Source organism: Aquarana catesbeiana, linkage group LG12, assembly GCF_042186555.1.
Source record: "Aquarana catesbeiana isolate 2022-GZ linkage group LG12, ASM4218655v1, whole genome shotgun sequence".
In the NCBI taxonomy this organism is placed as follows: Eukaryota; Metazoa; Chordata; class Amphibia; order Anura; family Ranidae; genus Aquarana; species Aquarana catesbeiana.
The window spans coordinates 209731060-209792007 of record NC_133335.1 but is presented as its reverse complement, the minus strand read 5'-3'; the positions used below and the strand labels follow the sequence as shown (position 1 = coordinate 209792007).

General features: G+C 42.9%; 1 protein-coding gene and 1 pseudogene across 5 annotated transcripts; one reads left to right on the top strand and one right to left on the bottom strand.

The window, feature by feature from the left end:
• The first annotated feature begins 717 nt into the window (after nt 1-717).
• LOC141113483 (glycogenin-1-like) lies at nt 718-57202 on the top strand. Of its 5 annotated transcripts, none has more exons than XM_073606609.1 (11): nt 718-837; nt 11336-11398; nt 14538-14679; nt 22993-23167; nt 30912-31074; nt 34059-34185; nt 34944-35154; nt 37168-37251; nt 46953-47066; nt 52756-52869; nt 56608-57202. In XM_073606609.1, the coding sequence occupies exons 2-11, from the start codon at nt 11392-11394 to the stop codon at nt 56764-56766; spliced, it is 1296 nt and encodes a 431-aa protein (XP_073462710.1). In that variant the 5' UTR covers nt 718-837; nt 11336-11391; the 3' UTR covers nt 56767-57202. The 5 variants fall into 5 exon arrangements, with proteins under 5 accessions (XP_073462710.1, XP_073462713.1, XP_073462712.1 ...); XM_073606610.1 differs by having other exon boundaries at nt 729-924; XM_073606612.1 differs by lacking the exon at nt 46953-47066.
• Nucleotides 20920-21037, bottom strand: LOC141114743 (5S ribosomal RNA; annotated as a pseudogene).
• Nucleotides 57203-60948: the final 3746 nt, after the last annotated feature.

The window sequence follows — 60948 nt, the reverse complement described above, 5'->3', positions numbered from 1 at the left end:
GAAATTTTCGGTCTTTTTTTATTTGTTGCGCAAAAAATAAAAACCGTGGAGGTGATCAAATACCACCAAAAGAAAGCTCTATTTGTGGGAACAAAATGATAAAAAATTTGTTTGGGTACAGCGTAGCATGACCGCGCAATTGTCATTCAAATTGCAACAGCGCTGAAAGGTGAAAATTGGGCTGGGCGGGAAGGTGTCTAAGTGCCTGGTATTGAAGTGGTTAATCTAAAAAAAAAAAAATTATTTTTTTCCAAAAAAAAAAAAAAAAAAAGTGCGCTTGTAAGACCGCTGCGCAAATACGGTGTGACAGAAAGTATTGCAACGACCGCCATTTTATTCTCAAGGGTGTTAGAAAAAAAACAAAAAACAAAACAGTATAATGTTGGGGGGTTCTAAGTAATTTTCTAGAAAAAAAAAAACTGTTTTTAACTTGTAAACAACAAATCTCCAAAAAAGAGGCTCGGTCCTTAAGTGGTTAATAAAAGGGTCAGGTGATGTCCGCACCGTACGTGTCTCCCTGGCACTGAGGACTGGCTCAGCACACTGCAGATGGTGCCATGCGCAAAGCTCCGCCCCCCCCCCCCCCCCCATGCCCAACAGCACCGCCTCTCCGCCAACTACAGATAGGGCCATACACTGAGCCCCGCCCCCTTTGTCAAGCAGCCCCGCCTCTCGGCCGACTGCAGATGGGGCCGTGCATTGAGCCCCGCCCCCCCCCCTGTCAAGCAGCCCCGACCCGCCTCCCCGAACGCCCATCAGCAGAAACGTCACGGGAGCCCGCAGACCCCTCGGAGCGGCACCGCACACAAGGGCAGACAGAGGACTTCCCGCACCCAGGTCTCCGGATTGCATGATTGTCTGTGTACCGCCGGTACCGGGGACTGCCCTGCGAGCTCCCCTCTACTAATCACAGTGCATGGGGAGGTGTGTGCAGGCTGGAGGGTGGGGTGCAGGGAGCTGGCATTGAGAAATCACCTACATGAAGGATCAGGGGGTGTGCAGGGAGGACAAGCACTGGGTCTGACCCCCCCCCCCCCCCATAGATTAAATCTCTTATTTTTCATGAAAAATTACTTAGAACCCCCCCAAACATTATAAATATGTATATATTTGTTGGCGCTATATAATAATAATATATTTTAGCAAAGACCCTAGAAAAAAAAAAATTACAATCCTTGCAATATTTTATGTCAGCGGTTTTTCGAACACAATTTTTTGAATTTTTTCGAACGCACTTTAATAAATAATATAAAAAATATATATATAACTCAAATATTTGGTAAAATTTAAAAAAAATGATGTTATTCCAAGTAAATGGATACCTAACATGTCACGCTTTAAAAGTGCGCACGTTCGTGGAATGGCGACAAACTACGATACTTAAAAATCTCCATAGGCGACGCTTTCATTTTGTTTTTTTTTTGTTTTTTTTGTTTGTTTTTTTACAGGTTACCTGTTTAGAGTTAGAGGAGGTCTAGCAGTAAAATTATTGCCCTCGCTGTAACGTTCGCGGCGATAACTCACATGTGTGGTGCGAATACCGTTTCAATATGCGTGCGCGACTTATATATGCGTTCATTTTTGCATGCGAGGACGGGGGGTGCTTTAAGAAATGTTTTAAATTTTTTTTTTTTTTATATGTTTTACACTGTCCCTTTATTTTTTTTTATCACTTTTATTCCTATCACACGTGAGGGATGGGGGCGTTTTAAATTTTCTTATTTTATTTTTACACTGTCCCTTTTATTTCTTTATTTTTTTTGTATCACTTTTATTTCTATCACACGGGAGGGATGGGGGCGCCTAAATGTTTGTTTTTTTTTCTTATTTTATTTTTACACCGTACCTTTATTTCTTTTATCACTTTTATTTCTATAACACGGGAGGGATAGGGGCGCTTTAAATTTTATTCATTTTTTCTTCTTTTATTTTTACACCGTCCCTTTATTTCTTTATATCACTTTTATTTCTATCACACGGGAGGGATGGGGACGCTTTAAATTTTATTTATTTTTTTCCTATTTTATTTTTACACTGTCCCTTTATTTTTTTTATCACTTTTATTTCTATCAAACAGGAGGAATTGGTGCACTTTTAATTTTTTGTTTTTTATTTTTTTTTTCTTCTTTTTTTTTTTTTATACTCTCTTTATTTTTTATTCCTATTACAAGAAATATAAACCTCTTTTGTAACTATTTATGGAGAGATCTGGGGTCAATAAAACCCCAAATCTCTTCTTTACCAAAAAAAAATGATCCTTTATTTCTTTATATGACTTTTATTTCTATAACACAGGAGGGATAGGGGCGCTTTAAATTTTATTTATTTTTTCTCATTTTATTTTTACACCGTCCCTTTATTTCTTTATATCACTTTTATTTCTATCACACGGGAGGGATGGGGCGCTTTAAATTTTATTTTTTTTCTTATTTTATTTTTACACTGTCCCTTTATTTTTTTTATCACTTTTATTTCTATCAAACAGGAGGAATTGGGGCACTTTTAATTTTTTGTTTTTAATTTTTTTTTTTTTTTTTTACACTCTCTTTATTTTTTATTCCTATTACAAGAAATGTAAACCTCTTTTGTAACTATTTATGGAGAGATTTGGGGTCAATAAAACCCCAAATCTCTTCTTTACCAAAAAAAAAAAAAAAAAAATGATCCTTTTGTTTTTTTTAAAAAAAAAGAAGAAAAGAAAATGGATTCTTTCCGCCCCAGACCAGAAGTGGTGTCATGACATGCTTGGGTGCGCCGGTAAAAGCAGTAAGCCCGAAAAACTGGGAAGCAACAGGGGGTGGGGGAGGGGTGTCATCCCCTCCCACTGCTTCTGAAAGCGATCCAGCGGCTAGTTAGATGCTCACACCACTTTCATGAGAAAGCCAGTTGCCAGCTGAAAAATACCGGGGGGAAATGACTTATAGCTTCATCCATAACTCAGATAAGCCACCTTCAAACCGCAATATATATATATTGCAGTCAGCAAGTGGGTAACCCCTTTCACAACATGGATTGAAAGGATTACTCCATTACAAATGAAGGCTCTACCAAGAAAGGTGACAAGTAGGCGGAGCTGAGAATCCAGCTGTCAGCATATAAGGTCAGGGGATTGGGGGGGGGGGGGGGCGGTGAATTGGATTTCTGATGTCTCTTTGCTTTTATTTATACCTTAATATCCATCACTTCCTAAATGTATAGAAGTATCTTCCCAACATTCCCGGTTCTGTGTACATGAAATATACAGTTATGGTCATTTTAAAGTGTAGCTCAAGGCAAAACTTTTTTTTTTATTTTTTTTTTTTTACTTTTTGGTAGAATGGAGAGGGATTAGAACATCTATCATTATAAAATATTATTTTTTTGTTTATTTAGCTGTATATTTTTTACTAATACCTTCCACCAAAAGAACCACCTAAAATAAATTCTCCTGCTCCTATTGATCGCAGCGATACTACACACTTTATGTTATTTATTGTTTGCACCCGTAGTAGGTCCTGGAAACAAAAGTGTGTATTTTGCTTTTTTATCCATCCTAAAACACACTGACCTTTGACCCTGCCCATGACCTTTGACCTTAACCTTGGCCTGGATCAAACCCTGATCTAGGTATTTTATCTTTATTTTTTATTATTATAATTTTTTTTTTTTTTTTTACATTTTTCTCCTCTAGTATGGAGAAAAAGATGAAATGTAATATATAATGAATCCTGCATGTATACGATGTACACTGCTCAAAAAAAAAATAAAGGAACTCTTTGAAAACGCATCAGATCTCAATGGGGAGAAATCTCATGCTGGATCTCTATACTGATATAGACGGGGTAATGTGTTAGGAACGAAAGGATGTCACATCATTTGATGAAAATCATCAACCTACAGAGGGCTGAATTCAAAGACACCCCGAAAATCAAAGTGAAAAAATGATGCAGCAGGCTAGTCCATTTTGCTGAAATTTCAACTCAAAATAGTCCTCAGTATTTTGTATGGCCCCTCCAGGTGATTATATGCATGCCTGACAACGTCGGGGCGTGCTCCTAATGAGACGATTGATGGTGTCCTGGGGTATCTCCTCCCAGATCTGGACCAGGACATCACTGACCTCCTGAACACACTGGGGTACAACCTGGTGGTGTCGGATGAACCAAAACATAATGCCCCAGAGGTGTTCTATTGGATTTAGGACAGGAGGGCCATAGTGGAGGCCATTCAATGGTATCAATTCCTTCATCCTCCAGGAACTGGCTGGATACTCTCACCACATAAGGCCGGGCCTTGTCATGCACCAGGAGGAACCCAGGACCCACTACACCAGCGTAGGGTCTGACAATGGGTCCAAGGATTTCATCCTGATACCTAATGGCAGTCAGGGTGCCATTGTCTACCCTGTAGAGGTCTGTTCATCCCTCCATGGATATGCCTCCCCAGACCATCGCTGACCCACCACCAAACCAATCATGCTGAACGATGTTACAGGCAGCATAACTTTCTCCGCGGCTTCTCCAGACCCTTTCACGTCTGTCACATGTGCTCAGGGTGAACCTGCTCTCATCTGTGAAAAGCACAGGGCGCCAGTGGCGGACCTGCCAATTCTGGTTTTTAATGCCAATCAAGCTCCTCTGTGCCGGGCCATAAGCACAGGGCCCACTAGAGGACTTTGGTCCCTCAGGCCACCCTCATAAAGTCTGTTTCTGATTGGTCGGAGACATTCACACCAGTGGCCTGCTGGAGGTCATTCTGTAGGGGTCTGGCAGTGCTCACCCTGTTCCTCCTTGCACAAAGAAGCAGATACCTGTCCTGCTGATGGTTTAAGGACCTTCTAAGGCCCTATCCAGCTCTCCTAGAGTAACTGCCTGTCTCCTGGAATCTCCTTCATGCTCTTGAAACTGTGCTAGGAGACACAGCAAACCTTCTGGCAATGGCACATATTGATGTGCCATCTTGGAGGAGTTGGACTGCCTGTGCAACCTGTATAGGGTCCAGGTATGGCCTCATGCTACCAGTAGTGACGCTGACCCTAGCCACATGCAAAATAAGTGAAAAACAGTCAGAAAAGATGAGCAGGGAAAAAAATGTCAGTAGCCTCCACCTATAAAACCATTCCTGTTTTGGAGGTCGTCTCATTGTTGCCCATCTAGTGCACCTATTGTTAATTTTATTAATACCAAAGCAGATAAAACTGATTAACAACCTTCTCTGCTACTTAACTGACCAGATCAATATCCCAGGAGTTTAATTGACTTGATGTTATACCAGTTAAAAAGTGTTCCTTTACTTTTTTGAGCAGTGTATTAAATAATGGTGTGCATGCTGTGCAGTAGCACTTCTATGAGGCCACATATATGCGTGCGCTCGCCGGAAAGAAGATAATAATAATATTTTTAAAGAAAGAAAAAAATTTATACATTTTGCTTTAGATGTAGTGTGTGGGTGTTGTACTAAAACTGAAGAAATCTCAAGTAACTTTACACTTTAGCAGGGGCCTAAATTGCCGGGACGGCGTCCATGTATGTCCTCCCGTGCATGAGCTGCCTGCCTCCCGGGCACGCACGTTTTGCTCTGTGATCAGCGAGTCAATGAGACTTGGCTGGTCACAGATTGGAGTAAGGGCCGATCCCGGTCCCTTAACACGTGATCAGCTGTCAGCCAATGACAACTGATCACGTGATGTAAACAGAGCCGGTTATTAGGAATGCACCGAATGGGTTTTTTTGGGGCCCAAACCGATACCGGAAATAAATCTTCCTTGATCCCGAAAACCGATACCGAAACAGCACCGATACCAGTTAAAAATATCTTTATACAGGAGATGGTCAGAGACTGGGGACATAGTACAGGAGATGGTCAGAGACTGCAGACATGGTACAGGAGATAGTCATAGACTGGGGACATGGTACAGGAGATGGTCAGAGACTGGGGACATGGTACAGGAGATGGTCAGAGACTGGGGACATGGTACAGGAGATGATCAGAGACTGCAGACATGGTACAGGAGATGGTCAGAGACTGCAGACATGGTACAGGAGAAGATCAGAGACTGCAGACATGGTACAGGAGATGGTCAGAGACTGCAGACATGGTACAGGAGATGATCAGAGACTGCAGACATGGTACAGGAGATGATCAGAGACTGCAGACATGGTACAGGAGATGGTCAGAGACTGCAGACATGGTACAAGAGATGATCAGAGACTGCAGACATGGTACAGGAGATGATCAGAGACTGCAGACATGGTACAGGAGATGATCAGAGACTGCAGACATGGTACAGGAGATGATCAGAGACTCCAGACATGGTACAGGAGATGGTCAGAGAGCGCAGACATGGTACAGGAGATGGTCAGGGAGCGCAGACATGGTACAGGAGATGGTCAGGGAGCGCAGACATGGTACAGGAGATGGTCAGAGACTGCAGACATGGTACAGGAGATGGTCAGAGACTGCAGACATGGTACAGGAGATGATCAGAGACTGCAGACATGGTACAGGAGATGGTCAGAGACTGCAGACATGGTACAGGAGATGGTCAGAGACTGCGGACATGGTACAGGAGATGGTCAGAGACTGCGGACATGGTACAGGAGATGGTCAGAGACTGGGGACATGGTACAGGAGATGGTCAGAGACTGGGGACATGGTACAGGAGATGGTCAGAGACTGCAGACATGGTACAGGAGATGGTCAGAGACTGCAGACATGGTACAGGAGATGATCAGAGACGGCAGGCATGGTACAGGAGATGATCAGAGACTGCGGACATGATACAGGAGATGGTCAGAGACTGCAGACATGGCACGGGTGATCTGTCTATCAAAGTGCCCGGACAAGGGGGAGGGGCTGTATGTGACGGCGCGCAGCAGGGAACACACAGCTATTGAAATGAAAGCTGTGATGTTCCCGGCGCTGTAATCAAACAGGTGGCGGCTCTCCTACGATATAGGAAGCCCCCCTGGCTTTCGGCTTTTTTGCCGAAAGGGCCATTTTCGGACGAAATTTCGGTGCATCCCTACCGGTAATCGTCTTTATTTTTTCCCCTCACGCTGACAACATGAAGAGAAAAAAAAAAGTAATTACTGTCTGGAGTAAACGGCGCATTGGTCCCACGTACTCCAAACCATACAGTGTCCACTAGTGCCACCTACCAGTACAAATCAGCATTGCTAAGCAGTGCCACCTATCAGTGCTGTCAATCGGTGCCACCTACCAGTGCAAATCAGCACTGCTCAGCAGTGCCACCTATCTGTTCCCAGCAGTGCCACCTATCAGTGTTATCAGTGCAGCCTCATCAGTGCCCACCAGTTCTGCCTCATCAGTGCCAACTACCAGTGCAAATCAGCACTGCTAAGCAGTGCCACCTACCAGTGCCACCTTTCTGTGCCCATCAGTGCTGCCAATCGGTGCCCCAGCATCAGTGCCACCTATCAGTGCAGCCTCATCAGTGCTGCCTATCAGTGCCCATAATTGCAGCCTCATCAGTGAACACGAATGAAGGAGAAAAATTACCTGTTTGCAAAATTTTATAACAAACTATGAAAAATGTTTTGTTTTTTTTTTGGATTTTTTTTATTTGTTTAGCAAAAATGAAAAAATCCAGTGTTGATTAAATACCACCAAAAGAAAACTTTATTCGTGTGAAAAAAAAAATGATAGTTTTTATGCTACAGCGCTGAAAGCTGAAAATTGGCCTGGGCAGGAAGGGGGTTTGAGTGCTCAAAAAGCAAGTGGTTACGCGGAATTTATCAAAACTGGAGCCAACAGAATCGGCAGCAGCTGTGCATGGCAACCAATCAGTTTCTATCTTCACCTTGTTCAAGATAGAAAACTCAAAAATGAACAAAGCATATCCCTCTATAGTGTGTATTTATCTCAATCCAGAGCACTAAGTGTCATTTCTGTCTGCTGCCTCATTCCTCTGCTATCAGTCACTTCTGACAAGTTTTCCTGACACCAGGAGAAAAAAAAAAAGGTGACAGGGGAGGGACCTCCAGTACCCACCCTGTGTTGACAGCTTCAGCTCTGTTCCTGTGTGCTGTGTGAAGGGGGGTGTGTCTCTTCCCTGCAATCAGCTCTTACTGCACTCTGGTGAAGTGTAACTTCAGCTCCCCTCCCCCTGCTTTCTGAAAGCTCAGACAAGTTGTATCAATGCTTGACTTTGAACAGATGTAGAGAAGAGAAGACTGCAGATAAACAGGTACAACTTATGCAGGAGGATTTGTTTCATCTCTGTGTCCAGTTCCTTCACTGGGTGTATGTAAGGGCTTACAATCACTTCCCGCCGGAAGGCTGTCATATGACGTCCTGGACTTTTAGTGGAGATATCTGAATGATGCAGCTGCAGGCATCATTCGGATATTTTTTTTTCCCCAAAAATGAAAGTGTTTTTTTTTTTCAAAAAAAATTGCACTTGAAAAATTGCTGGCGCAAATACAGTGTGACATAAAAAATTGCAACGACTGCCATTTTATTCCCTAGGGTCTCTGCTGAAAAATATTTATAACGTTTTAGGGGTTCCAAGTAATTTTCTAACAAAAAAACACAAATTTTTACATAGATGTGAGAAATGTCAGAATTGGCCTGGATGGCAAGTGGTTAAGCTTTGCAAAAAAAAGCTGGAAGCTGATTGGTTGCCAATGCACAGCTGCTCCAGATTATAGCTGTTCCAGTGTTGATAGATTCCTCACAATGTATTATTATTTTTATTATTATCTGTTCACTAAAGTTACTTGATATTCTATGTGGTCTGGTTCAAACTTCCTGCTTGGGTAACCGGGAGATGGAAAACTGATTGAAAAAGAGTCCTGATACTATCAAGCCCATAAATTAGACATGTGCAAAACGAAAAAAATTTGTTTAGTTAAATTTGTTTAATCTGTTTAATTCATTTTCGGAATTCGTTTTGTTTATTCGTATTCAAATTATTCGAGTTTGTATCGATTCGAATAGTTTTCGCGTCAATTTCAAGTAGTTTTCGAATGGTTTTCCAATTTCCAAGTAGAATAAAATAGAAAATAAAGGAATAAAATAGAAAAAATAGAAAAGAATATAACAAAATAGAAAATATAATATAATGTAATATAAACAAATAGAATAGAATAAAAAAAAATAGAATAAAATAGAATATAACTATCTTCTTAAATTCAAATAGAATAAAATAGAAATAATATAGCCATTTCCTAAAATTTAAAGGACTTGTAAAGTCTAATTACCGCCTAATTACCTACCTGAGCCCCTTCTTTCTCCAGCGATTTCCATGATCCCCTCAGGCATCCAGGACACTCCCCCTGATTGGCAGAGACAGAGCAGCGGCGCCATTGGCTCCTGCTGATGTCAATCAAAGTAAGTCAGCCAATCAGGGGAGAGAGGAGGTGGGGCCAGGTCGGGGGTTCCGTGTCTGAATGGATACATGGAGCTCTGACTCAGCTTGCGTGCCCCCTTTAACAAGCTGCTGGCTGAGGGGCATTCAAAGGAGGGAGGGGCTAGCAGCAGCAAAGAGGGAACCGAGAAGAGGAGGATCGGGGGCTGCTCTGTGCAAAACCAACTGCACAGAGGAGGTAAGTATAACACGTTTGTTATTTTTAAGAAAAAAAAATAGCCTTTACAATCACTTTAAATAGAATCAATTCAAATTTGAAAAGAATAGATTAAAATAGAAAATAACAGAATAGTATAGAAAAAATAATAGAATAGAAATTTATTTTATTCTTTTCTATTCTATTCAAATTCAAATAGATTCTATTTGAATTTTGGGAAATGGTTATATTCATCCTATTGTTTTTTTTAATTCTATTCTTTTCTATTCTATTATAGTCTATTCTATTCTATTTTTTCTATTCATTTTTATTCTAATCTGTTCTTTTATTTTCTATTCTATTTTGTTCTGTTTTACACTATTATATTATATTCTTTTCTGTTTATATTCTTTTCTATTCTATTTCATATATATATATATATATATATATATATATTTATTTATTTTTTCTATTCCTTTACTTTCTATTTTATTTCTCTTTGGAAATTGGAAAACTATTCGAATCGATTCGAATTTCGGACAATTTTTTTTTTCTTGCTGTTATTTCGGATTCATTTAAATTTGGTACTATTGTAATTCGAAAATTCGAATGTATCCGAATTTCCGAATTACAATAGTACCGAATTTAAACGAATCCGAAATAACGGCAAAAAAAAAATTCTGTCGAAATTCGAATTAATTCGAATAGTTTTCCAATTTCCAAAGAGAATAAAATAGAAAATAAAGGAATAGAGAAAAAAATTATAAAATAAAAATTTTTGCCGTTATTTTGGATTAGTTTAAATTTGGTACTATTGTAATTTGGAAATTCGGATACATCCGAATTTCCGAAAAATGAAAATTCTTCCGAATTTCAATTCGGAACGAAAGAAACTGCACGTGTCTACCATGAATGCAAGGAGCCAACTGCAGAGTGCAGAACCCATAGCAAGCCATCAGAAGCCTTTCATTCTATTCTTTTGGGGGTTTTTTTTAATTCTGTTCTTTTCTATTCTATTATAGTTTATTCTATTCTGTTTTTTTCTATTCATTTTTATTCTATTCTACTCTGTTTTATTTTCTATTCTATTTTGTTCTGTTTTACTCTATTATATTCTTTTCTGTTATATTATTTTCTGTTCTATTATATATTTTATTTTCTATTCTATTCCTTTACTTTCTATTTTATTTCTCTTTGGAAATTGGAAAACTATTCGAATCGATTCAAATTTCGGACAATTTTTTTTTTCTTGCTGTTATTTCGGATTCGTTTAAATTTGTTACTATTGTAATTCGAAAATTCGGATGTATCCGAATTTCCGGATTACAATAGTACCGAATTTAAACGAATCCGAAATAACGGCAAAAAAAAAAATTCTGCCGAAATTCGAATTGATTCAAATAGTTTTCCAATTTCCAAAGAGAATAAAATAGAAAGTAAAGGAATAGAGAAAAAAAAATTAAAAAAAAGGAACTGCACGTGTCTACCATAAATGCAAGGAGCCAACTGCAGAGTGCAGAACCCATAGCAGCCATCAGAAGCCTTGACTCTAATAACGCCTAATAATAGCCTGACTTTATTAACACAAATTGTGGGTTCTGACATGTTGCACTCATTCAGTTTATTGCAAAGGTCCCCATGCCTCCCCCCTCTTTATATTAATCATTCTAGGAATCCCTCCCTGCCATAACTAGTATCATGTGTGTTCCTGTGTCGGTGTATACAGCTGAGCTATTGATTTACAGAATGGAATTTCTGCTATGTGCACTAAATGACATGTGTGGCCATTATATAAGAACATGATGATCTGTTACTGTTATTACTTCTAGAAATACGTTGAAGAGTCTCACGATTTCAACCGAGGCTTACCCAACATCCATCCAGAATGCCCGGTAAGTAATGTTAGACTTTCCATCCGCTGTAGAATTCCATCTGTATTACACTGCAGGAGCTTCACCTTCCTAAGCAAGGTAGGCATTAGGGGGGGGGGTGCAAACTGGACAATGACTCGGGGTCCACCATGCTCTAAGGGCCCCCTTCTAACAGCAGTGATATTGCATTACAACTTTGCCTGGCCATTGCATCCCACAGGTCAGTGCCCTGCGGTGACTGTGTGTTCCTGCTCCTCCACTCAGACCCGTGTCTGCCATGGCATCAGCTGTGGCTTCCGTCATGTGATTTGTCTGCAAGGATGAGATGTACCTCCCCTCCCATCTCATATAGGCCCATGCTAGAGCTGCACAATTAATCCTTAAAGAATCGAGATCGCGATTCTACCTCCCCTTGCCGGTCTTAAAAAAAAAAAAAAAAAAAAGCTTTTTTCTCAATTTAGTGTAGAGAGTTCTCTGCTCAAGCTGACAGCTGTCAAAAAAAAAAATAAAACAGGCAGCCTGCTAAGTTTCTCACAACATAGCTAAAGAGAAACATTGTAACATTTAGTTCTTTTAGATCAAAGGGATGAACTTCTGTCTGTAGATGAGGGCAGTTTAACCACTGAATCTTTTTCTGACACTTGCTTACAAGTTTAAAATCCGTATTTTTTGCTAGACAATTACTTAGAACCCCCAAACATTATATTTTTTTTTAGCAAAGACCACATTGCTGTTTCAATATTTCATGTCACACTGTATTTGCGCAGCGGACTTTTACACACTTTAAAATACACTTTAATGAATTTTAAAAAAATAACTAAACAGTAAAGTTAGCCCATTTTTTTCTTTTTTTTTTGTATAATGTGAAAGATGATGTTAAGCAAAAAAATGTGATTCTCATTTTAGCCAGAATCATGCAGCTCTAGCACATGCATATATACACTATATTACCGAAAGTATTGGGACGCCTGCCCTTACACACACATTAACTTTAATGGCATCCCAGTCTTAGTCCGTAGGGTTTAATATTAAGTTGGCTCACCCTTTGCAGCTATAAGAGCTTCAACTCTTCTGGGAAGGCTGTCCACAAGGTTTAGGAGTGTGTCTATGGGAATGTTTGACCATTCTTCCAGAAGCGCATTTGTGAGGTCAGGCACTGATGTTGGATGAGAAGGCCTGGCTCGCAGTCTCTGCTCTAATTCACCCCAAAGGTGTTCTATCAGGTTGAGGTCAGGCCAGTCAAGTTCCTCCACCCCAAACTCATTCATCCATGTCTTTATGGACCTTGCTTCCAAATCATTTGGTGGAGCGGTGATTATGGTGTGCGGTTGTTTTTCCGGGGGTTGGGCTTGGTCCCTTAGTTCCAGTGAAGCAGTGGCGTAACTAGAACCTTCAGGGCCCCGGTGAAAGAAACCATGAAGGGGTCCCCCTGACGCCTGGGCAGTGCCCTTTCCTCCGAGTCCAGTGGCAGAACGCCAGGGCCCGGTCGCAAGTGGGTGGCTGCATATAAAGGAACCGATTTGGGTCAATATTGGGTCATTCAGGTCTGTCTGACCCAAATATTGAGAAAGTAGAAAAAACACCTAGTACCAAAGGTACAGTGAGAGACCCCTTAGGGTCATTAATAAATCAAACCAAGAGGTAAAAAGGTATAAATTTTATTACAAATTGACAATAATATACATGTAAGAACAAAGCATGTGAAGCGTAAAAGCCATATCTAATACCCTGAATAATAAAATTGTATAGACTAGTCACTATCCTGGTGCAGGAAGGACTAGTGACGATCCAGTGTATATAACACCTTACGGACTACAGGTCCTTCTTCAGAGGTTTTTGTTATTAATTCAGATGGGTATAGATTTTCTACAAGAGAGAGTATACAAGTAAAATTATACATTAATAAAAAGTGGTAATAATCCATAATATTTCAGCTAAACAGACTATGCAGTACATTAACATGACATATGATGATAAACTTGAGCTGATTTACTTACATGGTAAACAATTCACATTGAGCATATATCTGAAGGGAATGACGTGATAAAAAATCCTCTTAGATCATGGGGGCATGCGTCTACCAGGTCCATCAAGCAACTGCGTCAAAAAAGGGAGAACGGACCTTACTTCGCTGCGAGGACTCAAATTAGTGCAGTGCGGAACAGCTACCACTAATACTGAACCAATGTTGCTGTAAATTGTATAAGAAATTGGTATCAAAATCAAATGCTGTTGAAGAATGCCCAAAAAAGTCAAAAACTGGAGCAATCAATTGCCCCCTGCATCCAGAAAAAGTATGGACGTGGGTCAATATGTGCTAATAACAGTTAGATTGAATAGACCAACCTGGAAAATGAAATGTGCTGCCTCTTGACCGAGCGCTCCTTCAGCATCTAAAAAGAGGCAGAGGAGACGGTATAAGAGCACGTGCAAGATAGTTGGCGTCCAATCGCGGTTAATCGCGATTGCCGTCAGCTGGTGCAGTGGGTGGGAGGGCTCGTGCGAAGACCTCGCACGATCATCCTCCCTAGAGTCCCCCGGGCATCACGGCGGGCGGCACAGGTCCACCCCCATACAGAGGGGCAGAACTGCGTCATCACGCCGCCGACGCGCAAATGGCACCGTACGGGCTCCAAGCTGGAACGCAGCGTGGTGGAGGCCCAGAAGGACCTACTGTGCCAATTAGTGGGCGTCCCGAGCCGCCCCACCCACATGCTTTGTTCTTACATGTAAATTATTGTCAATTTGTAATAAAATGTATACCTTTTTTACCTCCTTGGTTTGGTCTGTCTATTAACGACCCTAAGGGATCTCTCACCGTACCTTTTGGTACTAGGTGTTTTTTCTATTAACTTTTTTGAAATGCGTTTTTCTGGATATTTTTGTTATTCTGTCTCTCACTGTTAAAATAAACCTACCAATAAAATGATAGACTGATGATTTCTTTGTCGGTGGACAAACGTACAAAATCAGCAGGGGATCAAATACTTTTTCCCCTCACTGTAAATAAAAGAGTGTGGTGCCGGCTGCGTGTGACTAGATAAGTAGGGCAGTACCATTGCTTGTGTGGCGCCATTTTAAAAGGACGCATGGAAAAAAGTATGTGTGTCTCAGTGCCACCAAATCAAAGATTCACTTCATTTCTCTTTTTGTCTCTCAGTTACAACCCAAGCGTTTGTCACCCTCGGCACCAATGATCTCTATTGTCAAGGAGCTTTAGTTGTCGGGAAATCGCTAAGAAATCATAAAACATCCCATCAGCTGGTGGTCATAGTGACGTCGGAGGTTACCGATCGAATGAGGTAAGCTGTGCTCAGGAGCGTGCCTAGGTTAATCGCCACCTGAGGAGGCTGTTTTTGGCACAACCCTTTCCAGGTATGCCACCACCCCTAATTCCACGGATGCCACCTCATTTTTGCTATTCCTCCCCCTTTGGTTGCTGGGATGCTGGCGCAGCGACCAATGATACCGTGGCCCTACCACCTAGTAACCAATGACACTGACACGACGGTTGGTTGCTAGGATGCCAGTGACTGGGCCATACCGTGTCATTGGTTGTATGGTGCAGTCAGGTGCCTGCAGCATAACAACCAGTGGTGCTGTACTACCCAGCCGCCAGCATCCTAGCAACCAGCTTAGTAATGCTGCCCTTTGTATACAGAGCAGTGTTACTGAGCTGCAGTGAGGGCAGAATGTCTGGTATGGACACTCCAGCCTCAGTGCAGACTTTGCCTCATTGGCGGCATGCCCCTGGCTGCGTTGTAGGACGGCAATGGGATTTGAAAGAAAATCTGGACATGTTGGCAAAATTTTGGTAAAATGCATTAGAGCCATTGGTACAAGGCAAACGAATGAGGGTTTGTGTATGTAAACCCTGACAACGAACCTCTCATTTTCTTCCTTTTGGTCTGTTAAACATACTGTTTGGATGTGTTTTGTTATATCTGTTCGATAAGTGCAAAAAATGCCTGTTCCCAGCATTCCTGTGCTCGCTTCCTGAGTTATGTCGGGGAGTCTAATCAGCCCTCCAAGTTCTTTTCTATGGGCTACAGAATAATTAGTGTCTACATTGTAGAGCTAGAAGAGTGCTAGGGTTTCAGTAGTTAAGCAAAAGACAACTGGGCAGGGCTGACACCACTCATTCCACTAAAATGCTATGGGTTGTCAGCCCAAAATAGGGTTTAGGAGCTTTAGTATATTTTTGGCAGGTGAACGGGTATTTTTCTGTACTTGTACAATCTTTAAAGAAATGAATCATGGAAAAATTGTGATTGTATTGAATATTGTATTATACTGCATACATTTTTGGCAGGTGAACAGGTATTTCTCTGTACTTGTACAGTCTTTAAAGAAATGAAGCATGGAAAAATTGTGATTGTATTGAATATTGTATTATACTGCATACATATATTTTTTTTTTTTTTTTTACTTTGCCCTGACACTTAAAAGGTTAGTTCACCTGCACTACTCCTGAATTCAGAGCAGAAGGGCTGCAACTGCTTGCACTACAGTGGAATAAAAAAAATGTTGGAAGGGACATTGTGGCTATCAGCATTGTGACTGCTGACCTTCAGGCCTGTAGCTTGTCACTCAGCACCTGGCCATGCCCAGCCCTGCCCACTGCTTTCTGGATTGATGGCACTTCCCCTGTGGCTGAAATCCTCCCACTTTAAACTAGTGTCTTGGAAGGGGAGCATGTGAGACACAAATGAAGGAGGATTTGGTTCAGTCAGGGAAAGTAAAAGAAGATTTAAGAGGTTTGTTCAAAATCAAAGGTTACTAAGCTATTTTCTCTCCGGGTCGAATGTTATTCATACAGGGTAAAGTGAATCAGGAAAATAAAACATTATGGTCACTAGATGGAACTAATGATCATAGGAAATACTTATTTACTATGGTCCTCAGCTCCCTCCACTGGTCGTAACTTTCTAAACAAGGGGCCAGTTTACTGTTTTTCAGATTTTGGGGGGGGTGCAGTCTGTGTGAGTTGAAAATGAACTGGCATCCATGGGAGTAACCCATGCCCCATCATTGGTATCAGTGGAAGGAATAGTGCCCCATCATTGGTATCAGTGGAAGGAATAGTGCCCCATCATTGGTATCAATGGGAGGCATAGTACTGAATCATTAGTATCAGTGGGATGAATAGTACCCCATCATTGATGTCAGTGGGAGGATTAGTGCTCCATCATTGGTGTCAGTGGGAGGATTAGTGCCCAGTTGGCATTAGGGGAAGAAATAGTGCCCCATTGTTGGTATCGGGAAGAAATAGTACCCCATCATTGGTGTCACTGGGAGGAATTGTGCTTCCATTGTTGGTGTCAGTGGGAGGAATTGTGCCCTATCATTGGTGTCAGTGGGAGGAATCGTGCCCAATTGTTGGCATCAGGGGAAGAAATAGTGCCCCATTGTTGATGTCAGTCAGAGGAATAGCGCCCCCATTGTTGGTGTCAGTGGGAAGAATAGTACCCCATCATTGGCGGGAATAGTGCCCCATTGTTGGTGTCACTCGGAGGAATAGTTCCCTATTGTTGGTATCGGGAAGGAATAGCGCCCCATCATTGGTATTAGTGGAATGAGTAGTGCCCCATCCCTGGTATCAGTGGGAGAAATAGTGCCCCATCATTGGTATCAGTGGGAGGAATTGTGTCACTGAATGTAGTTCTCTAAGTTTGGAGGCCACTGTAATAATAGGATTTTTTAAAAACTGCTTACCTGTAAAAATCCTTTTCTTGGGAATACATCAGGGGACACAGAGCCTTTGATAATTACTTAGTGGGTTAGATAGTCACCATCAGGTGGTTGGACGATGGTAACCCTAATTACAAGGTGAGTTCCTCCCCTATATAACCCATCCCATATGGAGAGTACCTCCGTTTTGTAGCAAAGAAATAAGTACCCCAACGTATAATCCCGAAGAGGGGCGGGGCTCTGTGTCCCGTGATGTATTCCCAAGAAAAGGATTTTACAGGTAAGCTGCTTTTAAAAAAGCCTATTTTCTTGTTCATACATCACGGGACACAGAGCCTTTGATAAGTGGGATGTCCTAAAGCAATGCCCAAATTTGAGGGGAGGGAGACACAGATCAGAAAACATAGACCGCCAACGGATAAGAGGACCTATACTGCTGCCTGCAGCACACTGCGCCCGAAAGCGGCATCCTTATGTCCTCTTCTATCCATCTGATAGAATCTAGTGAATGTATGGAATGAAGACCAAGTTGCAGCCTTACAGATCTGAGCCATGGAGGCCTGGTGATGCACTGCCCATGAAGCACTAATGGCTCTAGTTGAGTGCGCTTTAAACTGAAAAGGAGGAATCTTCTTCTTTACACCATAAGCCTGAACAATAACCTGTCGAATCCATCTAGAGATAGTGGATTTCGACGCTGCCTGGCCCTTTCTAGGACCTTCCGGCAGCACAAACAAAGCATCAGCTTTTCGTATCAGAGCAATCGCTTTCAGATAGACCTTGACTGCTCTTACTACATCAAGAGAGTGTAACAACCTTTCATCCGCAGAATGCGGACCCGTACAAGGACGGTAGGACAACATCTTGGTTCAGATGAAATCCTGATACCACCTTAGGCAGCAAAAAGCTGTTAATTCTGATACCCCTCTAGCAGAGGATATGACAACCACAACAAGAAACTCGATCTTCTAGTCAAAAGAACTAAAGGAATATGGCGTATTGGTTCAGAAAGCTGTTTTTGTAAAAACAGACCATTCAAATCCCACAGGCACAAGGGAGACTCAACTGGCAGAATTAAACGCAACATCCCTTGGATAAAAAGCCTGGACTAAGGAATGAGAGATGAGTCTCTGAAAAAACTGATAAGGCTGGGAACTGACCCTTGATGTGCTCAAGGCCAGTTTCATTTCTACCTCTAACTGTAGAAAGGCGAGACTTCTGCCACTGGCATACCTTTGAGGGTGCCAACCCCTGGATTCACGCCAGGAAACATATGCCTTCCAGGCTCTGTGATAGACGAGCCTGGAGGCCGACCCCATAGCATTAACCAGAGTAGAGAGAACTGGAACCGAAAGCCCACGACTTTTCAGGATGTAGGTATCAACAGTCAAACCATCCAATTTAGATTCCGTAAGGAAGGATGGAATACTAGTCCCTGCGAGAGCAGGTCTAGGCATAGTGGAAGAATCCACAGCCTTCCTACCGCAATCTTTACGATTCCTGTATACCAAGGCCCTTCTGGGCCAGGCTGGAGCCACCAGAATAACCGGTTACTTCACCACCCCGATCCTGTGAAGGAGACGCGTAAGGAGCAGAACCGGAGAAAACACCTAGGTCAGAGAGAACTGATCCCAAGGAATTATCAATGTGTCTGTTCCGCATGCTAGTGGACCCTTTGTTCTTGACATGTTGAACATGGAGGCTAGAAGATCTACATCCGGGGTACCCCATTTCTGGCATTTAGCCCAAAATATGGAGGGGTGTAGAGACCATTCTCCTGGACACAGCTGCTGACGGCTTAGATAATTCGCCTGCCAAATTTTCATCTGTGGAATGAACAAAAATGGTTTACCTCCCTCTGGGCATTTGGACTCCTGGTGCCTGCTTGATTGATATAGGTCACTGCTGTAGCATTGTCGGCATGTATCCGGACAGGACAGCCTTGTGACCTGTAAGTCCAGGCCCTGAGGGCCAAATGTACTGAATCTCCAGAATATTGACGGGCAGGAACCTTTCAGTTTGGACCACTTTCCTTGGAGCGAAAGCTCTTTTAGGACTGCACCCCAGCCTATAAGGCTGGTAATCCATAGCTACCACTTTCCTGGTGACTGGAATAAAGGATTTTCCTGTAGAATTTTCACTAACAACCACCAACTGAGGCTCTTACGTACTTCTAACGTCAGGCGCCTGGGAAAAACTAAGGCTTGGATCCTCTTACTCCAAACAGACAGTATGCTGTTCAGTAATGGCATTGAGTGAAAACTGGGCGAAAGGAACAGCCTTAAATGAGGCTACCATCTTCCCGAACAACCTCATACAAAAGGCAAATGGAAGGTCTATCCCTTGCATTGCCCACTTGGGCCAAATCTTTATGGTCTTGACCTTCGATTCGGATAAAAGATACCCTGCTTTGGGCTATGTCCCCACTCTAGCCTCCATAGGGGCTATAAAGACCATGCTGGACACACTTAGGTCCAGCCATGCTACCGACTGATCTATCGGCAGCAGACTGCCTTGGTATGCCATTACAGCTATACCCTGAGCCATTTAGACCCGCTAGAGGCAGACCCTAGCAGTTTATAAAAGACTTGAGCATGGTGGCAAACCACAAGGGCAAGCCTACCAACCAGAAGAGGTGCTGTTTCCCTGTGACATGCAGACAAGTTCTGAAAAACACATGTGCAAACGATTCTCCATATGTGTAAGTGGCAAGAGTTAACACCATATGCCTCAAAAGAAGCGTGCGTTCATGGAAGCATGAATTTTCTATAATATGTTTAAAACATGAAACGTGTGTGCTGTACACACGCATACCTATAGCACATGTGCTATGGAACGGGCACCTTGCAAGCAAGCATGCGTCTCGGAATGTGTAATGCAAGATTACACATCCTGTATCCAGGCAGACACGTATTCCTATGTGAACATAAGGAATCCTGTATAATTTAGGAGGCTAAATTAACATGCCTTGTTATGCAACCATGCAAATCTAGGTGATCATGCAACCTTAGGCGATCATGCATTCTTATGCGATTCAGCATCTTTTATGCGACCAAACATTCTATGGATTATAAGCACTACTGTGCGGACAAGTACCCTTGGGAGACCAAGGACTCTTGTGTGATTAAGCACCCCTGTGCGATCCAGCATCTCTATGCAATCAAGCATCTTTATGCGTTTTTAAGCATTTCTGAAAAAAAATAGCTTCTCCGCGTGACCAAGTATCCTAGAGTAATCAAGGACACTTGTGAGGTCAAGCACCCATGTGCGATCCAGCATCTTTATGCAATCAAGCATCTTTATGCGTTTTTAGGCATTTCTGTGAAACAGGCCTCTCCGCGTGACCAAGTATCCTTGGGTGATCAAGGACTCTTGTGAGGTCAAACACCCTGGTGTGAACCCGCAACTTTGTGAACCCAAGCATTCTTATGCAATTTAGGTATTTCTGTAAAAACAAGCCTTTCTGCGTGAGCAAGTATCCCTGGGCAAACAAGGGCTCTTGTGGGGTCAAGCACTCTTGTGCGACGCCGTATCTTTATGTAAACAGGCATTTATGCGTTTTTAGGCAATTATGCCTTTTTAGGCATTCATGAGATTTTTAGGCATTTCTGCACAAATAAGCACTTAACGACCAAGCATTCTCATTCACGACTATGTAAGTCCACCACAAACGGAAAAAAACATGTATCTCTATGTGTATTACATGTTCTGCCACATGCATCTTGTACATTCCAATACTCAGGTAATTTATGCAAATATGTGGACTGATAAAAAGGAAGTTATCCTCCGCTGACGTGCGTACCCGCACTCATGTGTTTAGCTGTTTGTGTTAGCAACAATGTGTACAGAACTGTGTTCAGCACCTGGTATTCCCAGACGGTCTCCCATTCAGGTACTAACCAGGCCGACCCTGCTTAGCCTCTGAGATCAGACGAGATCGGGCGCTTTCAGCGAGATATGGCAGTAGGCATCTCCGCAGTTGTGCGTTTGGCTAGTTTGTAAGCAAGCACCTGCATGAGGACCTTGTGGAGGTTCTACACCTCTTTGTAGTAATGGACAGGCTTGGAAAGGTACAAGAAGCCAATGGGAATTTAAGAAAAAAGCCCAAGTAGGAGACAGAGGCTTTGGCCGTCTAGGCTGAGGGTAAGTTATAGGCAGCCTGAATCTCTGAAAAAGATTGCAACTCCAGAGCTTGTGAGGCCTCTGATACCTCCACCTCTTCAAATTGCACCTGTTCCCTGTCGGTGATCTTTCATCATCAGATTGTTGATTCTCTTGATTGAGGATTTAGGGCAGGGGAAGGGGAACTACCCCAATTTCTGCCCTCTTGTGAGGATGCTTCGACTATGCAGCTAACTTCTCCTGTACACCACACACTGTAAATGCAAACAACCATCTTTAAAAGACCTATGCAGAGCTGCAATTTCGGGAGAGGCTGCAAGCCTGACAGGGGCAATGGCTCATCCTGAGCGGCTGCCTCCAGTCTTTCAGGGGGGAATAGAACCCTTAGATCTAGGCTCTTTTACCTGCCCCTGAAGCCCTCTTACGGGTAGACATAGTCCTAAGCTGACAAAAGCAGAGGTACTAGTATAAATGCAATCACTGTTGTGCCTAGTCTTACAATATTATTATTAGCTTAGTCTGCACAACCTGATGCCGCGTAGGTATCTTAGATATGCCTGGATCCGAACCCACCGAGATGCTTACTCCCCACAGCTCTGTGTCTAACCGCTTACAGGCCTCTGGCGTTCTGGGCTTTTAAAAACAGCCACCTCGTGCCTGCGCACTAATGCGTTGTGCACGGCGCTAGCAACCACGCCCCCCCTCCTTCCCCGATGAATCCGCTGTAAAAGCGCGCCCCCTGCGCGTGTAGGACCAACATGGCAGCGGCCGGGGGCGAGGGGGGGGGGGGTGGAGGCAACCGGAGGACTACGTGGGACCCTCTAGACTTCGTGGGATCCCCCTTTTCACATCATGTGGCAGAGCCTGCAGTGGAGGAGGTGAGCGGCTTCACAGACCGGCTTCACTGAGCATGGAAGGCACGCAAGTATACACCTTATCCCCACTGCGGAGAATAGACAGATCCAACCTTCACCCATCACGGCGGGTAACGTTGTGCCAACCTTCAGGGTTCTGGGTTCCTACTTACAGGATCCTCTTCCATGGACCTGTAGAAGACTCTGCCAGAAACTTATCGAGCAACTTTTAATTTGTGCCCCAAAGTGCTGGATCCCAGAGCCCAGTCCTCAGAGAAAGACATTACAGGCAAAACCTCGTTTCTTTTTTTCACGAGGCCCGGGTAACATCCATCTTAGGCGTTTTTATTGGCCCGAGGCATGGATCCAGTTGTATAGCTCCTAGGCCCCCGCAGAGACCATCAAGCAGAGCTTTCTTCTTAGCACATCTTTAAAGGGACCAACCACCTTAGACACTGGCGAAAAAACTGAGGTGCTCTCCATATGGGAGGGGTTATATAGGGGAGGAACTCGCCTTGTAATTAGGTTTGCCAGTGTCCAATCACCTGATGGTGACTATCTAACCCACTAAGTAATTATCAAAGGCTCTGTGTCCCCTGATGTATGAACAAGAAACAGTATTTTTCTAATTTCTTCTATTCTGAATAAATGAAAACTTTTGTCCTGGAGAAAATATAGCTGAAAAGGATTGAATTTTGCACCAGTTAGCACAGAACGAATGTCCATGCAGTTTCACAGGACAAATACTCTGCATTTTTTTTTATTTTTTTTTAATTAAATACCCTCTATTGTTTCCTTATTCTGGCATGGTATCTATTGAAAAACACTGGAGAAAATCTAGTGGGTGGTCCTGTCTTCCCCCTGTGTTTTTTTTTTTTTTTTCCACAGAGATCAAAGGGCTCCTGTATAAAGTTAGCCTTATACCAGTTGTTGCTTTTCTATTTGCAGGGGAATCCTGCGGGAAGTTTTTGATGAAGTAGTTGAGGTGGACCTCTTGGACAGCGCAGACTCGGTACGACTGTCTTTGCTGAAGAGACCAGAACTTGGGGTGACCTTCACCAAGATCCGATGCTGGACCCTCACACAGTACACAAAGTGCGTGTTCCTGGATGCCGACACCATCGTGAGTACGGCAAAACCCCACGTGGACCTATAGTGGTCCTTCCCTGAAAAAAGCAGGACTTTTTGTCAGCACTCCAATGTTCTAGGTATAAAAATGTGCTGTCAGCATTCGCCAATCCTTTAAGAATAATCCCCTTAAAGCGAAACTTCAGTCTGCCTTCCAGGTGGGTTTGCCCCCAAGCCGTTATAGCGCATGCGCAGATGTGCCGACGGGCTCTACCAGGCCATCTGTGTGCACAGAGAGTCAAGCAAGCTATCTCATGCTATCTCGGGATTCAAAGCTTTGCAGCACGTCTGTACACACACAAGGGGTGGGGAGAAACCTTATAGTTCTCACCCAAGCACCAAATGCGGAAATGCTGCTTTGCAACACAAATAAACGTCTTCATTAAAAAAATGAATAAAAAGAATGTCCAGTCGTAAGAGAGGGAGGCAGAAGGAGCCAGGTCAGCTTTAGAGTGAAGGTCCGTTTTAATGTGTCTAATATGTTTATTTCCTATGATCAACAGTGCTATCTGGTGGCCATAATGCAGTATTTTCCTGAAAATTCTCAATCAGGAAAATAATACATTATGGCCACCAGATGGAGTTGACGATTATTGGAAATAAACAGACACATTACAGGGATTGTTTGTCATGGTTTTGCGAATGCTGTGAAATATGCATAGCACATTATTTTATAAATACACCTCTTATATGTTGATATCATGTATTTCTCCTTTTAGCATCATAGAAAGCTTGCAGTCTTTTGTGACAGCTGTGAATGAGGCCCATTATTTTATCAAAGCTGCCACTTCTTATAGTTACATACTGTATATACTCGAGTATAAGTCGAGTTTTTCAGCACATTTTTTTGTGCTGAAAGTGCCCCCCTCGACTTATACTGGAGTCAAGCACTTTTCTGCAGCAAAAAAATTCATTTTCCGAAACGACTTTGGGGCCCCCTATCTCAGAGCCACTTGGAGCTAGGAACCCCAAATTTGATGTGCAGACCCAGTGTAACTGGTGCCATAACATATCCAAAGCTGGGGTTCCTAGCACCAAGTGGCCCCGAGATGCGGGGCCCCAAAATAGGTTCGGAAAATGTCATTCTCTGCTGCAGAAAAGTGCTTGACATTTTCTGAACCGATTTTTGGGGCCCTGTATCTCGGTGCCACTTAGTGCTAGAAACCCCAGCTTTAGATATTTTATGGTGCTAGTTCCACTGGGTTTGCACACAAAATTTGGGGTTCCTAGCACTAAGTGGCCCCGAGATACGGGGCCCCAAATCGGTCAACTGTGTCCATCTGCAGCAATGTCATTTAGGGACCCTTTGGGTTCAGAGACCCCAAATTTTGGCTGCAGCTAGGGGGCATCTAGGAATCCTTAACTACCGAGTTTGAAGTTTGGGGGACCTATGGCTGCAAATGGGCACAGTGAGGCATGCAAATGGGCACAGTGAGGCTGCAAATGGGCATTGTTGACCCTCTTTTCCACTTCAGTAGCTGCGCCTTTCTCACCCTCGTCTTATACTCGGGTCAATAAGTTTTTCCCATTTTTTTTGTGGTAAATTAAGGCCTCGACTTATACTCGGAATGACTTATACTCGAGTATATACGGTAGTTAGTCAGTTTGAAAAAAGACACGAGTACATCTAGTTCTACCATAAAAATAAATAAATAAAAAATATACAATCCCATATACACAATCCTTCACCCACAGTTGATCCAGAGGAAGGAGAAAAAACCCCAGCAAAGCATGATCCGATTTACTACAGCAGGGGAAAAAATTTCCTTCCTGATCCCCCGAGAGGCAATCGGATTTTCCCTGGATCATCCTTACCTATAAATGTCAGTACCCAGTTATATTATGTACATTTAGGAAGGAATCCAGGCCTTTCTTAACCACTTCCGGACCGCAACACGCGATATACGTCCTAAATTTGAAGAGGAATAATATTGTTATGGCAGCGGTCCGCTTTCCAATAATAGTGGTCTTTGCGGTGGATTCGCTGCAAGATGACTTTTTTCGGCAGTGGGAGAGGGGACCCCCCGCCGCGCTCTGGTGCCCTCTGTCGCTTACTGGTGCCTTCCGCCGCTTACTGGAGCCGCTGGCAGTGGCGGAGGCGATCAGATCTCCTCCCTTGCTGGGTACGGAGACGAGTGAAGGGAAGATGGCCCCCCACTCGTCTCCATATCATTGCAGGGCAGAAGCGACGTCAAAACGTCACTTCCACCCATAGCTCTTAAAGGGCAATATTTTTTTTTTAAATGACAAAATTGTTTTTTTTTTTTGTTTTTTTTTAATTGCATTTTAGTGTAAATATGAGATCTGAAGTCTTTTTGACCCCAGATCTCAGATTTAAGAGGTCCTGTCATGCTTTTTTTTTATTACAAGGGATGTTTACATTCCTTGTAATAGGAATAAAAGTGACCCAATTTTTTTGTAAAGAACAGTGTAAAAATAAAAGGTAAAATAAATAAGAAAAAAAAAATATTTTAAACACGCCCCGTCCCGCCGAGCTTGCGCGCAGAAGCGAACACATAAGTGAGTAGCTCCCGCATATGAAAATGGTGCTCAAACCACACATGTGAGGTATCGCCGCGATCGGTAGAGCGAGAGCAATAATTCTAGCCTTAGACCTCCTCTGTATCTCAAAACATGTAACCTGTAGAATTTTTTAATCGTTGACTATGGAGATTTTTAAGGGAAAAAGTTTGTCGCCATTCCACGAGCGGGCGCAATTTTGAAGCGTGACATGTTGGGCAATTTACTCGGCGTAACATTATCTTTCACAATAGAAAACAAAATTGGGCTAATTTTACTGTTGTCTTATTTTTTAATTAAAAAAAGTGTATTTTTTCCAAAAAAGTGTGCTTGTAAGACCGCTGCGCAAATACGGTGTAACAAATGGATTGCAACGACCACCATTTTATTCTCTAGGGTGTTAGAAAAAAATGTATAATGTTTGGGGGTTTTAAGTAATTTTCTAGCAAAAAAAACTGTTTTTAACTTGTAAACGACAAATCTCAAAAAGAGGCTCGGTCCTTAAGTGGTTAACCGGTTCCCGACCGGCTCCTGTAGATATACGTCGGCAGAATGGCACGGCTGCGCAAAGTAACGTACCCGTACGTTACTTTGAATTTGCCGCCGTGTGCGCGTGCGCCTGTCATGATCTCCGTGAGTCAGGTCGCGGGTCCCGCGGACTCGATCGCCACGGGGATACCTGCGATCGCCTCACGGAGAGGACGAACAGGGAGATGCCGTTGTAAACAGCATCTCCCCTTTCTGCCTAGTGACAGTGTCACTCCATCTCTGCTCCCTGTCATCGGGAGCAGAGATCAATGACGTGTCCCACACAGCCCCTCCCCCCCACAGTTAGAATCACTCCCCTAGGACATACTTAACCCCTCCCCGCCCCTTCACTGCCAGTGTCATTTACACAGGAATCAGTGCATTTTTATAGCACTGATTGCTGTATAAATGACAATGGTCCCAAAAAGTGTCAAAAATGTCCGATGTGTCCGCCATAATGTCGCAGGCCCGATAAAAATCGCTGATCGCTGCCATTACTAGTAAAAAAAAAAAATTATTCATAAAAATGCCATAAATCTATCCCCTATTTTGTAAACACTATAACTTTTGCGAAAACCAATCAATAAATGCTTATTGCGATTTTTTTTTTTTACCAAAAATATGTAGAAGAATACGTATCGGCCTAAACTGAGGAAAAAAAATGTTTTTTATATATTTTTTGGGGATATTTATTATAACAAAAAGTAAAAAAAAATGCGTTTTTTTCAAAATTGTCGCTCTTATTTTGTTTATAACGCAAAAAAAAAAAAAAAATTGCAGAGATTGTTAAATACCACCAAAAGAAAGCTCTATTTGTGGGGAAAAAAAGGACGTCAATTTTGTTTCAGAGCCACATCGCACGACTGCGCAATTGTCAGTTAAAGCGACGCAGTGCCGAATCGCAAAAAAGTGCTCTGGTCAGGAAGGGGGTAAATCCTTCGGGGGCTGAAGTGGTTAAAGCAATCTACTGAGCTGGCCAGAACCACCTCTGGAGGGATTCTATTCCACGTTTTCACAACTCTTACTGTGAAGAAACCTTTCCGTATTTATTGATGAAATCTCTCTTCCTCTAGACGTAAAGAGTGCCCCCTTGTCCTCTGTGATGACCTTAAAGTGAATAACTCAACACCAAGTTCACTATCTGGACCCCTCATGTATTTGTACATGTTGATCATATCCCCTCTTAATAGCCTCTTCTCAATAGAATACATTTAGTTCTTATAATCTTTTTCCTCATAGCTGAGCTCCTCCATGCCTCTTATCACTGGCACAAAGTCTCCAGCTCCTGTACATTCAAGAGTTGTCTGGGGTGAAGTGTATATTTACGATCTCCCCAAAGTGGTTCATCGATGCTGAAGTCAGGAAGTCCTGAACCTTCACTTTTATTTCTGCTACAGCCACTGACGTGTTGACTTAGCCTTATATTTTGAATCATTGTCATGTTGGAAAGTCCAAGCTTACTCCATGCACGTGTATGCAATTTTTTCTCCAATATTTTCTGATATGTTGCATTGGTCATGCCATCAGTTTTGACTAAATTACATGCCCCCGTAGCTGGCAAACCCTGAAACAGCAGAGGTTCACCGCCATGCTTCACAGTAGGGATGGTGTGCTTCCCTTCATAGGCCTTGTTGACTCCTATTCAAACATGGCTTTTATGGTTGCGACCATAAGTTCAGTTTTGGTCTCACCACTCTACTCCTCTCTGTTGCAGTCCTGTTGTCTCGTTGACACCAGGCCATACTCTGAAACATGTGGTGTCACCTTGGACAGGAAGGGAAACAGACGGGTAGGGGGGCCTCCCTAGCAGGGATGCAACAGCAGTTGTGTTATAAGCAAACTTACTAGTGAATTACAACTGTTAAAGCAGACCCCCCACCCTGTTTACTAAACCTGATTACTTAAATACATTCTATTAACTAAAACGAATAAAGATAGCGGTACTTACCTGCCTCCTCCTCACATTGTTTCCCCAGTTTCTACTGGGAAACACATGTCGCCATTTACCGAAAAATGCCATTGGCAACCAGCTTCTTCTTTCTCCTTTGCCGGCCCACCGGGGACATCATGTGCCTTATCTTGCGCATGCACCATGCAAAATTACACTGCTGGAGGAAGCCTCTTCCCTGAGATCTTACAAGAGGTGAGGAATGCCTTGGCCACTTATGATTTGCCCAGTACACTGATGGCTTCCTAGTGGGATCGCTCAGGAGGGGTTGGACTATGATCTGAACACACCTGAGCTCATCCCTAGTCACCCATGCCTAAGAAGTACCAAGAAGTGGGAACCCTTTTACAACATAGGTGAGTAAAAGCAAAAATAGTTTCTCAAAGAAATGATTGTTTGATTGCACATGGCCATGCAAAGCTGCATGCTGATGTGAATTTCAGTGAAAGGTGGGGAAAATCCAGTCCACCCAACACTAATATTTGGTAGATAGATGTGTTCAACCACATGACAACCTCAGATCAGGTGAGATCTCTGTGCTGGGTTCCCGAGTCTGTAGACCTAGCATGCCCAATATGAGGGGTTCTCGCCCTAGAGCAGTGAAGGCGAACCTTGGCACCCCAGATGTTTTGGAACTACATTTCCCATGATGCTCATGCACTCTGCAGTGTAGTTGAGTATCATGGGAAATGTAGTTCCAAAACATCTGGGGTGCCAAGGTTCGCCATCACTGTCCTAGAGGGATTTTAATGTATTGTATAGAGGATGTAACAAAGTGGGCAGGAACAGAGCCAGGGCCAAGTTTAAAAATGGAGATCTCAATGGCAGAGGTATAACTTGAACCTTCAAGGCCCTGATGCAAGAAGCCATGAAGGGCCCCCCTGACCACTGTGGTGCTTTCCTCCTGGCCCCGGGGCCTTTTCCTCTGAGTCCGGGGCCCTTCACTCCAGGCCTGGGGCCCTTCCCACTGATCCCGGAGGCCCTTTAGGCTGGGTTCACACCTATGTGGGTTTTCTCCGCATCCAATTCGCATGACAGGAGATTGTGACCGGCTCTCTATGGAGCTTGTTCCCATATCTCCATTGCGGCTGCACAGTGGCTTGCACAGGAGTGCTGTGCATCTGTGGCTCTGTTTCAGGGCCGAATTCAAATTCCAAAAATTCGGCCTTGAAACGAAGAACCGGGACGCACCGGACCCCTGCTGGGATCCGCATCCGTCGGAGGTGTGAACCCAGCCTCACTCCTGTTGCTGGGCCCTTTATGAGCCCCGGTTCACACTGCTGCAACTTATCATGCAACTTGCGACACATAGAGTTTGATTTACTAAAACTGGAGAGTGCAAAATCTTGTGCAGCTGTGCACGATAGCCAATCAGCTTCTAAGGCTGGCCATACATTATACAATTTTCTTGTACCATTTTCCTTTAGATTTACTAAAACTATGTAATATGAGCTCAAACCTAAACCCTTTCAATGTGTATGCAATCAGGCAGGCCCTTTGCACTACATAGTTGAAGGTAAATCTAAAGGAAATTGAATAAGAAAATTGTATAATGTATGGCCAGTCTAACTTCAGCTTGTTCAATTAAGATTTGACAAAAAAACCTGGAAGCTGATTGGTTTCTATGCAGAGTTGCACCAGATTTTCCACTCTCCAGTTTTAGTAAATCAAACCCCATAAAGTTGCATTACAGGTCAAAACACATTCAATGATTCCATAGGTGCCGTCTTAATCATTACAACTCAAGTCACAGCGACAAAATAAGAAAAGGCTCCTGCACGACTACTTTGGTGCGATTTGAGTGCCATAGACTCCAATGTTAAATCACAAAAGTGGCAAGCAAGTCGCAAGGAAATTGCAAGCAGTCGCATGACTTTGGGGGTTGCATCAGTGCGAACCAAGCTTTATGGCCCCGCAGCCGGACCGTTTACATGTTTTGGCCCCCTCCCCACAGTGGTGGAACACCAGGGCCCGGTCACAAGTGCAACCTTTGCGACCCTGGTAGTTCCACCACTACTCAATGGGTTACTAAACTAGCTAAAATACCAGTTTTTGGTGCACTAATGCTTTAAAGAAAAAAAAAAAGTCAAATGGTTTAGACTAATGCCGCGTACACACGGTCTGACTTTTCAGCTACAAAAGTCCGACAGCCCGTCTGACAGACTTTCATCGGACTTTTGGCGGACTTTCTAACGACCTGATTTGCCTACACACGATCACACCAAGGTCCGACGGATTCGTACGTGATGACGTACACCGGACTAAAATAAGGACGTTTATAGCCGGTAGCCAATAGCTGCCCTAGCGTCGGTTTTTGGCCGTCGGACCAGCATACAGACGAGCGGATTTCTGGGTCCGGTGGAGTTACGACATAAAGATTTGAAGCATGTTCCAAATCTAAACTCTATCAGATTTGCGACTGGAAAAGTCCGCTGAAGGTCCGGTGAAGCCCACACACGATCGGATTGTTCGCCGGATTTGGTCCGTCGGCGTCCGTCAGACAAGTCCGGTCGAAAAGTCTGACCGTGTGTACGCGGTATTATGTATGTAAGGAATAGCAAACCTTAAACCTCCCAAAGCCTTCTAGCCCACGCCAGCCGTGCCCTCACCCCATTGTCGTTCACCGGCTGGTTATCTGGATATGAATGAGGATTTGCAGAAGCTCGCCTGCTGATACTTGACCCGTTTTAGTCTATATGAGTGTATATTTCTTGGAAGACTTGCCTGTGCTCTCTTTTTATAGGCTCTCTGTAACATAGACGAGCTCTTTGACCGGGAGGAGTTCTCAGCTGCTCCTGACTCTGGTTGGCCGGATTGCTTTAACAGCGGAGTGTTTGTGTTCAGACCGTCCCTGGAGACCTTCGGACGGCTTCTTAAGTATGCAGAAGATCACGGCAGCTTTGATGGTAAGCCAAGTCTTGTCATTGTGCTTCTTCACGTGGCTCCCAACTGACAGCCTGATCATGGCAGTTGTAGATTAAACAAAGAGGCAAAGATGGCAGCTTCCTTGGCTGGAAACGACAGGAGGGTTTACTTACACTTTAAAAGGTAACTGTTAGAAGAAAGATATGGAAGCTACCTTTGCTGGCTTTTTAAAGGCCGCCATCTTCAAGGTTTAGCAAGTCACTATGGTAGAACAAGCATGCAGCCAGTAAAGTCAGGACTCCCATGTTGCACACGTTGTGCTGAGATCTGATTGGTTCCCAGCAGTATAATAGTCTTTTACAACAGGAAAATCGCTACAATGATTGTCGTACGGATCATTATGATGTGGTTTTATCTCTGCACTTAATTGCATTAAAGGACGCACACCCTGCATTAAATATACTGCATTGGCATGTTCTGGGTACCCATAAAAGTGACTAAAAATGCATTAACATGTACATGAAGTAGACAAAAACTGAATTTTATTTTTATTTTTTTATTTTTTTTTAGGTAAAAATTTACATAGTATTTGTAGGGAAATACAATGTGCATGTTGGTGTCAATTAAAAACGTCTTCAGTGATCAAAATCATACAAACACTATAAAAACACACAAAACTGCATGCATTACAACACAAAGTGTGATTTCAGCCTAAACACTCAAAGTATGAAGATGACATCTTGCGCCTTTTAAAAACAAGTGTTTACTTTCATATTCCTCTGCTGGATTGCAAGGTTAAATGTAAATCCCCATCTCCTTGAGACTGTACCATATAGTAACAGCTGTGGATGTCCGTCTCCTGCATTCCCCTTCTAGACAGCTGGACCCTCATTCTGTTGTTTATAGTTCCTGGACACCTGTGGTTTAAATCAGGGGTCTCCAAACTGCAGTTCATGGGTCGGATGCAGCCCTTTGCTTGCATATATCTAGTCTTTGGGGCACCTTTCCTCCCACTGACACCAACAATAAGACAGTGATCCTTCCACTGTCACAAAAAATGGGGCACTATTCCCCCCACTGATACAAATGATTGGGCATGACTCCTTCCACCGACACCGATGGGTAATATTCTTTCCGCCGACACCAACGATGGGGCGCTCTTTCTCCCACTAATACCAAGGCGGCAGCCCTATTCCTTGCACTGATACCAATGATGGGGCACTATTCCTTGCACTGATACCAATGATGGGGCACTATTCCTTCCACTGATACCAATGATGGGGCACTATTCCTTCCACTGATACCAATGATGGGGCACTATTCCTTGCACTGATACCAATAATGGGGCTCTGTTCCTCTCACTCACACCAATATTAGGCACTATTCCTCTCACTGGCACCAATGATGGGGCACTATTCCGTCCACTGGCACCAAGGATTGGGCACTATTCCTCCCACTGATACCAATGATGGGGCACTATTTCTCCCACTGATACCAGTGATGGGGCACTATTCCTCCCACTGATACCAATGATGGGGCACCATCCCTCCCACTGACACCAACAATGGGGCACCATCCCTCCCACTGACACCAACAATGGGGGCACAATTACTCCCAGTGACACCAATTATAGGGCACTATTTCTTCTCCTGATACCAACAATTGGGCACAATTCCTTCCACTGACACCAATGATGGACACTATATTCCTTTCCACTGACACCAGTGATAGGGCACTATTTCTCCAAATAATACCAAGGTGGCAGCACTATTATTTCCATAGACCTCAATGATCGGGCACTATTCTTTCCATTGACACCAACAATGGAGCACTATTTTTCCCCTCTAATACTAAGGTGGCAGCACTATTCCTTCCATAGACACCAATGATGGAGCACTATTCTTTCCATTAATACCAATAATGGGGCGCTATTCCTTCCATTAATCTCAACATTAATTAAGTAATATTCCTCTCACTGTCACCAATGATAGGGCAGTATTCCTTCCACTGGCACCAAGGATTGGGCACTATTCCTTCCAATGACACCAGCAATGGAAAATATTCCTTTCCACTGACATCAGTGATGGGGCACAATTTCTCCAAATCATACCATGGTGGCACACTATTATTTCCATAGACACCAATGATGGGGCACTATTCCTTCTACTGAGACTAATAATGGGGCTTTATTCTTTCCACTGACACCAACAATGGAGCACTATTTTTTCCTCTAATACCAAGGTGGCAGCACTATTCCTTCCATAGATGCCAATGATGGGACACTATTCCTTCCACTGATACCAATAATGGGGCTCTATTCTTTCCACTGACACCAACAATAGGGCACTATTTCCCCAACTTATACTAAGGTGGCAGCACTATTCCTTCCATAGACGCCAATGATGGGGCACTATTCTTTCCATTGATACCAATAATGAGGCTCTATTCATCCCACTGATCTCATCAATAGGTAATATTCCTCTTACTGACACCAATGATGGGGCACCATTTCTTCCACTGACACCAATGATAAGACCCTATTCCTTCCACTGACACCAACGAGGCACTATTTTCTCTCAATAATACCAATCATGGGGCACCATTTCTCCTCCTACTCACCACAGGTACTATTTAATTTCTTTACTCCCACTGACCATGAAGTCTTGGGCATTGATTACTCCCACTGATGCTGGGGCTTTTTCTACTTCTGCTGGCCACAGTCTGGCCCCTAAAATCTAAAGGAGAGTGAACTGGCCCTTTTCCTAGAAAGTCTGGAGATCCCCGGTCTAAACAATAGGGAACATTGCTGCTTATTGCTGTATCTGGAGGTCTGATACCAGATTTCACCAGAAGGGGAAAATATGTATATTAAGCTCCAGGTCCTAATAAAAGCCATGTTTGAAATCGGGGACTATAACAGATTTCTGTATTTTTTTTATATATATATATATATATATATAATTTTTTTTTATTATTGTTTTGAACATTGTGTTGAAATTGTTGCCTGATTTGTTATTCATTACAGGAGGTGACCAAGGGCTATTAAATAGTTTCTTTGGTAACTGGGCAACGGCTGACATCAGCAAACATCTACCCTTCATCTATAATTTGAGTATCAGTTCTATATACACATACTCACCAGCCTTTAAACAGTGAGTATTCCTATTTAATACCCAAATAGTGACTCTGAACATTTGCTAACAATTATGGCTTTCTGCTTGGAACAAATTTGCGGGTGCTGATTTGGTCCAACTTGACATCTAGCACTTATGTGAAATTCAGTTTTGTAGGCCAATGGTTTCATACTACTTCTACAACCTCTGTAGAAGCACTGAAATGCACAGGAAAATGATAAGAAGGTATAAACTATTTTTATGTAATCTTTTGCAGTTGTGCTATGAGGTTGTACAGCTATTGAGCACAGAGCTCAATAGCTCAAGCACAAACTGAAACACACCAATGAGAGCAGCGACTTTTAAAATAATCAAAATCATTTCAATAGAAAGTGTATCTAAAGCCAAACTTTTTGTCTGTGTGCAGGGGATGAAACCTCCGTCAGGTTTTTATTGCAACACATGGAAAATTCACCCTCTCGTTTTGTCCTAGTCACCCATTGTCAGCAGGACAGAACACAGGAAATCCAAAATTTTGAAGTAACCCTTGGAAGAGAAAAAAGGGCAAATCTTCAAATGCAGACTTTTGTTGCAATGACAACTCACCTTGGGGAGATTTTCTCTCACCTGTTGTTTATCTGGGAAAGGAAGTGATGGCTAATCTCTCCAATGGGGATGCACAAGTCATCTTCCCCATCTAAAAAAAAAAATGGCTTTAGATATATTTTCTATAATTATTTCCAGTTAATATATACATATACAGGAGTGAATGAGCAGTTTATACTTTGTTTTGACAGATTTGGCTCCGAGGCGAAGGTTGTTCACTTCATCGGCACCCCTAAGCCCTGGAACTGTAAATATAATCCACAAACCAAATGGATTGTAGAAGAGGAACCTTCAAGTGGGAATCAGCATCTGCCATACCTGGTGCTGTGGTGGCAGACGTACATATCAGATGTTCTACCACTATTAACAAAACAGCAGGTGCCAGACATCCCTGAAAATAAGGTAAATGTGATTAGTAATTTGACTTCAATCTCTGCAGAAGGGAGCCATACCCTGTGCCTGAGATATACAGAATCTCTAGGAAGGAAAGGTGTATGGAGTCACCACTACCACCACCATCACTGTTGTGGTGAACTTCGAACCTGAATACTTCCTCCCACATCGCTTTCTGTCTTACCTTGTCTGTTGCCCAGTTATTGTTCTGCTTTACATCACAACTCCTCGTCATTTCCCAGATGTCATCCATCCACTATGTTCTTCTCCTGCCTTTCTGTTAGGACACTGACTGGCTGGTGATGCAGCCTCTCCCAGGGCATAGAATCTAAGTACAAGCTGGTCCTCACCAGACCTCCTGATGTTGGAGATGGGCAAGAAAACGTTGTGGCCACTGATGCTCTTTGCTGCAGTTAGTACCAGGTCATGGGCCCCTGGGATTGTTACCAGGGATTAGCAAGCACCAGGTAGCTATGGTGTGGAGACAGGAGAGCAGGGTACGGGTACAGTGGATGTTAAGCAGAGTTCTTGGCAAACAAAATGAAGGCAGATAGTTTGCAATGAGCAGGTGATAAACTGGGCTGGAGATGAGAAAGTAGTCGGGTTCAGGCAGAGGTCTTGGCAGGTAGCAAGCAGAAAGAATTAAGACAGTCTAGGTTGGCAACCACGAAAGCAGGAGACTAGAAAATGGTCAGGTCTGGGTGAGCAAAAAACAGATAACAGGCTTCAGTATTATAGCTCTTTTTAAGGGGAATTCAAAGGCTGGAGCTTAAATACCATTTAGGCAGAAGACATGCTGGGTGTTTTTTTAGGAAACTCTGGAAGTCCTGGCACGGATTCATAGAATGCCATTGAAGATATTGGCATGGATTCTCTGCGTTCCATTGGAGGTCTTGGAAAGGAATTCTGCGACTGCTATTGGAAGTGCTGGCAGGGTTTCTGCAAGTGCCATAGAAAGTCTTGGCATGGTTTCTGCGAATGCCACTCGAAGCCCTGTTAGGGATTCTGCGAGTGCCATTGGAAGTCCTGGCAGGGATTCTGCGATTGCCATTGGAAGTCCTGGCAGGAATTCTGCGAGTGCCATTGGAAGTCCTGGCAGGGATTCTGCGATTGCCATTGGAATTCCTGGCAGGGATTCTGCGATTGCCATTGGAAGTCCTCGCAGGGACTCTGCTATTGCCATTGGAAGTCCTGGCAGGGATTCTGCGATTGCCATTGGAAGTCCTGGCAGGAATTCTGCGAGTGCCATTGGAAGTCCTGGCAGAGATTCTGCGAGTGCCATTGGAAGTCCTGGCAGGGATTCTGCGAGTGTCGTAACTTTCCTACTTTTTACCTTGCTCTCCACAATCCTGCATAGCTCCACTCTAGTTTGAGTTTCTTGTGATTTTCTCCAATATTCACATAAACTCCATAGAGTTTTTAATAATATTGTATGGAGTTTATGAGTAAACAATTTAAAAAGTAAAACAAAATCAAAAGGTACAATATCACCCATAGTGGCCATCTGGGTTTTTTCTTTGAATCCCTGGGTAATGAAACGGGGAATTTGATTGGTCACCAATTACCAACTGTAACTGGGCAACAACTTTGCTTTTGTTCCTATTTTCTCATCCCCATGCAAAGCTACAGATTCACCAATGTAAGGGATACTTCAGAACAGAACTGCTTGCAGTTGACCAGCTCAGTATCCCTTATGTCAACGGCATACCCTCCTGCTATAAGCTCTTGGCAACTATGAATCTATAACAGAAGGGTTCCCTAGACTCTGCTGAGAAAATTAACTTTTCATTAGCAGTTGACAAGCTGCTGATCGCAGCTATTCATTAAAAATGGGTCTATTCACATCAGCAGGCATGCACTATGGTGTACTCAACAGTCCCTAGTTTGCATTGTGTGTATGCGCTGCAGAGCATTGTTGCAACAAATATCATTGGAATTTGTATGACCTAAAGAGTTCACTTTAAATACTGTGTGCATTGTAATGTGTAATGGTAAATATCTTCTTTTCTTTGTGTGCCTCAGGTTGGAAGGATCGAGGTTCAGATAAAGAAAAATCCTTCTTTAGACTTCCTAAAAGAAGTTCCTGCAGGCAATCCTGATAGCACAGTAAGTTTACATGTATAGCGGATCTGTCCCTGAGATCATGTGCCCTATAAAGTTTGTGAAATCTAGTGACCTATAAAGTTTGTGAAATCATGTGACCTATAAAGTTTGTGAAATCATGTGACCTATAAAGTTTGTGAAATCATGTGACCTATGTAGACTGTGAAATCATTTGACCTAGACAGCGCTGTTCACTTTGCAGTGTAATCACACAGGTGTTGTCACCTTGTAGATAGGGTAGATGGACATGTAGTTTTAACCTTGAGTAAGAGGAAACTGACTGAACGCTAGATAAGCTTTTGTATCCGTTACAGCAGAATGTGTTGTGTTTTTTTTTATTTTGGAAAGAAGATTTTAGTTCTTATTTACACGTGTGTTTAGTGTCTGACTATGGTTTCCTGCAGGAGACCTAGCGGGGCTTCAGCAAACAGCTGAAAGCGGGAAGCCCTATACAAAGTAATTCAGCATGCAACCATTTGTGGCCATTCATATGAAATTGAACTTGTAGTATGTAGAACTTGTAGTAGAACCTGTATGCGATTGGCCCTGGACGACAGTTTGTGTTGAGAGTCTAACATCCACAAGTATAATGGCTGCAGGTGCCGTTTGCAGAAACCCTGCTGAATCTCCTTCAGGAAACTGTAGTTGGCCCCTAAACCATATGAATAAAAGCTGACCACTGTAAGCACCTCCATCCGTATTATATGGATTGTCCCAGGCCCTGTAACTGTCACTTTTGCTAGAGAGCTTGGCCTGTTACAGGAAGTGGAAAAATGATGTATCTACTGGCAGGATCAACATATTTACAGTGGGGAAAATAATTATTTGATCCCCTGCAGATTTTGTAAGGTTGCCCACTTACAAAGGAATGAACCATCTATAATTTTTTATCATAGGTGTATTTTAAATGATAGAATCAGAATATCAACCAAAAAAAAAAAGTGATACTAATTGAGTTGCAGTTTAGTGAAAAACATAAGTATTAGATCCCCCCTACCAACCAACAATAATTCTGCCTCCCACAGACTGTTTACAGTAGGTGCTCATGTGGTACACAGATTAGTCCTGTCAATTTAAGAAGGTGCTCCTAACGACAACTCATTATGTGTATAAAAGACACCTGTCCACAGAATCTCTTTCTTCCATTCAAACCTCACTTTCATGAGCAAGACCAAAACGCTATCAAAAGATATCGGGGACAAGATTGTAGACCCGCACAAGGCTGGAACGGGCTACAAGACCATCAGCAAGAAGCTTGGTGAGAAGGAGACAACTGTTGGAGCGATTATTCGCAAATGGAAGAAATACAAAATAACTATCGATCAATTGGTGTAAGGATGATCATGAGAAAAGTGAGGGATCAGCCCAGAACTACACGAGAGGCACTTGTGAATGATCACAAGGCAGTTGGGACCACAGTCACCAAAAAACCATTGGTAGCACAATACGCCGCCATAGACTGAAATCCTGCACCGCCCACAAAGTCCCCCTCCTCAAGGCACATGTACAGGCCCATCTGAATTTTGCCAGTGAACATCTAAATGATTCAGAGAAAGATTTGGGAGAAAGTGCTGTGGTCAGATGAGACCAAAATTTAGTTTTTTGGGATTAACTCAACTCAACTGTGTTTGGAGGAAGAAAAATGCTGACTATGACCCTAGGAACACATCCCTACACTCAAGCACGGGGGTGGAAACATTATGCTTTGCGGCTGTTTCACTGCTAAAGGTACAGGTCGACTTTGCCGCATTGAGGGGCCAATGGACAGGGCCATGTATTGTAAAATCTTGAATGAGAACCTTCTTCTCTCACCAGAATTCTAAAGATGCGTAATGGATGCATCTTCCAGCATGACAATGACCCAAAACATACCATCAAAGCATTAAAGGAGTGACTCAAGAAGAAGCACATTAAGGTCATGGTGTGGCCTTGCCAGTCTCCAAACCTTAATCCTATAGAAAATGTATGCAGGGAGCTGAAACTTCGAGTTGCCAAGCGACAGCCAAGAACCCTTAAGGATTTAGAGAAGATCTGTAAAGAAGAATGGACCAAAATCCCTCCTGAGATGTGTGCAAAACTGGTGGCCAACTACAAGAAACACCTTACCTTGCCAACAAGGGTTTCTCCACCAAGTACGAAGTCATGTTTTGCTTGGGGATCAAATACTAATTTTATTCACTGAACTGAGACTCAGTTTATAACACAAACTTGTGCTGGATTTTTGGCTGATATTCTCTCTATCATTTAAAATACACCTGTGATACAAATTATAGACCCTTCATTTCTTTGTAAGTGGGCAAACTTACAAAATCTGCAGGGAATCAAATTTATTATTTTCCCCACTGTAGAATGGGGTGGGGGGGTCAGAACTGATTTGCTAATGCTAGTGACAGACTGCATCACCATTCACCATATACTGACGTTCATTAAAAAACTGGACGACAGAACTACTTGTGTTTCCTATAGTAGAAAATACTGATGCATAAATGATTTTTACTTTTGAAGTTTTAAAATGACAGCAAACATCTCAGTTGGTATGGATAAGCATGATTCTTTTCTTTGCTTAGGTTCTATACACCAGCCCCAGTAATACAGTAAGGAAAAAAAAGTATTTGATCCCCTGCTGATTTTGTATGTTTGCCCAATGACCGAGAAATTATCTTTTTTTTTTTTTTAATCATTGAGCATACAAGTCAGTACAGGATATTTTACACAAAATATAAGGTGCAACAAGCACCAACATAAACTGATAGGGTACATAAGATTGTCTGACAGATCGTGCAAACATCTAGGATAATTTCAGACATACATTTCTGGAATAAAAACATGAATGCATGTGATCCCCGCTGCCACGGACTGTGGAGATGTTTGTTAATTAGCCTTGCTGCCTGGTTTTAAGAAGCAGTCGGTATTAATCTGCTCAGGAAGAAGAGTCGTCCACCCATCTGTCCCAAATTTTATTAAATTTGCCAGGACATCCTCGATGACAATTTAGGACTTTTTTATAAGGAAGGGTAAGATTCACCGCCCTCTTCATTTGTTGAACAGTGGGAGAGGTAGGTCTGAGCCACAATTGGGCTTTTTGCATTCTAGCAGTGAAGAGAGTTTCTTGCAGAAATGTTGTAAGATATTTCTCTTCCTCAGGTAAGGGACGAAGACCAAGTATGCACTGACGTGGGCATAGTGTTAAGGGGGATCCCATATGATTGTGGAGGAATTTGATAACCTGTGACCAATAATGTTGGATAGGTGGACAAGACCATATGAGATGGTAAAAGGGGCTGTTAGTATTGCCACACCTGGGGCATGTTGGTTAGGCATCTGGTTTATATTTGGACAGACGGGAGGGAGTGATGTAAGACTTATGGAGGATGTAAAGGTGGGTGAGTCAGTCTGACAATTTAGGTGATACCTTTTTGGATGTCCCTAATACAGCCCCCCACTTTTCATCCTCTATCTCCCCAAGGTTAGTCTCCCTTTTGGATTTCAGTTGGTATGCATGTGTTGTGGCCTTGGGTGTAAGAAGGTGATTATACAGAAAGGAAATTAATTTCTTAGGGTCTTCACCGAAGACCATATCCGCCAGGGTCACCGATTCCAATCCAGGGATGGGGTCACTAAATTGAGATTGGAGGGCATGTCAAACCTGCAGGTAGCGGAATAACATGTGGTTGGGGAGATCAAATTCCTCCTTGAGGGTTTGAAATACAGCATTTCCATTGATAAGTTGAGACAGATATGAATCTCTTGGCTATCCATATTTTATGGTCTGGGATGGTCATTAATTCCAGAAGGAGGGGATTGTCCCACAGTGGCATGTGAGCATGCGGGGGGGGGGGCAATAACGGTTTGCGCTAGATGCCAGATTTTACTGTGGTGTGCTAGCATAAGTCGCCTGTTACCCGAGCGAGGTAGGCCCCGGTGTCTACAAAAAAGTATCTGAAAGGGGTGAGCCACTACATCAGTAGCCGCCATGCATACTAGCATGGAGTAGCGGATCTTATCGTGCCTATTGAGATAGTAAAAATGGGACAACTGGGAGGCTAAGTAATATAGTGCCAGATCGGGAAGGGCAGTGCCCCCCAGATGGACAGGACGCTTTAGTGTCTGCCATGCCAGCTTGTGCCTAGAGGAGCCCCAGACAAATGTGTTAAAGATGGATTCCATTTTTCTAAACATATGGGCTGGGATGTATAGTGGGGCATGCCAGAAGAGGTAGAGTAGTTTGGGGGGGGGAGTATCATTTTTACTAGGATGATACGGCCCATGACCCCAAGAGGAAGTTGGCGTCTATAGGGAGGATTTGGGAGTTGGACCAATTAATTTGCAATCACGAGAAAGTGCCAAAGTGCTGGATTAGATGCAAGGCCGCAGTCAAAGAGGGGCCTGCATCTTCCAAATAGAGGAGCATGTCATCCGCATAGAGACTAATCACCTCAGTCATCCGTATCAGTCTATAATTTTAATAGTAGGTTTATTTTAACAGTGAGAGACAGACTAATAACAAAAAAATCCAGAAAACCGCATTTCAAAAAAGTTATAAATTGATTTGCACTTTAACCACTTGCCGACCGGGCCATAGCCGAAAGACGGCAACAGCGCGGTCGGCTAGTTCTGGGTGGACGTCCATGGACGTCCTCCCAGAATACTGCTCTCGCGCGCCCCCTGGGGCGCGCACCCGAGAACTTCCGTGACCGCCGGGTCCTGAGGACCCGGTGCATCACGGATCACGGTAAATGGCCGCTGATCGCGGCCGTTTACCATGTGATCGCTCCGTCAAATGACGGAGCGATCACATGTCAACAGACCGGCGTCATGTCATGACGCCAGTTCCTCCCTCCCCTCTCTGTACCGATCGGTACAGTGCGAGGGGAGAGGGGGAGGGATCGGATGGCAGCACCGCTGTGTGCTGCATGTGTAGTGCCCACAGCGGTGCTCAGTGACAATTGCAGTCACATCCATCCATCCGTCCATGCTCAGCCATCCCTGCATAATACCCTACAGTACTCTGCATAATACCCTGCAATACTCTGCATAATACCCTGCAATACTCTGCATAATACCCTGCAATACTCTGCATAATACCCTGCAATACTCTGCATAATACCCCGCAATACTCTGCATAATACCCCGCAATACTCTGCATAATACCCCGCAATACTCTGCATTATACCCGGCACTACTCTGCAATATACCCGGCACTACTCTGCAATATACCCGGCACTACTCTGCAATATGGTTATAAAGGAGCAGCGCTGTTCCTTTATAACCATTTATATAAGTAACGTGTATCTTACTTTTAGCAGCTGCTTTTGTATATTGTTTTTGATCATTGATTGTTTTATGGTTTCATAATTTTAATTTGTCCTTGCACAAGTATTATTCACTAATATCCCCTCACAGCGCGGTGTTTTCCTTTTGTTTTTCCTACTCTGCAATATACCCGGCACTACTCTGCAATATACCCAGCAATATACCCTGCACTACTCTGCAATATACACAGCAATACTCTGCAATATACCCGGCACTACTCTGCAATATACCCAGCAATATACCCTGCACTACTCCGCAATACTCTGCAATATACCCTGCACTACTCCGCAATACTCTGCAATATACCCTGCACTACTCCGCAATACTCTGCAATATACCCTGCACTACTCCGCAATACTCTGCAATATACCCGGCACTACTCTGCAATATACCCAGCAGTACTCTGCAATATACCCAGCAATACTCTGCAATATACCCAGCAATACTCTGCAATATACCCAGCAATACTCTGCAATATACCCAGCAATACTCTGCAATATACCCAGCAATACTCTGCAATATACCCAGCAATACTCTGCAATATACCCCGCAATATACCCTGCACTACTCCGCAATACTCTGCAATACCCCGCAATACTCCGCAATTTTTAACCACTTCCCGCCTTCCATCATATGACGTCCTTGACTTTGTGCGGTGATATCTGAATGATGCATGCAGCTACAGGCATCATTCAGATATCAGCTTTTTTAGCCGGCGATTTCCTACACCATAAGAATGATCATAGCGGCTGTTCCACTGCTTGATCGTTCTTACGGGAGGCGAGAGGGGACGCCCCCCCCTTCCCGCCACCCTCCGGTGCTTCTACCGACTCACCGCTACGATCGAAGCCAAGATCGTTTTTTTTTTTTTTTTATTTCAGGCTTCCCAGCCTAGAGGTGAGATGTGGGGTCTTATTGACCCCATATCTCACTGTAAAGAGGACCTGTCATGCCATATTCCTATTACATGGGATGTTTACATTCCTTGTAATAGAAATAAAAGTGATCAAAAATTTTTTTGGGGGGGAAAAAGTGTCAAACTAAAATAGATAAAGTAAAATAAACAATAAAAAAAAAAAAAAATTTTAAAGCACCCATTTCCGTGTGCTCGCATGCAGAAGCGAACACATACGTAAGTCCCGCCCACATATGAAAACGGTGTTCAAACCACACATGTGAGGTATCACTGCGAACGTTGGAGCGAGAGCAATAATTTTGGCCCTAGACCTCCTCTGTAACTCAAAACATGTAACCAGTAAAAAATTTTAAAGCGTCACCTATGGAGACTTTTAAGTAGTGACGTTTGGCACCATTCCACGAGAGTGTGCAATTTTGAAGGGTGACATGTTAGGTATCTATTTACTCGGCGTAACTTCATCTTTCACCTTATGCAAAAACATTGGGCTAACTTTACTGTTTTGTTTTTTTTTAAAGCACAAAACTGTTTTTTTTCCCAAAAAAACGCGTTCTAAAAATTGCTGCGCAAATACCGTGCGAGATAAAAAGTTGCAACAACCGCCATTGTATTCTCTAGGGTCTTTGCTTAAAAAAAATATATATATATATATATAATGTTTTGGGGTTCTATGTAATTTTCTAGCAAATAAATTATTATTTTTACATGTAGGAGAGAAATATAAGAATTGGCCTGGGTGCTCCAGAACGCCTGGAGGTGCTCCGTGCATGTTGGGCCTCTGTATGTGGCCACGCTGTGTAAAAGTCTCACACATGTGGTATCGCCGTACTCGGGAGTAATAGCAGAATGTGTTTTGGGGTGTAATTTGTGGTATGCATATGCGGTGTGTGAGAAATAACCTTCTAATATGACAATTTTGTGAAAAAAAAAAAGAAAAAAAAAAATCTTGATTTTGCAAAGAATTGTGGGAAAAGATGACAATTTCAAAAAAACTCATCATGCATCTTTCTAAATACCTTGGAATGTCTTCTTTCCAAGTAGGGGTCATTTGGGAGGTATTTGTACTTTTCTGGCATGTTAGGGTCTCAAGAAATTAGATAGGCCGTCAGTACTTCAGGTGTGATCAATTTTCAGATATTGGCACCATAGCTTTTGGACTCTCTAACATTCACAAAGACCAAATAATATACACCAAGTTGTACTTATTTTTACCAAAGATATGTAGCAGTATAAATTTTGGCCAAAATTTACGAAGAAAAATTACTAATTTGCTAAATTTTATAACAGAAACAAAGAAAAATTAATTTTTTTACCAAATTTTCAGTCTTTTTTCTTTTATAGCGCAAAAAATAAAAAACCCAACGGTGATTAAATACCACCAAAAGAAAGCTCTATTTGTGTGAAAAAAAGGACAAAAATTTCATAGGGCTAAAGTGTTGTATGACTGAGTAATTGTCATTCAAAGTGTGAGAGCACCGAAAGCTGAAAATTGGTCTGGTTAGGAAGGGGGTTTAAGTGCCCAGTGGTCAAGTGGTTAATGAGTGAAATTGAGTATTTGGCCCCTTCGCAAAGCACGACTTAGTGGAGAAACCCTTGTTGTCAATCACAGAGGTCAGACGTTTCTTGTAGTTGGCAACCAAGTTTGCACACATCTCAGCAGAAAATTGGGCCACTCCTCTTTGCAGATCCTCTCCAAGTCATTAAGGTTTTGAGGATGACATTTGGTAACACGAACCTTCAGCTCCCCCAACATATTTTCTATAGGATTAAAGGGGTTGTAAAGATAAAAATTTTTTCACCTTAATGCATTCTATGCATTAAGGTGAAAAAACTTTTGACAGTACCGCCGCCCCCAGGCCCCCCGTTTTACTTACCTGACGCCTCGAATCTTCGCTGCTCGTCCTCATTGCAGCTCAGCCTGGTCGCTGATTGGCTGCAGTGGATGGATTGAAAGCAGCGCAGCCACTGGCTCGCGCTGCTGTCAATCACATACGATGACGCGGCGCGCCGGGGGGCGGGGCCGAGTGATACAGCGAGCGGCTATAGCCGCCGGCTGTATCACGGGAGCGCGCCCGCAAGCACTCACCACCATGCGAGGGAGCTCGCATTAAGGTGGTAAATGCTTGCGGGGAGGAGCTGAAACAGCCGCCGAGGGACCCCAGAAGACCAGGTTCGGGGCCACTCTGTGCAGAACGAGCTGCACAGTGAAGGTAAGTATGATATGTTTGTTATTTAAAAAAAAAAAAAAAATTACCTTTACAACCCCTTTAAGGTCTGAAGCCTGGCTAGGGCACTCCAGGACCTTAATGTGTTTCTTGTTGAGCGACTCCTTTGTTGCCGTGGCTGTGTTTTTTGGGTCATTGTCATGCTTGAATATCCATCTATGACCTATTTTCAATGCCCTGGCTGAGGGAAGGAGGTTCTCACCCAAGATGTGACAGTACATGGCCCCATTCATTGTCCCTTTGATGTAGTAAAGTTGTCCTGTCGCTTTAGCAGAAAAACACCCCCAAAGCATAATGTTTCCACCTCCATGTTTGACGGTGGGGATGGTGTTTTTGGGGTCCTAGGCAGCATTCCACCTCCTTCAAACATGGCGAGTTGAGTTAATGCCAAAGAGCTCGATTTTGGTCTCATCTGACCACAACACTTTCACCCAGTTCTCCTCTGAATCATTCAGATGTTCATTAGCAAACTTCAGATGGGCCTGTACATGTGCTTTCTTGAGCAGGGGGGACCTTGCAGGCTTTGCAGGATTTCAGTCCTTCACAGCGTAGTGTGTTACCAATTGTTTTCTTGGTGACTTTGGTCCCAGCTGCCTTGAGATCATTGACAAGATTCTCCCATGTAGTTCTGGGCTGATTCTTCACCATTCTCATGATCATTGAAACTCCACGAAATGAGATCTTGCATGGAGCCCCAGACCGAGGGAGATTGACAGTTTTTTTGTGTTTCTTCCATTTGCGAATAATCGCATCAACTGTTGTCACCCTCTCACCAAGCTGTTTGTCAATGGTCTTGTAGCCCATTCCAGCCTTGTGTTGGTCTACAATCTTGTCCCTGACTTCCTTGGACAGCTCCTTGGTCTTGACCATGGTGGGGAGTTTGGAATCTGATTGCTTCTGTGGACAGGTGTCTTTTATACAGGTAACCAGCTGAGATTAGAAGCACTCCCTTTGAGAGAGACCTGGGAGCCAGAAATCTTGCTGATTGATAGGGGATCAGATACTTATTTCACTCATTAAAATGCAAACAAATTTATAACTTTTTTTAATTGCGTTTTTCTGGATATTTTTGTTATTATTCTGTCTCTCACTGTTAAAAAAAAACCTACCATTAAAATTATAGACTAATCATTTCTTTGTCAGTGAGCAAACATACAAAATCAGCAGGGGATCAAATACTTTTTTCTCCTCACTGTAGCAGAAGGTGGTAATGAAGACATAATGAATACATCTAACTGCTGTCTTTCTAGCTGCCGGATACTAGCTCTGTGCAGCCTCCAGCAGATGACAATGTACAAGATCAAGATCTCCTGCTCTCATCCCCGGTCAACCATGAGCCTGTAAACGAAGATAACATCTATATGGTATTAATACTAGATTTTCCACCATCATCGCTTCTCCTCCACTCCAGATTGACCTCACTTGTTTTGTCATTAATCGTGCCTTTTAATTACGTTGCAATGAAAAAATAATGAGTCAAACCCATTTGATAACGGCTTCAACTTTGATTTTGACCAGTTCATGCTTATTTCTGTTTTTAGATTTTCTAGATGCTTTATTAGGTGACTGATAACACCAAAAAATATAACTTTTGTATTGTTTCAGCTGTAAATGATCTAATCAGTTTGGCTAGACCCAGACCCAGTGGTGCAATTAAAAAGTGACATTTGGGTGCTCCATTGAGGTGGACATCATACAAGAATGCATAGTTTTCTGAAAAATTTAACATTCCAACATTTCTTAAGCCTTCCCGACCTAAAAAGAAGTCCTCCAGGGTCTTGCGTATTTATTTTACATTTTATATCTATTTTTTAAAGAGTACATTTGAAGAACATTAACGTTGAGAGCATTTGACCAATCCCATAAGTCCCCGGACGAGTTTAAGATTTAAAGTTCCTACCACATTCATGCACGCTGTAGGGCCAATTTGGGTGGAAGTCAGTGAATCAACAAGTTTGGGTTTGTGGGACCCTGTGCTACCCCTTGTAAACGTGGGAAGAACTTCCAAACCCATTGGAGATAATATCCTTAGGAGTATGAGCCCAAGACCCAAACATTGCTAGGCGAGAGTGTAACCATTTAGCTGACTACTTAACACATGTTCCTCCATTTATCTGTAGTGGGGTTGCTCATGCATCCTAAAACAGAGGCCTCCAAATATTTTTAAACAAAGGGCCACTTTGCTGTCTTTTGGACTTTAGGAGGGCTGGATTGTAGCCACTGAGGGTGGAAAAATGTGCCGGGCCCAGTATCAGTGAGAATAAACATTGCCTCCAGGATTTGTGGTCAGGAGGAGGAGGAGGAGTGGTGCCCCATCATTGGTATTAGTGGGTATAATAGTACCTGGTATCATTAGAAGAAATAGTGCCCCATTGTTGGTGTCCATGGGAGGAATAGTGCTCCAAGGGCTGAAAAAAGGCTAGCAAAGGGCCACAGTTTGGAGACCCCTGTCCTAAAATGTGAGAGGTGGCTTCACCTGTCGCATTACCAACTATTAGGGGGTAACTATGAAGGTGGAAGTGGTGAAACCTTCAACTTTACCATTACCCATACAGAAGAATATGCATATGAACCACTAGTATTAAAGGAGAACTGCACTTTTACCAAAAACCTCACCACTTCAGGGTGAAGATGAGGAGGCCAATCCAGGAGAGGATGCAATACATTGAAGACAGAATATTTTATTACTCTTGATGTTCCCCCTCCTTCTCATCCTGGCACCTGCATTGGGTTGCATGTGTACATTCAGCTTAAAGAGTGTACAGTCAATGCAAGGTCCATCTAAAGCAGCCATTCTCAACCAGGGTTCCTCCAGAAGTTGCTGGGGGTTCCTTGAGCTGTGACTGATTGTCCTTCCATTTAATGGTACATGTGTAGTTGCAGGGCCAATGCCACTTGGCAAAGCCATTAGGATGACACCAATGATATATTTAGCTGTCTGTAAAGACAGTATTCTGACCACCATTGTAAGGGTTACATTCCTCTTACTGATCACCAACGTGGAGGACATTTATCCCATTGATCTCTTGAATTATTGGTTAAGTAAGGGTTCCCTAAGACCTGACAATTATTTTAGGGATTCCTCTGGGGTAAAAAGGTTGAGAAAGGCTGATCTAAGGTATGGAGGTCTATTATTTAAAGAGTCAGGGAAGCAGCCATGAAAGTTTTTTTTAGTGCCATTATTACTACTTTCCACCCTAAACTAAAGCAGGTTTTATGGTGTATTCATACTTGGGTATGTCTGTTAGTTTACCTTCCAATATGCATCTTTGAGGTGACGCAAAGTTTTCTCTCACGCCCATACATCTTCTATGAGCCCCCAACTCTGCAGCTCAGGTGTTTGTGTTACAGTGTGTTAGGTTTATGTGTGTCTTCTGATGCATGAAAGCCTGTTGAGGGCCATGGGATATAAATGGTTGGAACGCATGTGAGGAAGACCTACGGAACATTTGCCCCTACATATTAGCCTACCTCTCTTCAGAGTTCACCGAAAATAGAAATATAATAGACAGGTTTGGGTCTTTAAAAGAAATGAGAAAACATGCACTGTTATACAGTATTTGTTACATTGGTTGGAATGTGTTATATTTTTTGGTGCATCTTCATTCTTTCTTTCCCCTGAACTGAATACCGTAATTATTTTTAATTTTCTTTCAGCAATTCCTTCTGCTAAACAAATCCCTATGCAGCCAACCCATTTTAGTTGCTGTTCCAAGTTGTTTTAAATATGATTGTATGTTTTGCAGTATATTGTGGTGTTGTCCCTCGCGCTATATTGAGTATACGGACTATGTCAATGCCGGAATGGAATGAAATAACTCAGTATTAAAAAATGGTGTGAATCGTGATGATGTCTCTATGGACTGCAGCAAAATCAAAAGTGTTCACATACACTCAACATAATAATACTAATAAAGTGATTTCGCGCTTCAAATCTATCACATAAAAGCGTAAACAATATATACGTACTAATGCATGCAGCTATAGTGCCTATATAAATTGGTGTGCTCAGTGAATATGTACCAACAGTGCAAAACATAAAAAATGCAAAGTGCTGACAAAGATTATCCAAAGTGCTGATGTGCATAAATAAATCAAAAGTTCATAATAACGTTTTCAATCCACTGGGATCAGTTGTGGGGGGGTGGAAGTGGTGGTGATATCCTTAAAGTGGAGGGATCTGGTGAAACCGGGCTCTCTAAACTCTCACCTCAAGACAGGTGAACATAAGCATCAAACAGGTTCTTTTAATGGATGTTGTATTATGTAAATCAGGTGGGACTTCTCTAATGACTTGATGGTCCTCCCGGTATATGGAACCTATCAAAAAATGAAGGGGGGATTGCCCACCTTGCTGATGTTCTTATTGCCTCCTCAATAAGACAATCAGCAATACAAGATAATAAGAACATCAGCAAGGTGGGCAATCCCCCCTTCAGCTTTTGATAGGTTCCATATACCGGGAGGACCATCAAGTCATTAGAGAAGTCCCACCTGATTTACATAATACAACATCCATTAAAAGAACCTGTTTGATGCTTATGTTCACCTGTCTTGAGGTGAGAGTTTAGAGAGCCCGGTTTCACCAGATCCCTCCACTTTAAGGATATCACCATCACTTCCACCCCCCCATAACTGATCCCAGTGGATTGAACACATTATTATGAACTTTTGATTTATTTATGCACATCAGCACTTTGGATAATCTTTGTCAGCACTTTGCATTTTTTATGTTTTGCACTGTTGGTACATATTCACTGAGCACACCAATATATATAGGCACTATAGCTGCATGCATTAGTACGTATATATTGTTTACGCTTTAATGTGATAGATTTGAAGCGCGAAATCACTTTATTAGTATTGTTTTGCAGTATATTACTGTCTACGGCAGCCTTTTTCAACCAGGGCTCCGTGGGATAACTGGGAGGCTAAGTAATATAGTGCCAGATCAGGACTGGACAAGACAGATGGACAGGACGCTTCAGTGTCTGCCATGCCAGCTTGTGCCTAGAGGAGCCCCAGACAAATGTGTTAAGGTTGGATTCCATATTTCTAAACATATGGGCTGGGATGTATAGTAGGGCGTGCCAGAAGAGGTAGAGTAGTTTGGGGAGGAGTATCATTTTTACTAGGTTGATACGTCCCATGACCCCAAGAGGAAGTCTGGACCAGACCTGGGTTTTGCATTTAAGAAGTTCATAGAGTGGTTCTACATTTAATTGTATGTAATCTGCGAGGGAGCGGGAGCACTGTACGCCCAGATATTTGAGTTGGTTGGTCCACACCAGGGGAAGAGCCTCTTGCGTGTCAGTAGGGGCAGTGACGTCTATAGGGAGGATTTGGGACTTGGACCAATTAATTTGCAAGCGCTTTGGCACGAGAAAGTGCCAAAGTGCTGGATTAGATGCAAGGCCGCAGTCAAGGAGGGGCCTGCATCTTCCAAATAGAGGAGCATGTCGTCCGCATAGAGACTAATCACCTTAGTCATCCGTATCAGTCTATAATTTTATTGGTAGGTTTATTTTAACAGTGGGAGACAGACTAATAACAAAAAAATCCAGAAAACCGCATTTCAAAAAAGTTATAAATTGATTTGCATTTTAATGAGTGAAGTTGAGTATTTGGCCCCTTTGCAAAACATGACTTAGTGGAGAAACCCTTGTTGTCAATCACAGAGGTCAGACGTTTCTTGTAGTTGGCAACCAAGTTTGCAAACATCTCAGCAGAAAATTATGCCACTCCTCTTTGCAAATCCTCTCCAAGTCATTAAGGTTTTGAGGCTGACGTTTGGTAACACGAACCTTCAGCTACCCCCACATATTTTCTATGGGATTAAGGTCTGAAGACTGGCTAGCCCACTCCAGGGCCTTAATGTGTTTCTTGTTGAGCGACTCCTTTGTTGCCGTGGCTGTGTTTTTTGGGTCATTGTCATGCTTGAATATCCATCTACGACCTATTTTCAATGCCCTGGCTGAGGGAAGGAGGTTCTCACCCAAGATGTGACGGTACATGGCCCCATCCATTGTCCCTTTGATGTGGTAAAGTTGTCCTGTCCCTTTAGCAGAAAAACACCCCCAAAGCATAATGTTTCCACCTCCATGCTTGACGGTGGGGATGGTGTTTTTGGGGTCCTAGGCAGCATTCCACCTCCTTCAAACACGGCAAGTTGAGTTAATGCCAAAGAGCTTAATTTTGGTCCCATCTGACCACAACACTTTTACCCAGTTCTCCTCTGAATCATTTAGATGTTCATTAGCAAACTTCAGACGGGCCTGTACATGTGCTTTCTTGAGCAGGGGGGACCTTGCGGGCGCTGCAGAATTCCAGTTCATCACAGCGTATTGTGTTACCAATTGTTTTCTTGGTGACTTTGGTCCTAGCTGCCTTGAGATAATTGACAAGATTCTCCCATGTAGTTCTGGGCTGATTCCTCACCGTTCTCATGATCATTGAAACTCCACGAGATGAGATCTTGCATGGAGCCCCAGACCGAGGGAGATTGACAGTTTTTTTGTGTTTCTTCCATTTGCGAATAATCGCTCCAACTGTTGTCACCCTCTCACCAAGCTGTTTGTCAATGGTCTTGTAGCCCATTCCAACCTTGTGTAGGTCTACAATCTTGTCCCTGACATCCTTGGGCAGCTCCTTGGTGTTGACCATGGTGGGGAGTTTAGAATCTGATTGCTTCTGTGGACAGGTGTCTTTTATACAGGTAACCAGCTGAGATTAGAAGCACTCCCTTTGAGAGAGACCTGGGAGCCAGAAATCTTGCTGATTGATAGGGGATCAGATACTTATTTCACTCATTAAAATGCAAACAAATTTATAACTTTTTTTAATTGCGTTTTTCTGGATATTTTTGTTGTTATTCTGTCTCTCACTGTTAAAAAAAAAAAAAAAAAAAACTACCATTAAAATTATAGACTGATCATTTCTTTGTCAGTGAGCAAACATACAAAATCAGCAGGGGATCAAATACTTTTTTCTCCTCACTGTAGCAGAAGGTGGTAATGAAGACATAATGAATACATCTAACTGCTGTCTTTCTAGCTGCCGGATACTAGCTCTGTGCAGCCTCCAGCAGATGACAATGTACAAGATCAAGATCTTCTGCTCTCATCCCCGGTCAACCATGAGCCTGTAAACGAAGATAACATCTATATGGTATTATTACTAGATTCTCCACCATCATTGCTTCTCCTCCACTCCAGATTGACCTCACTTGTTTTGTCATTAATCGTGCCTTTAATTACATTGCAATGAAAAAATAATGCGTCAAACCCATTTGATAACGGCTTCAACTTTGATTTTGACCAGTTCATGCTTATTTCTGTTTTTAGATTTTCTAGATGCTTTATTAGGTGTCTGATAACACCAAAAAATATAACTTTTGTATTGTTTCAGCTGTAAATTATCTAATCAATTTGGCTAGACCCAGACCCAGTGGTGTAATTAAAAAGTGACATTTGGGTGCTCCTTTGAGGTGGACATCATACAAGAATGCATACTTTTCTGGAAAATTTATCATTCCAACATTTCTTAAGCCTTCCCTACCTAAAAAGAAGTCCTCCAGGGTCTTGCGTATTTATTTTACATTTTGTATCTATTATTTAAAGAGTACATTTGAAGAACATTAACGTTGAGAGCATTTGACCAATCCCATAAGTCCCCGGACAAGTTTAAGATTTAAAGTTCCTACCACATTCATGCACGCTGTAGGGCCAATTTGAGTGGAAGTCAGTGAATCAACAAGTTTGGGTTTGTGGAACCCTGTGCTACCCCTTGTAAACATGGGAAGAACTTCCAAACCCATTGGAGATAATATCCTTAGGAGTATGAGCTCTAGACCCAAACATTGCTAGGCGAGAGTGTAACCATTTAGCTGACTACTTAACACATGTTCCTCCATTTATCTGTAGTGGGGTTGCTCATGCATCTTAAAACAGAGGCCTCCAAATATTTTTAAACAAAGGGCCACTTTATTGTCTTTCGGACTTTAGGAGGGCTGGATTGTAGCCAGTGAGGGTGGAAAAATATGCCGAGCCCAGTATCAGTGAGAATAAACATTGCCTCCAGGATTTGTGGTCAGGAGGAAGAAGAGTGGTGCCCCATCATTGGTATTAGTGGGTATAATAGTATCTGGTATCAGTAGAAGAAATAGTTCCCCATTGTTGGTGTCCATGGGAGGAATAGTGCTCCAAGGGCTGAAAAAAGGCTAGCAAAGGGCCACAGTTTTGAGACCCCTGTCCTAAAATGTGAGAGGTGCTTCACCTGTTGCATAACCAACTATTAGGGGGTAACTATGAAGGTGGAAGTGGTGAAACCTTCAACTTTACCATTACCCATACAGCAAGAATGTGCTTATTAACCACTAGTATTAAAGGAGAACTGCACTTTTACCAAAAACCTCACCACATCAGAGTGAAGATGGGGAGGCCAATCCAGGAGAGGATGCAATACATTGAAGACAGAATCTTATATTACTCTTGATGTTCCCCCTCCTTCTCATCCTGGCACCTGCATTGGGTTGCATGTGTACCTTCAGCTTAAAGAGTGTACAGTCAATGCAAGGTCCATCTAAAGCAGCCATTCTCAACCAGGGTTCCTCCAGAAGTTGCTGAGGGTTCCTTGAGCTGTGACTGATTGTCCTTCCATGTGATGGTACATGTGTAGTTACAGGGCCAATGCCACTTGGCAAAGCCGTTAGAATGACACCAATGATATATTTAGCTGTCTGTAAGGACAGTATTCTGACCACCATTGTAAGGGTTACATTCCTCTTACTGATCACCAACGTGGAGGACATTTATCCCATTGATCTCTTGAATTATTGGTTAAGTAAGGGTTCCCTAAGACCTGACAATTGTTTTAGAGATTCCTCTGGGGTAAAAAGTTTGAGAAAGGCTGATCTAAGGTATGGAGGTCTATTATTTAAAGTGTCAGGGATGCAGCCATGAAAGGGTTTTTTAGTGCCATTATTACTACTTTCCACCCCAAAACTAAAGCAGGTTTTATGGTGTATTCATACCTAAGTATGTCTGTTAGTTTACCTTCCAATATGCATCTTTATGAGGTGACGTAAAGTTTTTTCTCACGCCCATCCATCTTCTATGAGCCCCCAACTCTGCAGCTCAGGTGTTTGTGTTACAGTGTGTTAGGTTTATTTGTGTCTTCTGATGCATGAAAGCCTGTTGAGGGCCATGGGATATAAATGGGTGGAATGTATGTGAGCAAGACCTACAGAACATTTGCCCGTACATATTAGCCTACCTCTCTTCAGAGAGTTCACCGAAAATAGAAATATAATAGACAGGTCTGGGTCTTTAAAAGAAATAAGAAAACATGCACTGTTATACAGTATTTGTTACATTGGTTGGAATTTGTTATATTTTTTGGTGCATCTTCATTCTTTCTTTCCCCTGAACTGAATACCTTAATTATTTGTAATTATCTTTCAGCAATTCCTTCTGCTAAACAAATTGCTATGCAGCCAACCCATTTTAGTTGCTGTTCCAAGAAGTTTTAAAAATGATTGTATGTTTTGCAGTATATTACTGTCTACGGCAGCCTTTTTCAACCAGGGTCCGTGGAAACCCTAAGGTTCATCCAGAGGTTGCTAGGGTTTCCTTGAGTAATGATCAATTTCTGCTTCACAGATAACTAACTGCTGACACCATTGATCTTTTAATCTATTGGGGGATTCTTCCCAATGACCAAAGATGTAAAGAGCATCCTTCCCAGTGATCACCGCACTAATGTACCATGAGCTGTTGATAGAGTAATTATTAGCAGGGGTTCCCTGAGATCGAAAAGTTGTTTCAAGGGTTCCCCAATGTTAAAAAAGGTTGAGAAAGGATGGTCTACAGATATGCTGTATGAGTTTATGATGTTGTGTTCAGTCGGTATTTGTAGCTTTGAGCCAACAAACCATGTAGGTTTTGTTCTGATGGTCAATATATTTTCACATTCTACAGATGTAATGTCCACAGTCTGCAATAAACAAATAAATAAGGGAGTGATACGTGCTATGGCTGTCTTGGAGGGGCAGATGCATAAGCTTCTAGAACAGTGGTTCTCAACCTTTTTAAGACCAGGTCCAGCAAATAATTCCACATTCTTCCATGCACCAACAGTAAAACAAAAAAGTCTATTCTCAAACAATAAAAGTATGAGAATGCATAACATGTACTGAAATGCTGGAAGGCTGTGACTGGGATTGGGTATCATTGTGGGGGATATGGAGGATGTGGAGGGGGTTAGGAGACTGCAGTAGACTTAGTGGCCCTTGGTGAGGTTTATAGAGGAAGCTGGGGGGGGGGGGACACTGTTGGAGGTTGGGTGCACTATGGAACGCCAAAGGCTTTGCCACAGACTGGGGGGCACTGTGGGAGGCTGCACAGCACTGTGAAGGCTAAGGGCACTATGGGCTCCTAACGGAGGTTGAGAGACACTATGGGAGCTGGGGGCATTGTGGAAGGTTAAGGGATCTGTAATTGGCTGGAGGCTCACAGTTGGTTGGCGGGATCTGCAGTTGGCTGGAAGACACTGTTGGAGGTTCGGGACAATATGCAGGGCCGAAGGCTTTGCAGCAGGCTGGGGGGCACTGTGGGTGGCTGTGTAGCACTGTTAAGGCTGAGGGCTTTCTGGGGGCACTATGGGCCCCTAAGGGAGGTTGAGATGCACTACGGGAGCTGGGGGGCATTGTGGGAGGTTAAGGGATCTGCAGTTGGCTGGAGGCTCAGGAGAAGGGAGACCACAGCTGAGCAGTGAGTCACAGGCCCGTTGCTAAGAACCATTGCTCTAGAAGACCACCATTGCCCATCTATAAGTGAAATATCATTTGTGGTTGCTGTTGGCCTTATTCAATGCTGATGGGTTAAGTTTGTGTTTCATATTCCCCAGGTTCATCTTGTGCAGTCTGCATCGGAGTTGTCCCTCCGCGAGGCAGAAGAGAAACTGCAAAGAGAGGAGCGCAGGGAATGGGAGGAAGGTCACATGGATTACATGGGAAGACATTCTTTCGAGAATATCCAGAAAAAGCTGGACCAGTTTTTACATTGAAGAGATCATTCTAATTTTTACCGCGGTGCTGTGAAACTTATATTTTTCATTATTTATTATGCAGTGACAGCATTTCATTTTAATCTTTATTGAGCCCTTTTTTTTGCTGATTAAACTGGAGTTGAATTGAGCAATGAGAATTCTTAATATTTATTTTCGATCCTGAATATTTCACAACTTTCACTCTACTAATGGGATTCTAATATTGGGTGGAGTAAGAGGGCTCCGATGATTTCAGTACCATAACTTTGCGATGCTGGTCACATGCTACCTGCTCTTCGCCCTGCAATTTGTAAATTTGTTTTCAGACACGTACTGCCTTTTAATTATTCGCCATGGTGACAGACAGAATATCTATGTAACAGGTTGTATTTGTTGTCATAGTAACAACTTTTACTGTCACTGAATTGATTACATTAAACTCACTGCCATCATATCTTTGCCCTAGTTACTCCTCTCTAATTTGTGACCCTGGACACTTAGGCCTTCAACAAGCTGCCCTGGCAACAGGATAGACATAGCAATATGGTGTATCTCCTGAAGTTATTGTCATGGTAACCATAATAAACATTTTTAGTGCCTAAAAACTCATGCCATGTGAAGTGGCCCCATGCATTTTCTTCTCGTTTCCTACAATTTTTTTTCTCAGTGTAGTTTTGCATGTTTATACTTGCCAACTGTCCCAAATTTGCCGGGATACTCCCGCGATGGCTGTCCCGGGATCTTGGTGTGAGGCAAAAGTCCTGCCATGTCACCAGACTACTGGGCAGCCGGCTATCCCAGGGGGTGATGACAATTTGCTCACCGCCCTCCAACTCTCTACCTTCTGTACGGGACTATTCCGCTCTACCCAGATTCACCGCCCCCTTACTGAATACGAGCAACTGTGCTCCCTTTCCGAAATGCCCAGACATGTGTTATCTGCGATTTATCAACTACTCCACGGGTTAGCAATAATGAGCTCCCTACTTACACAAGGATGTGGTCCAGGGACTTGGGAAGGGAGCTCACAACAGCCAACTGGCAGACCTCCTTTCACTTCACCCACAAATCCATTATTTCCTGCTATGCTCAGGAGAAAAAACTTTAAGCTTATTTCTAGATGGTACAGAGATCCCTCCTCCTTACACAGAATATTCCCATCCACGCCTGCCAACTGTTGGAGATGTGGATCAGCAGAAGAGACCTACATACACATCTGGTGGGAGTGCAGCAGGAAGCGACCCTTTTGGTCTCAGGTCTTCACTGTATATAATACAATATACAATACTTCCCTATTGCCTTCACCTGACGTGGCATTGCTATCTGTACTCCCTGGCTCGATTGCCTCACAAAAGTGGAGTCTGCTTCGTTCCTTCCTCTCAGCCGCAAGACAATTGATTCCTCTATTCTGGAAGTCAGACGTGCCTCCTTCTTTGGCTCTGTGGGTCTCTACGGTGAGGGATATGATGCAGATGGAGGAGATGCTGGCAATGGATAATGACACCTTTGAGAAGTTCAAAGCTTTGTGGTATGTCTGCATTGATTTTTCCACTTCCGACGCCCTTAAAGCTCCTTTCTAAAATATAAATTATAAAGATTCTCCTCCTTTTTTTTTTTTTTTTTTTTTATGCCCCCTAGCACAAATGTATACCTGCATGGCCACGAGAGACGCTCAAGACGCCTTTCTCCCCCTTTCTCTAGTCTTCCCCCAGACTCATTTCTCTTTCTTTTTTTCCTTCCTTTCTCTACCTCTTCTTCTTTACTCCCTGCTAATTTACTAACACATGATTACCATTCGCTTTCTTTTTCTTCTCTTTCGACACTCTTATCTGACAAGCCTACCTACTACCCTGTTTCCCCGAAAATAAGACCTAGCGTGATTGTCGGTGATGGCTGCAGTATAAGCCCTACCCCCCAAATAAGCCCTACCCTGTTTCCCTGAAAATAAGCCCTACCCTGAAAATAAGACCTACAAAGACTTTAACTAGGGTTTAGTTGGGGGGTAGGGCTTATGTTGCAGCCATCACCGACAATCACGCTAGGTCTTATTTTGGGGGAAACAGGGTACTACTGATTGGCTTCGATCTATGCTTGTTTATAGTTTTTGATTATACGACCGCATATCCTAGCCCTAACCTGTTTCGGGGGTCTACATATCTATGTCGTAACTCTGAACCGCAGATATACACCTTGTACTGTTTACAGTTTTTTTTTTTCATGTGAACTAAAAATATGGTATATATTTACCTCTAAACACTAACAATGTAAATTGTTCTAGGCAGATACGGGCAGGGCAGAAGAGGCTTGTGTTCGGTGTGATTGCTCTGCCTCTCTCCAAGTGATGAATGAGCAATGTCACCTCAGTGGGCAGAGTTTAAAGGCATAGTTCACCTTTACCAATAACGGCCTATGCAGGTAAGGGGCACCTGTGGATAAAAAACAAACTGCAGCTTTGTTCAAAATGAAGCACTTCCCAACCTCCCTATAGCAAATTTGCTGCTACAGGGCGGCCGTTCTGTGCAGGATCCCGTATATACAGTATATGTGATTCTGCACTTCTGGGTAAGGGGGCGCGCGCGCAAGCCACTGGCACGCCGCTTCTGCTGTGATTAGTCACAACAGAAGTCGATCAGCGGGTTCCGGGCCAATGGATGTCTGCTGGAATCTGTTGATCATTGAGGAGAGACACAGGATGGGGCTCTGCATATGTAAACAATGGAAAGATCCATCCTGTCAGCAGGGATGTGATGGATTTTGTTTCCCTGCAAAGCAGTAAAAACAGCGCACATAGTGCACAAAAACACTGGTTAGGCACACAGTTAACCCTTTGATTGCCCTAGTTCTTTAACCCCTTCCCAGCCAGTGCCATTAGTACAGTGACCTTTAACACTGATCACTGTATTAGTGTAACTTTTATGTCCATGCTTTTTCTACACTTCCTGTGTAGTGTCAGATTGTCCCCTGCAATATCACAGTCCTGCTAGAAGTCGCTGATCGCCGACTATTACTATTATATTAAAAAAAAAATTCCATGATATATACCATAGTTTGTAGATGCTATAACTTTTGCGCAAACCAATCAATATACGCTTATTGGGATTTTTTTTTTTACCAAAAATATGTATCAGAATACGTATTGGCCTTAATCTATGAAGAAATTAGATTTTTTTTTATTTATTGGATGTATTTTATAGCAGAAAGTAAAAAATAGTTTTTCTTTTTTTTTTTCAAAGCTGTCAGCCTTTTTTTAGTTATAGCGCAAAAAAAAAAAGTGCAGAGGTGATCAAATACCGCCAAAAGGAAGCTCTATTTGTGGGGGGAAAAAATGACATAAATTTCATTTGGGTACAGCGTAGCACAACCTATTTCTACATTTGCCGTGCACCTCCATATTATTTCTACACTTCCTGTGTACCCCATACTATTTCTACACTTCCTCTGTACTTCCAAACTATTTCTACTCTTCCTGTGTACCCCCATACTATTTCTACACTTCCTGTGTACCCCCATACTATTTCTACATTTCCTGTGTAACCCCATACTAGTTCTGCCCTTCCTGTGTACCCCCATACTATTTCTACATTCCCTGTGTACCCCATACTATTTCTACACTTCCTGTGTACCCCCATACTATTTCTACATTCCCTGTGTACCCCATACTATTTCTACACTTCCTGTGTACCCCCATACTATTTCTACATTCCCTGTGCACCCCCATACTATTTCTACACTTCCTGTGTACCCCCATACTATTTCTACATTTCCTGTGTACCCCCATACTATTTCTACATTCCCTGTGCACCCCCATATTATTTCTACACTTCCTGTGTACCCCCATACTATTTCTACACTTCCTGTGTACCCCCATACTATTTCTACATTTCCTGTGTAACCCCATACTAGTTCTGCACTTCCTATGTACCCCCATACTATTTCTACATACCCTGTGTACCCCATACTATTTCTACACTTCCTGTGTACCCCGATACTATTTCTACATTCCCTGTGCACCCCCATACTATTTCTACGCTTCCTGTGTACCCCCATACTATTTCTACATTCCCTGTGCACCACCATATTATTTCTACACTTCCTGTGTACCCCCATACTATTTCTACACTTCCTGTGTACCCCCATACTATTTCTACATTTCCTGTGTACCCCCATACTATTTCTACATTCCCTGTGCACCCCCATACT

What these genes read in the sequence shown, in the direction of transcription:
- LOC141113483 (XM_073606609.1), top strand. An exon ending in TACTCACCAGCCTTTAAACA is followed by an intron (nt 34,186 to 34,943) that starts GTGAGTATTCCT and finishes TTGTTTTGACAG; the next exon opens with ATTTGGCTCCGAGGCGAAGG. An exon ending in CAGGCAATCCTGATAGCACA is followed by an intron (nt 37,252 to 46,952) that starts GTAAGTTTACAT and finishes CTGTCTTTCTAG; the next exon opens with CTGCCGGATACTAGCTCTGT.